Source organism: Rhinopithecus roxellana, chromosome 1, assembly GCF_007565055.1.
Source record: "Rhinopithecus roxellana isolate Shanxi Qingling chromosome 1, ASM756505v1, whole genome shotgun sequence".
In the NCBI taxonomy this organism is placed as follows: domain Eukaryota; kingdom Metazoa; phylum Chordata; class Mammalia; order Primates; family Cercopithecidae; genus Rhinopithecus; species Rhinopithecus roxellana.
In genome coordinates, this window is record NC_044549.1 from 53,227,390 (window position 1) to 53,298,674 (window position 71,285).

At 46.8% G+C, this 71,285-nt stretch overlaps 1 protein-coding gene across 7 annotated transcripts; it reads left to right on the forward strand.

The window, feature by feature from the left end:
* The first annotated feature begins 5,052 nt into the window (after positions 1-5,052).
* TMEM40 (transmembrane protein 40) lies at positions 5,053-36,629 on the forward strand. 7 transcript variants are annotated; one of them, XM_010362133.2, is made up of 12 exons: positions 5,053-5,402; positions 19,439-19,519; positions 20,180-20,311; positions 26,308-26,397; positions 27,788-27,841; positions 33,025-33,060; positions 33,445-33,477; positions 33,861-33,908; positions 34,761-34,832; positions 34,930-35,004; positions 35,658-35,720; positions 36,474-36,629. In XM_010362133.2, exons 2-12 carry the CDS (start codon positions 19,447-19,449, stop codon positions 36,491-36,493), a joined length of 696 nt encoding a protein of 231 aa, XP_010360435.1. In that variant the 5' UTR covers positions 5,053-5,402; positions 19,439-19,446; the 3' UTR covers positions 36,494-36,629. The 7 variants fall into 7 exon arrangements, with proteins under 7 accessions (XP_010360435.1, XP_010360437.1, XP_010360436.1 ...); XM_010362135.2 differs by lacking the exon at positions 34,761-34,832; XM_010362134.2 differs by lacking the exon at positions 33,445-33,477.
* The last annotated feature ends 34,656 nt before the right edge of the window (positions 36,630-71,285 follow it).

Below are 71,285 nucleotides of genomic sequence, written 5' to 3' on the forward strand. Positions count from 1 at the left end.
TGGAATGCAGGGAAGCTGGATGCCATGCTCAGCTGCTGAGCTGGCTCCCCTGGGCTGTCAGCTGTGCTCACAGGACAGTAGGAGGTTGTCCCATGAATGACCCACTACACTCAGGGCAATGAGGTCACCTCAGGATGGAGCTGAGCTGGGGCCTGCCTTACACTTCTGGCAGCTCTGTCATGTCCCCCGAGATCTGCCCATGGCAAAGAGGTAGGAAACACCCTGAGGTTCATCCATCCTGTACCAGGTACACACACAACCAGATGCTGTAGGAGGTACACACACAACCAGATGCTGTAGGAGGTACACACACAACCAGATGCTGTAGGAGGTGCAGAGAGGGAAACTAAGGCTCAGGGAGGGAAGTACCTGAACTTGGGAGTAGGAGGCAAACAGAAGGTAGTGAATAGTTTTTTTGGAGCACCTACTATGTGGCAGGCATTTAAACCTTTTTTTTTTTTTTTTTTTTTTTTTTTTTTGAGACAGAGTCTTGCTTTGTTGCCCAGGCTGGAATGCAGTGGCGCGATCTTGGCTCACTGCAGGCTCCGCCTCACAGGTTCACGCCATTCTCCTGCCTCAGCCTCCTGAGTAGCTGGGACTACAGGCGCCTGCCACTACGCCCAGCTAGTTTTCTGTATTTTTAGTAGAGACAAGGTTTCACCGTGTTAGCCAGGATGGTCTCGATCACCTGACCTCGTGATCCACCTTCCTCGGCCTCCCAAAGTGCTGGGATTACAGGTGCGAGCCACTGTGCCTGGCCGCATTTAAACCTTTAAGTGGCAGGAAACGTCACCTAGTCCAGTGGGGTTTGTTTAAATACAGATTCTAGGTCCCACTCCTGGAGTTTCTGATTCAGGCCTGGGATAGGGTCTGAGAATTTGCATTTCTAAAAGGTTTCCAGGCCAGCATGGTGGCTCACGCCTGTAATACCAGCACTTTGGGAGGCCAAGGCAGGTGGATCATGAGGTCAGGAGATCGAGACCATCCTGGCTAACACAGTGAAACCCTGTCTCTACTAAAAATACAAAAACATTAGCTGGGCGTGGTGGCGGGCACCTGTAGTCCCAGCTACTCGGGAGGCAGAGGCAGGAGAATGGCTTAAACCCGGGAGGTGGAGCTTGCAGTGAGCAGAGATGGCGCCACTGCACTCCAGCCTGGGCGACAGAGCAAGACTCCATCTCAAAAAATAAAAAAAATAAAAATAAAAGGTTTCCAGGGGATGTTGTAGCAACTGGCCCAGGGACAATATTTTGAAAATATCTAGTTCAGCCTCCTTTTCCTCTACTTAATGGTGGTGCTTAATTTTCTTCTTACATACCACCAGAGACAGAGAACTCACTGTCTATTCAGTCAGCCTATTTCATGTCTAGATAGATCTTACTTTGAAGATATGAGTGTGTGTGCTTATGCTGAACTGAACACTCAGTCTGTAGGCTCTCCCCTGTGGCCTCTGGACCACAGTGGTCTCATTAGAAAGGAGAAACTGGAGAAGAGAGATTTACAATTAGACCCGGGGTCCCCTTCACCCTCACAGTACTCCAGCCTCCAAACCCTGCCAGTTCTACCTCTAAATCAGCACCATCCAATATAGAAGTTCTGTGGCTACTGAAAACTTAAAAATTTTAAAAATTTTCAGTATGTTAAAAATAGTAAAATGAAGCAGGTGAAACTAATTTTAATATATCCAGACTAGGTGCAGTGGCTCATACCTATAATCCCAGCACTTTGGGAGCCCAAGGCTGGAGAATCACTTGAGCCCAGAAATTCAAGACCAACCTGGGCAACACAGCAGATCCTTTCTCTACAAAAAAAATTTTAAAAAAATAAAAGTTAGCCAGGCATGGTGGTTCACACCTGTAGTCTCAGCTACTTGGGAGGCTGAGGTAGGGGGATCACTTGAGCCCATTTCAAGGGTACCATGAGCTATGATTGTACCACTGTACTCCAGCCTGGGCAACAAAACAAGATCCTGTCTCTACAAAATAGTAATAATAATATATCCAAATATCATTTTAACAGATAATACAAAAAAATTTTTTTTTTTTTTTTTTTTGAGACGGAGTCTCGCTCTGTCGCCCAGGCCGGAGTGCAGTGGCCGGATCTCAGCTCACTGCAAGCTCCACCTCCCGGGTTTATGCCATTCTCCTGCCTCAGCCTCCCGAGTAGCTGGGACTACAGGCGCCCAGGCGCCCGCCACCTCACCTGGCTAGTTTTTTGTATTTTTTTAAATAGAGACGGGGTTTCACCGTGTTAGCCAGGATGGTTTTGATCTCCTGACGTCGTATTCCACCTGTCTCGGCCTCCCAAAGTGCTGGGATTACAAGCTTGAGCCACCACGCCCGGCCAATACAAAAATTTTTAATGAGCTATTATACATATATGTGTATGTGTATATATACACATATATTTTTCATACCACGTCTTTAAATCTAGTGTTATTTTACACTAACAGCACATCTCAATCCTGTCCAACCGTGTGTCAAGGGCTCCATAACCACATGTGGCTGGTGGCTACTGTTTTGGACAGCGGAGCTGTAAACTTCCCATGACCCTGTCCTTAGTCCCTATCTCCTCTGCATGGCTCATGCTCACCCACATGCTGAATCCTCACAGTTTCTCCACCAGTCCACAGTGCAGCTGCCAAATCCTTAACTTTTATTTTTTTTGAGATGAGATCTCACTCTGTTGTCCTGGCTGGAGTGCAGTGGTGTGATCTCTGCTCACTGAAACCTCCACCTCCCAGGCTCAAGTGATCCTCCCACCTCAGCCTCCCGAGTAGCTGGGACCACAAGCATGCACCACCACACCCAGCTAATATTTTGTATTTTCAGTAGAGATGGAGTTTCACCATGTTGGCCAGACTGGTCTTGAACTCCTCCTGGACTCAAGTGATTCGCCTGCCTTGGCATCCCAAAGTGCTGGGATTATAGGCGTGAGCCACGGCACCCAGGCAAAATTCTTATCTTAAACGCAGGTTTGGTCATGTCCCTCTCAGGTGGCACCCCATCCCTCTCTGGATGTCTGGCTGCTGAGGCCCTGCCTCTCTTGCTTCCTCCTCTCCCCTCTCCATCCCTAAGGCCCCCACTCTCTGGCTGTGCAGAATTATTTACAGATCCTCAACACAATAGTGCTCCTCACCTCTAAGCCCTCACACACATGGCTCCCTCTGCATGGAATGTCCTTGGAACACTTCTTGGGCTAACCTTTCAGGTCACTCATTCATTCAACAAAGGTATTGAGGGCCAGATGCAGTAGCTTATGCCTGTAATCCTTAGGGGGCCAAGGCCGGAGGATCGCTTGAGGCTAGGAGTTCAAGACCAGCCTAACATAGCAAGATCTTGTTTCTACAAAAACTATAAAAATCAGTTAGCTGTGGGGGTGCATGCCTATAGTCCCATCTACTCAGCAGGCTGAGGTGAGAGGATGGCTTGAGCCCAGGAGTTTGAGGGTGCAATAAGCGATGATCGTACCACTGCACACCAGCCTGGGCAACAGAGTGAGACCCTGACTCAAAAAAAAAAAAAAAAAAAAATTAGGCTGGGCACGGTGGCTCACGCCTGTAATTGCAGCACTTTGGGAGGCCAAGGCGGGTGGATCATGAGGTCAGGAGATCGAGACCATCCTGGCAAACACGGTGAAACCCCGTCTCTACTAAAAATACAAAAAAATTAGCTGGGCATGGTGGTGGGTGCCTGTAGTCCCAGCTACTCGGGAGGCTGAGGCAGGAGAATGGCTTGAACCCAGGAGGTGGAGCTTGCAGTGAGCCGAGATCACGCTACTGCACTCCAGCCTGGGTGACAGAGCGAGACTCCGTCTCAAAAAAAAAAAAATTAGTGAGCACCTACTATGTGTCAGACATGATCCTAGGTCCTACAGCAAAGCAATGCATAAAGAGGAAATAGGCATAACAAGAAAATACACAGTACAGCAGATGGTGAGCAGTGACACAGGCAGAGGGAAAGCTGGTGTGGGGTTACTACTTTAAGCAGGATGGTCAGAGAAGGCTTCATGGAGAAGGTGGCTTTTGAGTGGACAGCTGAAGTGAGGGAGGGGTCAGGTGGCTTTCTAGGGGGAGAGCACTCCAGGCAGAGGGAACAGCCAGGGAAAAGGCCCTGAGGAGGGAGCCTACCCAGGGGAACTGGGACATGTTCCAGTGTTACTGGAGCAGAATGAGGGAGGAAGTCATGGGAACCAAGCCCAGAGAGGGACAGAGGTGTGGGGCAGATCTCACAGGAGCCTGTAAGACCTTGGGTTTTACCCTGAGTGCGATGGGAGTGTGGCAGCTGCTGAGCGGGGAGGGGTGTGAGCTGCCTTGGGTTTGAACAGGACCCCCTGGCTGCCTGGCTGATGAGAGTAGTCAGGGGTGAGGGCGGGAGCTGGGAGCCCAGTGATGACGCTGGCTGGATCAAGGTGACAGGTGAGGAGTGGAGAGAAGGGGCTGAATTCAGGCTATATTGAAGGCAGGACCAACAGGATTTTCCAGATGGGTCAGATACAGAGTGTTAGAAAGCAAAGTGTCAAGTATGACTCCAAGATTTGGGGCCTGAACTTAGGGTATGGATGACCCCTCTTCAGGAAGTCCTCCTGGGGAGCCCACAGCTCGCGGGACCTTGCCTGTTTCCCTCCAAGCCTGGGGCCCCCCGTGGTAGGACTTGTTTCCTGTCCTGCTGCCACAGTGCTGGATAAGTGAGAGGTGAGAGGCGGAGACAGGCTGAGCTGGGGCCCTGCCCTCGGCTGTGTGAGGTCTGACACTGCTCCTCTCACCTCTCTAGGGACCTGTGTTTTCCCACTTGCACAAGGCGAGTGGGTGCTCTCCAAAAGTTCCTCTAGCTGTAACCCAGTTTCCTACCTAGGAGTGGGCACTGCCAGCCTCCTGAGTCCCCGGGCCTTCTCTCCTGCTCCCTGCCCAACCTCAGCCTCCTGGGAGCATCGGAGTATCTTCCTTCCCCTCTGGGATGCACAGGGCAGGTTGGGACACATGGCTAGGGCCTGAGTCAGCCTCACCAATGTGGGTGGAGGGGGTACCTGGGACACGTCCCCTCCTCCCTTCCCAGAGCTTGGTACAGCCAAGGGTGGCACAGCTGCCCCCATTTCACTGGCTCCTGGAGTCCGAGGGCATGGCTGTGGCCCTGAGGCAGGGCCAGGCATGTAGCTGCCCCACCTGCCCCTCCTGCAGTGCTGTAGGGAAGAGTCAAGTCAGACAGGAAGGCCTGGGGCAGATAGCACCAGCAGGAAGGAATGCCATCCCAGTGAGTGAGTGGGGCCCAGGGGCAACGTCACGGTAGTCCCGCCCTCCTTGCTGTCACAGGTGCAGCCTGTCTTGTCCTTCCCCTGACCAACCCAGCATCCACACAGTCTACACAGAGTTCCTCTTGCTGCCCAGACAAGCTAAAGGACCACAGGTAATGGGACATGGGGCTGGGTGAGCAGTGGGGTGGAGGGTCAGCTTTTAAGGAAATTGAGAGAAACAGTGTCCTTAATAGGCTTGATATTGTGTGGTTCTTTGGTGGACCTGGGTTTGAGTCCCAGCTCTGCATCTTCCTAGCTGGGTGAGAACTTGTCTCTACCTCAGGGGAAGATGACAAATATTCACCTCCCTGGGTTGTGTTGAGGCTCCACCCGCCTATACTTGGCCATGGTAGGTGACTAGCTCCCAATTCTGTCACCAACTTGCTGCAAGACTTTCAGAAAAACCCTTCACCTCTCTGAGCCTCAGTTTCCCTACTTGTGAAATGAAGGGTCCAACTAGATCTCTGAAGGCCCCTCACACCCTCGCTGTTATGGAACCTAACAGCTTAGTAGGGGAGGGGTGTTCCCGCAAATATCTCAGCCTCTGCACCACCATCAGTGACTGCAGGCAGCTGCCCCTCTCTCTGCCCCTCCTGGAGGAAGCCACCCTGAGCTGCAGCTCAGGTTTGGGAGATTTGGGAGGAAGAAGCCAGCTGTCCCCCTGCTTCCAGCTCAAAGGCACCCCGGGGAGGATATGCCAAACAGAAAGCTGGGCCATGGGGAGGGGGCCCTGCTGTTTGTCAGAGCCTCAGGCGCAGGTGGTGTGGCCCAAGGGGAGGGGGCTTGGCAGACCTCTCAGAGCTCCCCCCACCCATCCCCGTAGGCTGTCATCCTCGTCCTAGAGCTGCCTCTGTTCAAAGCACCCTGGCTCTCACTCTTCAAGCCAACCTAGTTTCCTTTTAAGGGGGATGAGAATGATTATGGTTTTGTGCTTATTATTTTCTTCTGTTTTGTTAAGAAACTGCCCAGAAGAGTTCAGAGCCCTAACTAACGAGTTGGGAGTGTGTGTTAGGGGGAGTGGTGGGGAGTGAACTCAGGCTAGTGTAGCCCTAGAGCACCAGGTTACTTGTGCTGGGAAATCCTCCTTGTGAAAAGGATCAGAGAGCGAGAGCTCAAGTGCTGGCTGCACACCAAGGACCATGCTGGGCCTGCCCTGCTCCCCGCCTTATTTCACTTTCACAACAACCCTGTGGGTGGTCTTTCCTTTTTCTTTTTCTTTCTTCTTCCTCTTCTTTTTTTTAATAACAGATTTACTGAGATGTAATTCACTACTATAAAATTCACCCTTTAAAAGTGTATAATTCAGGGCCAGGCGGCGTGGCCCACCTGTGTAATCCCAGTACTTTGGGAGGCCAGGGCAGGCAGATCACTTGAGGTCAGGAGTTCGAGACCAACCTGGCCAACATGGCAAAACCCCATCTCTACTAAAAATACAAAAATTAGCCAGGCATGGTGCGCACCTGTAATTCCAGCTACTCAGGAGGCTGAGGCGTGAGAATCACTTGAACCCAGGAGGCAGAGGTTGCAGTGAGCCAAGATTGCACCACTGTGCTCCAGCCTGGGTGAGAGGGAGACTCTATCTCAAAATAAATAGACAGATAGATAGATAAAAATGAAGTGTACAATTCAGTGTTTTTGTGCATTCACAGAGTTCTGCAGCCAGCGCCACTATCTGATTTTTTTTAATCATCTCCAAGGTGAACCCTGTACCATTTAGCCATCACTCCCCACTTCCCCTTCCCTCTGGCAACAACAAACCTACTTTCCATCTCTATGGATTTGTGTATTCTGGACATTTCATCTGGATGGAATCATATGGTGTGTGGTCCTTTCAGAGTGGCTTCTTTCGCTTAGCCCAATGTCGTCAAGGCTCATCCGCATTGCAGTGAGTGTCCATCCTTCCTTCCTCCCACTGGTTGGATGAGGTTGCATTGTATGATGATCTCAAACTTTGTGTCTCCATTTACCAGGGGATGGACATTTGGGTTGTTTCCATTTTTGGCTGTTATGTGTAATGCTGCTATAAACATTCATTACAAGTCTTTGTTCGGATATAGGTTTTCAATTTTCTCGCGAATATACTAGGGATTGGAATTGCTGGGTCATGTAGTAAATCTTTTTTAACTTTTGAGGAGCTGCCAAACTGTTTTCCAAAGTGACCTCCATTTTACAATCTGACCAGCAATGTATGAGGGCTCGGGTGTCTTCACACCATCACCAATACTTGTTACTGTCTGTATGTCTCATCGTAAGCCACCCTAGTGGGTGTAAAGGGGTATCTCATGGTGGTTTTGATTTGCGCTTCCCTAATGACTAATGATGTGGAGCATCCTCTTTTTTTTTTTTTTTTTTTTTTTTGAGACGGAGTTTCACTCTTGTTGCCCAGGTTGGAGTGCAATGATACGATCTCAGCTCATTGCAACCTTTGCCTCCCAGGTTCAAGTGATTCTCCTGCCTCAGCCTCCCGAGTAGCTGGGATTACAGGCACCCGCCACCATGCCTGGCTAATTTTGTATTTTTAGAAGAGATGGGGTTACTCCATGTTGGTCAGGCTGGTCTTGAACTCCCGACCTCAGGTGATCTGCCTGCCTCGGCCTCCCAAATTGCTGGGATTACAGGTGTGAGCCACTGTACCCAGCGATGTGGAGCATCTTTCTATGTGCTATTGACTATTTCTGCATCTTGTTTCGAGCAATGTCTATTCGAGTCCCTTGCCCGTTTTTAAACTGGATTATTTGTCACTGTCTGTTGAGTTGTAGGCATGCCCATTTTTCCAGCTAAGGATTCTGAAGCTCTGAGAATGGATGTGACACACTCCAGGTCACAGAGTCAGTGAGGGGTCGAGGCGGGAACTGAATATCTAGGTCTGTCTGATGTTCGAGAGAACTAACAAGCTCTTGTACTGGATGCCACCTTTCTGTTTCTTATTGTCAGTTGTGTGTGTGTGCATGTGTGTGTGTGAGTGTGTGTGTGTGTGTAGTGTGTGTTGTGAGAGAGAGAGAGTGTGTGTGTGTGTGTGAGTGAGAGAGAGGGAGAGAGAAAGAGAGAGAGTAGGTAGAAACAGAGAGAGAAAGATGGGAAAGAGAGAGAAACAGAGACTGAGATTCCAGGCTGTGGGAGAAGGGACCCGCCTGGCTCTGTCTAGCTAGGCACCCACCTTGGTGCCTTGGTGTTTGACTCAACACTACACCAAGTTAGGACGATCAGAGCCAGAAAAAGCCTTTAATGAGTTTTAGGTTTCTTCTTATTAATCTTCAAATGTGTCAGTGGAGCCTCAAAAATGTTTTATGGAGTGTATACTCCCCTTCTAGTTTTCCTTGTCCCTAAATCTGAAACAAATTATCCGGTTAGACCCAAAAACCCCAAACCAGGACTAGCATCCCCTAGTGTCTAGCTAGGTCTGAGGATCTAGAGCAGCACTCATCTAACTTTTTGATTGCACAATCTTCTCAAGAAGAATGCTCTGGGCACCCCCAGCATATACATATGCATAGATATATACATGTATATACAAGTATAGTGGCCATTAGCTGATGTCTCGGGACCAGTGTACATTCACAGTGAATTTCATCACCAGTGATAGTGCATGGAAATCCACCTTTCAAATCGTTTCTCATTATTATTTCAGGAACTCAAATACAATTGTATTTGAGTTTGAGTTTGTATTTGTTTCTCGTTATTATTTTGTATTTTGAGTTTGTATTTGTTTCTCATTATTTCAGGAACTCAAATACACAGGAAAGAATTGTTTTGTGTGTGAGATTCCTTTCCATTGCTCTTTCCAACGTGGTAATGCAGCTAAACTAAGAGCAAGGACAAGTCTGTCCCACACTTTTCCTGTTGCTTGTTTGTACTTTCATGATTAGGGTTATCTCCATCCACAGTTTCTTTGCAGACTCTTTGAAGTCACTTGTCAACAATAAGGGGGCTGATTCAGTGAAAGCTATTTCATTTGAGCCTCAAATTAACCCAACTGGGCTCCTGCACACCACAATATATGGCAATAGTCTGAATGTAGAGAAAAGGAAGACGTGGCCACAGTCAACCTGTCTGCCTTATGGGGCTCCCCACTGGCCTCTGGGAGCCCCACTTAATGGACATGACATGTGGTGGTACACATCAGGGCTAAACTATATACTATTAACTAATTTTTAGTTAAAAGTTACATAGAAATTGATAAAGTAATATTTTCCTCCTGTACTTTGAAGAGAATTGCTTGAGAGACTAATAGGTTCTGAGCTAAGAACATCTAAGCCAACCCCTGCCACTCCTCAACTTGCCACCTCACATGGCAGCGTGCTCAGGACAACCCCAAAGCTGTTGTCATTTTTAGAATATTATTTTATATATTGAGGCCAGGTGCAGTGGCTCAGCACAACACTTTGGAAGGCCAATCCCAACACTTTGGGAGGCCGAGGCAGGAGAATTGCCCAAGGTCAACAGTTCAAGGCTGCAGTGAGCCATGATTGCCTCACCGCACTTGAGCCTGGGTGACAAAGTGAGACCCGGTCTCTAGAAAAGAAGAAAGAAAGAGAGAAAGAGAGAAAGAGAGACAGAGAGAGAGAGAGAAAGAGAAAGAGAGGGAAGGAAGGAAGGAAGGAAGGAAGGAAGGAAGGAAGGAAGGAAGGAAGGGAGGGAGGGAAGGAAGGAAAGAAAGAAAAAGGAAGAAAGAAAAAAAGAAAGGAAGGAAGGAAGGAGGGAGGGAGGGAGGAGGGAAGGAGAGAGAAGAAGGAAGAGAAAGAAGGAAAAAAAAGGAAGGAAGGAAAGAAAGAAAGAAAGAGAAAAGGAAGAAAAGAAAGGAAGAAAATTCTTTTATATATTGAAGTTGGCAACTTCCCTCTTGACTTCCTCAAGGTACTGACCTTTTCCTTCTGAGCTCACAGCCCTACCTGCTCCCCCTGTCCTGGAGTCCTGGAGTAGTTCTGCAGAGACTTGGGGACAGTGACTAGGCCCATCCATGTGGAGCTCATCCCTAGGTCTTGTGCCCTGCTCCCCAAGCTACTTTTCTTGGGTGTATTCTCTACCCGCTACATCCTCTGGATTCTCTTTGTCTGTCCAGAACTTATTCTATGCAGGACCCAGGAGTAAACCCAAGATGGAGGATTGGGGATGGTGGAATGTGGGCCACGACCTTCACCGTAGACTCTGTGCTTCTGTTAATATGACCTAAGGCTATGGTAGCTTTGCTCTGTAGCTATATCACCTTGTTGGCTCATATTGCCACTTTAACAAACATTGGTTGTGCACCTACTATGTGCTAGACAACAGCCTCGATACTTGCACTGTTTTCTTTCCTTCCAGATTATCTTTTTAAAATCCTAGATCTTTCCATATAAACAGCCTCCACACAGAACCCAATCATCCTCTTTCTGTACAGCATTATTATTATTATTCTTTTTTTTTTTTTTTTTTTTTTTTTTGAGATGGAGTCTCGCTCTGTCACCCAGGCTGGAGTGCAGTGGTGCGGTCTCGGCTCACTGCCAGCTCTGCCTCCCAGGTTCACACCATTCTGCCTCAGCCTCTCGAGTAGCTGGGACTACAGGCGCCCACCACCATGTCTGGTTAATTTTTTGTGTTTTTAGTGGAGATGGGGTTTCACTGTGTTAACCAGGATGGTCTCGATCTATTGACCTTGTGATTTGCCTGCCTCAGCCTCCCAAAGTGCTGGGATTACAGGTGTGAGCCACTGCACCCTGCCTTGTTTTTGTTTTGTTTTTATTTTTTTTTGAGACGGAGTCTCACTCTGTCACCCAGGCTGGAGTGCAGTGGCGCCGTCCCAGACCACTGCAACCTCTGCCTCCTAGGTTCAAGCAATTCTCCTGCCTCAACCTCCCAGGTAGCTGGGACTACAGGCGCGTGCCACAACATGTCCGGCTAATTTTTTGTACTTTTAGTAGAGGCAGGGTTTCACCATATTAGCCAGGATGGTCTCGATCTCCTGACCTCGTGATCCACCCGCCTCAGCCTCCCAAAGTGCTGGGATTACAGGCGTGAGCCACCGCACCTGACCACAGCCATTATTTTGAAACTTGGGTATCACACTTGATTTTGTCCCTTTTCACTTTCTTGTTGCAGCCTAGATGCCATTCCACACTCCTCAGGGGCAACCCCAGGTCCTATCTGCATCCTTGTGTATGCAGCGGCCATGAGGTTCCCCCAGATTCATGGAAGTTCATCTAGTCCAGTCAGCTGGATGGCCGGCCAGTGCGGCTTGTCATCTCACTATTAAACTGCCTGGCTGACTTAGACAAAATAGTGGAGGTGTAAACCGTCTTCTTTCTTCCCCTCTTCTTGCTTCCCCTCACACTCTGATGTTGACGTTGATGTGTTCATATCCACACTCCTCACTGTGTGGTCTTGAGCAAGTCCTTTTCCCTTTCTGGGCCTCAGTTTTGATCTCCTGGATGCAACACTGTAGAATTCCAACTTGGGGAGGGGGAGAGACCTCCAAGCCTGGAGATCTGTGGGGAGGTAAGGTGGGCCTGGGGGAGAGTAGTGAGAGAGAAGAAGGGGTATAAACAAGTGGAAGATGCTATAAAGGGAGAGGGAGATACAAAGAATCTTTGTAGTCCTAATATTATTTCTTTTTTTATTGTTTGTTTATTTATTTATTTATTTATTTTGAGATGGAGTCTTGCTCTGTCGCCCAGGCTGGAGTACAGTGGTGTGATCTCAGCTCACTGCAAGCTCTGCCTCCTGGGTTCATGTCATTCTCCCGCCTCAGCCTCCCGAGTAGCTGGAACTACAGGCACCTGCCAGCACACCTGGCTAATTTTTTTTTTTTTTTTTTTTTTTTTTTTTGTATTTTTTAGTAGAGATGGCGTTTCACAGTGTTAAGATGGTCTCGATCTCCTGACCTCGTGATCCACCCGCCTCGGCCTCCCAAAGTGCTGGGATTACAGGCATGAGCCACTGCGCCCAGCCTCCTAATATTATTTCTTTAAGCTCTTAAATTCAGCACTTTGTGACTTCTTTTAATTAAGCATTTTGTCTAAGCCAGGGGCTAGAATGTAGCCGGGAGCCAGAAAAACATGGTTTCTACTTCCAGGGAGCACAGAATCTAAGTCCTTTTAATCTCAATCCTCACAGCAACCCTGCAAGGCAGTGACACTATCCGTAATTTACAGATGAGATAACAGAGGCCTGGAGACGTAAAGTAATTTTCCAAAATCAGGAGCTGGGAAGTGAAGTGCTTAAGCCTGTCTTCTTAAGTGCTAAAGTAGGTGCTACCAGACCCCATTGTCCCAGTGGCTTCATCAGGGCATCTCTCAGTATCGCCCCCTGGGTAAGGACATGATATTGCGTCCTGTGCTATCCAAAACCCCATCTGAGCTCCAGAGCCCTTAGTGTGTGACGTTGTTCCCTGTTTGATGGATGAGGTAAAGGGCCTAGAGGAGCGAATTGAAGGAGAAGCAGCTGCACTAGCAGCAGCAGCAGCAGCAGACTTTCCACTCGAACCTCCAAAAAGGGACACAGCTCTGTCAACACCTCGATTTTATCCCAGTGAGGCCTACGTTGGACTTCTGACCTGAAGAACTGTGAGATAATTTGTGTGGTTTTAAGCCACTAAGTTGGTGGGTGTTGTTATCACAGTGATAGAAAAACCACTGAGGTGCTGAACCAGGTCCAAGAGGTGCACCTTCAGCAGGGGGACAAGTCTCTAGGGCAGGATCATCAGGGCTGCTGCTGCTTTGGGGATCATAGTGCTGGAAGATGAGGAAAAGGAGGGGTCTGGGGAAACCCGGGAGGTCCCCAACCCAGCCTGAAGTTCAGCCCCAGCTCCTCATATGGGGGCTCAGGGACCCTGCCAAGCCTCAGCCTGGAGGCTGAAGTGAAGTCTGTGGAGCCAGTCTGCCATGAGCCCTGTTGAGCTCTGCAGGAAGCTGGAGCCCTCCCGAGACATTTGTCTCAACTACAGTGCTTTGGTTGCAAGTTACAAAGCCACCTCAGGCTACCAAAAAAGACTTTCCCAGGAAGATAAGGAGGTGGGGGTGGGTCTCACAGAACAGAGGGAAAGGGTAAAAAACAAGACTGCAGAAGAGGCTGTGACCAGGAGGCAGAATAGAGAGCATCAGCCTCCTCAGGGCTCTGTCTCAGGGCAAACCACCTATGCCAGCCTTTAGGGCTCTGGGTCACTCATGTCACAAGTCAGATTCCTGCGGAAAGAGAGGCTGATGTTCTAACCTGGGTAATGGGAGTGACCACTCCACAGATTCCACGTAAAAGGGGCTTAGGGAGGGAGTGCAATTATTTTGGGGAGTACTTATTTTGGAGCTGTGATTGCATAACAAAGATCTGTTTGAGGCTGGGCGCGATGGCTGATGCCTGTAATCTCAACACCCTGTCTCAAAAAAACAAAAGAAAAACGAAAAAGGATCTGTTTGAAATCAGAGTGCATGCTTGTCTGGGGTGGCTTGGGAAACTGAAGGAGATTACTGAGAACACTGTTGTACCCTTGGCTCTGCCCTTGGCCTTGTCCCCACCCCTCAGCCAGGAAGGGCTTGACACATCGAGGGCCAGCCCCAAGCTGTTGTCCAGTGGGGGCTGGATTTCCTCAAAGAGAAATCCTGTGTAATCATCAGAAGATGGGGGCTTTCACGCCAGGTGGGCAAAAGCAGCAAACGTCCATTCCTCTGTCCACTCTGTTCCCCTCCCAGCTGCTGTTTCTGCTTCCAGAGCTCCCACCCCATTTCCCACACTGGGCTTGTTTAGCTGAGCTTGCCCTGCATTTCTGGCCCACAGACACGTTCCTCGGTCTACCCTCAGGAAAAGTTGGCCATCTTTAGCTTGGCATTCAAGGCCCAGACTGATCTTCTCCACCCTTTCTGGCTCTTAACCCTTCAACTGCCTGCTACCCCCAATCTCCTCCACTGAAACTTTTATCCTACTCTGCCTTTCTCTTCCTGTTGAAATCCAATTCCGTTTCAGTCACCTCAGCCCCCTCATCCAATATGGGACACCAGGAATACAAGCAATCCCTGAATCAAGAAGCAGGGTTCTGGAGCTGTTACCACACAATCAATGGGTTCACCGCCCAATGCACATAGAGGCCAATACCATGGCACTGGCTTTTGAGAAAAGAAAAGCTTTATTACAAGTCCAGTGGCAAGGAGATAGGAGGAAACACTCAAATCTGTCTCACCAAGCTGGGAGCTGGTCAGGTTTTATAAGCATAGGGTAATGAGGTATGATCTGATTGGATCTTGCAATGAAGTGATGTGGGAGGCATGATCTGATTGGATCCTGCCATGGGGCGATGCCAGAGCTTGGTCTTATTGGATACTGAATCCTGGCATGTGCTATCCGCTTCTTAATTCAGTCCCCACTCCTCAGTCTGAGCACTTAGGTTCCCCTGTAGTTGCACGCATAGTAACCTGGCATGCTCAGGTTATGTGGCTGTCAACCTGCGGGTCCATGGCAACTGAAAAACAACTCACAATTTGTTACATAAAAGTTGAGCCAAATTGATTTGATGTGATGAAAGAGCCAGCCTTGCCCCTGTGTGGCTCCATGACCTGTGCAAGTTCATCTCCATTTCAGGGCCTTGGTTTCCTCTTCTGTAAAATATGACAATAATCTCCACCCTGCCTCCCTCCTGGTTGTATGAGAGTCAAGAGAGCTGGGAGAGGAGAGTGCTGTGAGGCTGTCATGACTCAGTGTGCTCTGTCAGCCCTCCTGCCCTGGGCCCAGGCTCTGTGACAGCAGGAGCTCAGGAAATCTGGGCTCACCTGAAGGGGAAATCCAGTTTAGCAGGACCCGTGGGTACAGAGGCCCCGGCACCACCCCTGATTCAGCAGGGCTGGGCTTTTTGGAGAAAAGTACCAGAAAGTCAGGCATTCCATTTCCTTGTAGGATCAGCCTTGGATGTGGGGACCGCCTGAGGTGGTGCTAGAGGCCTCTAATCGGGGGGTAGCTGGGGCATGAAGCTTCTCTGTTGGGGTAGGAGTGAGATTTGAATCCATCTATAAACTGAAAGACCTTGAACAAGTCTCTTCCTCTACCTGAGCCTCAGTCCTTCCCTATGTTAAATAAGACCTGTGTGGAGGCCGGGGGTGGTGGCTCATGCCTGTAATCTCAGGACTTTGGGAGGCCAAAGTGGGAGGATCACTTGAGCCCAGGAGTTCAAGAGCAGCCTGGGCAACATAGTGAGACCACATCTCTACAAAAATATAAAAATAAAAAAATTAGCTGGCTGTGGTGGCAAATGCCTGTAGTCCTAGCTACTTGGGAGGCTGAGGTGGGAAGATCACTGGAACCCAGGAGGCTGAAGCTGCAGAGCCGTGATCATGCCACTGCATTCCAGCCTGGGTAATAGAGTGAGACCCTGTCTCAAAAAAAAAAAAAAAGAGAAAGAAAGGAAAGAAAGGAAAGAAAGGAAGAAAGGAAAGAAAGGAAGAAAGGAAAGAAAGGAAGAAAGGAAAGAAAGGAAGAAAAGAAAGAAAGAAAAAGAAGAAAGAAAGAAAAACAGAAAAATGGATGGAGGAAAAACAGACAAAGACATTAAAAGGAGAAACAGAGCCATGTCAGGTCTTCCCTCTGTGATGGTTCCATTCCTCCCCTTCAGTGTGCTAAAGACCTGCCCAAGGAAGTTCCCTTGGCTATGGGAACAATTACTCAAGGCTCCATCAGTAGCTAAATATAAGCCAGGTCAGCATATTTGCATAACACTCTGATGACTGTTAGTGTGTCCTCTTTCCTGGTGCCAATGTTAGGGTCCTAAAAAGAGGGCCACCGTCACTCCTTTAGTCTCCCAGCATGGACTGAGCAACTACCCTTACTTAACCGCTTACCATGTGGTCCTGGGCAAGTTTCTTTCTTTTTTTTTTTTTTTTTTTGAGACAGAGTCTCGCCCTGTCACCCAGGTTGGAATGCAATTGCGTGATCTCAGTTCACTGCAACCTCTGCCTCCCGGGTTCAAGTGATTCTCCCGCCTCAGCCTCCTGAGTAGCTGGGATTACAGGCTTGCAACCACCACGCCCAGCTAATTTTTGTATTTTTAGTAGAGACTGGGTTTCACCATGTTGGCCAGGATGGTCTCAATCTCCTGACCTCGTGATCCACCCGCCTCAGCCTCCCAAAGTCCTGGGATTACAAGCGTGAACCACCATGCCCGGCCGGTCCTGGGCAAGTTTCTTATCCTCTCTGTGCCCCAATATTCTGACCTATAAAATGGGCACAGCCCTAGTGAGCCTTCATAGGTTTGTGGTGAGGAATAGATTAGTTAACACAAGTTAACTGTTAGAACCTTGCCTGGCAGATAGTAGGCACTTATAGCTGCTTGTTATCATTTTTCCGTTGTTCCCGGCTCTGTACAGGGTATGGGTGACACAGAGATGAATCAGCCTTAGTCCGTACTTAGGCTGCATTCATGATCTAGTGAAGGAGACAAACCCTGGATGGTGGTACATGCCTGTAGTCCTACCTACTCAGAAGGCTGAGGCAGGAGGATCGCTCGAGTCCAGGAGTTCAAGGCTGCAGTGAGCTGTGATTGCACCACTGCACTCCAGCCTGGGTGATAGAGAGAGACTGTGTCAAAAAAAAAAGCTAGGGATAGTGGAGGGAGTAATGTTAGGGGAGTGGGGAATAGAGTTGGTGGGTATCGTTTAGACAACTGAAAGAGTACTTCATGAGAGAAGTGGGTTTTGACCTGTGCTTGGAAGGTCAGATGCAATTTTGACATTAGGAAAGAATGGACTAAGCCAAAAGCGCTGTGTGTGACCAGGACACAGAGCAGGATGGAGATGAGACTGGAAAAAGAGTTCATCACTTTGTAAACTTCAGTCTATCTGACATCAGCCAGCAGCTCTCTTTCCCCCATGTGGCTCTACAACTCTTCCTCCACTCTAGCTGAAATGCCTTCATTAGAGATGATCTCAGCCAATGAATATGTACTAGTCACCTGTTGCGTGCAAAGAACACTATTCAAAATAGAAATATGCCCTGGAGGCTTCTGTTGTCAGTCATTCCATCTTGATATCGATGCATTTTTAATGGCTAGTGACTTCCTAATGCCTAGCTGAATTCTGCTCTGAGAAATGGGAAGTTTTATTCTAGAAAAGGGTAGGCCGGGCTCGGTGGCTCACGCCTGTAGTCCCAGCACTTTGGGAGGTCAAGGCGGGCAGATCACAAGGTCAGGAGTTCAAGACCAGCCTGGCCAATATGGTGAAACCCCGTCTCTACTAAAAACACAAAAATTAGCTGGGCGTGGTGGCGGCGCCTGTAATCCCAGCTACTCAGGAGACTGAGGCAGAAGAATCACTTGAATCCTGGAGGCGGAGGTTGCAGTGAGCTGAGATCGTGCCACTGCCCTCTAGCCTGGGTGACAGAGCAAGCAAGACTCCATCTCAAAAAAAAAAAAAAAAAAAACCGGTAATGGAGTCTGAGGTCTAGGAGATGGGGGATGAGTCGGGATGGGACTGGACACCGGATGTCCAAGGGTAAGAGGAGGCCTGTAGAGGAGGAAACACACATTCCCAACGGCCCTGCTAAGGACTGTCCTGCCATTTTCACATACTATGAGGTAAGCACTATTACTGTCTCCATTTTACAGATGAGAAACCCAGGGCACAATGAGGGATTAAGTAACTTGCCCATGCTTCCATCGCTAGAAGAGGCAGAGACAGGATTTCAGCCCAGGCAATCTGGCTGTAAGACACAGGAGAGGAGGCTTCCTGCCAAAGTCTTGTGGTAGATTCTCTAGACCATTCTCAAATGGGGGATGATGTTTGCCCCACAAAATGGGTCATTTGGCAATGTCTGGAAACATTTTTTATTGTCACAGCTGAACAGGAAAGTGCTACTGGCATCTGGGAGGGAGGAGGCTGCTAAACATCTCACAATGTGTTACCCAGTCCCAAATGTCAGTCGTGTTGAGGCTGAGAAACTATGGTTTAAATTAGTCAGAGGCTGGGCACAGTGACACGTCTGTAGTCCCAGCTACAGGCTATGGTGGGAGGATTGCTTGAGCCCAGGAGTTCAAGACTAGACTGGGCGATATAGCAAGACCTCTGTCTCAGATAAAAAAGTAAAAAATAAATGAGTCAGAGACTAGTAAATCTACCTCCTCTCAGATTTGAGGTCTCAGCTTCAGAGCTGAGAGTAGAAGAAATGGGGCAAGGAATCAAAAGGAAGCCTGCACTTCCTGGCTCAGCTGCTATAACAGAGACTCAGCACAGCGGCTCCATTAAAAGAAACTTCTTGGGCCGGGTGCGGTGGCTCAAGCCTGTAATCCCAGCACTTTGGGAGGCCGAGACGGGCGGATCACCAGGTCAGGAGATCAAGACCATCCTGGCTAACACGGTGAAACCCCGTCTCTACTAAAATATACAAAAAACTAGCCGGGCGAGGTGGCGGGCGCCTGTAGTCCCAGCTACTAGGGAGGCTGAGGCAGGAGAATAGTGTAAACCTGGGAGGCGGAGCTTGCAGTGAGCTGAGATCCGGCCACTGCACTCCAGCCTGGGCGACAGAGCGAGACTCTGTCTCAAAAAATAAAATAAAATAAAATAAAATAAATAAAATAAAATAAAATAAAATAAAATAAACTTCTTTCCTGTGCACGTAGCTGTCAAGAGGTGGCAGGTGGCTCTGTGTGTGAAGCCTGCCAGGGCTCAGGACTCCCTTGCCTTTTTGCTCAGTCATTCCTGGATGTTGGCCATGTTTGTGGGATTGGAGTTGGTTCACCAACTTCAAATCTGCATTCCTGTCAAAATTGTACCTAGGCTGGACATGGTGGCTCACACTTGAATCCCAGCACTTTGGGAGGCCAAGGTGGGAGAATTGCTTGAGCCCAGGAGTTTGAGACCAGCGTGGGCAACATAGAGACACCCTGTCTCTACGAAAAAAAAAAAAAAAAAAAAAAAAGATGGTGCCTGACTTGTCAGGTACAGATAAAAACTGACTTCCTTCATGAAGCCCCCTGCTAGTTGTCTAGCCAATACCCACCACCCCGATTCCCCACTCCTTTAACCCTCCTCCCTCCACTGCCCCGGCCTTCTTACTTGCCAACAGAACTACCATTTTTTTGTTAATTAATTTTCTTATTCCTTTGAATGTTGAGTGTTTGTCTTTTTCTTATTTATTTGCCAAGCTCTTTATATATTAAGATATTAACTAAGGTGATATTAACTACTGATTATTGTTATTCCTCCAGGAAAAGCCATGGAGACTTCAGCATCCCCCTCCCAGCCTCAAGATAACAGTCAAGTCCACAGAGAAACAGAAGATCTGGACTGTACGTTTGCCTTCTCTGACCCTCTGGGCAAAACCACATGGGAGGTGGAATCCAAAAGTAGAAGGGACGGAAGAAGACCCTGCTCAGCTCATTTTGCACAGGGCCTCAAATCACAGTTGAAATGGGGAAGTAGTGGTTTTACACACATACACACATACATGTGCGTAGTCCAATCTGTCTTCCTGTGCTATCTATCTATGGGGACCCTCAGCTGCTTGCCAAATCTCAAGAATTCTCTGGGGGCTTGGGCTGGCACTAGGGAATACCCCTAGAAGGTAGAGAGGGTCCTATGTGACCCCAGAATGGGGAATGGGAAGGTTTAGGGCTTGATCACACCCCATCTTGGCTGTAATTTACAAAGAATCCTAAATTGGCAACTCCTCTACAGAGTCTAGCTTTCTCTGGGCGCAGGGCGGGGGGCTTAGAAACCCCTTTTCTGAGTCCATATTCAGATAAATCTGTGTACTGAGCCTTCCTTGAGCCCCTGGTATCTCTGAGAGCCTTGGTCTCCTGCACGTTGCATTGGCCCTAGATATTTGGGAAGATAATCCAGTCCTTCCTGGCTCCTCAAGTCCAAGTAGAACCCTGGAGAGGACTGGGTGGTCCCTGGGATGGGAAGGGTGGGAAATGCTCATCCCCTGGCCTCTATGTGCCTTGCAGATGGAGAGACAGATTTCCACAAGCAAGATGGGAAGGCTGGACTATTTTCCCAAGAACAATATGAGAGAGACAAGTCTTCTTCCTCCTCCTCCTCTTCCTCCTCATCCTCTTCTTCCTCCTCCTCCTCCTCAGGTATAGCAAATATTTAAATATATGTGCATTATTCAAGAAAAAGATTTACATGGGGAAACAATCCCCCATACTTGAAGTCATTGAAGTATTTGAAACTCCAATACTGTTTCTCCACATTCTCTTCTAGAGTCGATCTGTCCACATGTCCTTCTATGTACACAGTTATAATTGATCGTATAGGCAATTCTGTCCTCCATTTAAAAATTTTCCCATCTTGTCCTAAGCTTTTTGCCATGTTATTCTGTAATATCTCTGCAGCTATTTTTATTTATTTATTTATTTATTCATTCATTTATTTTTTGAGACGGAGTCTTGCTCAGTCGCCCAGGCTGGAGTGCAGTGGCGCAGTCTCGGCTCACTGCAAGCTCTGCCTCCCGGGTTCACGCCATTCTCCTGCCTCAGCCTCCCAAGTAGCTGGGACTACAGGCACCCGCCACCACGCCCAGCTAATTTTTTGCATTTTTAGTAGAGACTGGGTTTCACTGTGTTAGCCAGGATGGTCTCGATCTCCTGACCTCGTGATCCACCACCTCGGCCTCCCAAAGTGCTGGGATTACAGGCGTGAACCACTGCTCCCGGCCTCTGCAGTTATTTTTAATGTTTACCGAACAGCCCCTCAAGTGGCTGCATTTCATGTAAAGTAACATTTAGGTTTATTAGGAGCACCCCAGTGCCATAGTCAAAGCGTGTGTTACAGGTTCAAATCCTGTCTATACCACTAACAGCTACATGTCCTCGGGTAAACTGCTCAACCCCTGGCTGCCTCAGTGCCCTCATCTGTAAGATGGGGATGATAGCAATACATAATACCTCATGGGATTCTTGTGAGGATTAAATTCGTTATACAGGTAAAATCTTAGCACAAAGGACATATTAATAGCTCTAAAAGTAATTGTTGTGTTATGATCTTCCCCTCCCAGGTTTATCATGCTCATGATCATCCTTGTGCAAAAGCTTTTGCTTTTTGAATTTTTGTACAAATCATTCCGAAGTATTGATTCCTTGCCAGTACTTTAGTGGGTTTAGAGGAACGACATCTCCAATAGCATCTTTTTTTTTTTTTTTTTTTTTTTTTTTTTTTGAGACAGAGTCTTGCTCTGTCACCCAGGCTGGAGCGCAGTGGTGTGATCTTGGCTCACTGCAACCTCTGCCTCCTGGGCTCAAGCGATTCTCCTGCCTCAGCCTCCCGAGTAGCTGGGATTACAGGCACTCGCCACCATGCCTGGCCAAATTTTTGTATTTTTAGTAGAGACAAGGTTTCTCCATGTTGGCCAGGCTGGTCTTGAACTCCTGACCTTAGGTGATCTGTCCGCCTTGGCCTCCCAAAGTGCTGGGATTACAGGCATGAGCCACTGTGCCTGGCCTCCAATAGCATCTTGATTACAAATAACCACATTATTCTCCAAGAAACAGCGGAATGTTCTTTCATTTGTACTCTTTTAATTTAAAATATAAGGCTGAATTTTATAGTAGTAGCACCAGCAATATTTATTGAATGCTTACTCTGTGCTGGGAGCTGTTCTAAGCACTTGCATGTAATAACTCAATTCTCATAGCAACCCATAAAGGAAGGTACTATTATTATTCCCAGTTTATAAGTGAGAAAACTGAGTCACAGAGAGGACAACTGACCTGCTCTAAGAGAACTCAGTAACCAACTTGGGATTCCCTGGAGGTTTTTGTGGAACCGGGGAGGCTAACTCTCCTTAGCCAGAGCTCCTGCACTATGATCTCTTTTATGCTGTGGGCTTGAGCTTAAGATTTTATTTAATGGAAGGTCCCCTGGGCCGGAAGGAAAAAAAAAAAAAAAGAAAAGCTCTGGTCTTATGTCCTCATGTTGCAGATGCTGAGACCAAGGCCCAAAGCCACAAAATCAATGATCATTTCAGCAGAGGAGGGAGTGGTCAGTGGGCCCAGTGGGTTTGTTTGTAGCCAGTCTCCTCATGGCACTGGAAAGGAAGCCATCTCCCCATTTAAAAACAAAAAACGAGAAAACACACAAGCCCACCAGGTATGAGGTTTGGCTCTGGAAGAAGAGTTTCCAGGTGCAGGGAGGGGGCTGTTTGTTGCCTGTCCTTTTGTTTCTCCTCCCTGGGCCGGAAGGAGTGTTCTGTCCTCTGGTTCTGGTTGTCCCTCAAGGAGTGCTGCTCCTCCAAAAATGTCCCTCATGTGACCATAATCCCTGGCACCCTGGCACCTAGGCATCCTGGAGTCTCCACCTCATACATGGGACTGGTTGAAATTAGCCAAATGGAGCACTAAGAGAAAGCAGCAGGAGAAAGCCACAGTCCTAGAAGCATGAAGACAGGCTGACATTCAGGATCCTGGTCCCTGATCCTACCGTGGCTCACCAGCAGCCAGAACATGACTGCCTGTTTTTCAGGCCCGGAGGGGACCTGTTACTCTAGAGGCCCCAAGCCTGGGTACCTCATTGCAGCCCTGCCATCCTCACATGCAGGACCCTCACTCACAGTCACATCCAGCATCTCTCTCCCACATACCAGTTTTATTTATTTATTTATTTATCTATTTATTTTTACTTATTTGTTTATTTTTTGAGATGGAGTCTTGCACTGTTGCCCAGGCTGGAGTGCAGTGGCACGATCCTGGCTCACTGCAAGCTCCACCTCCTGAGTTCACGCCATTCTCCTGCCTCGCCTCCCGAGGAGCTGGGACTACAGGCACGAGCCACCACACCCGGCTAATTTTTTGTACTATTAATAGAGATGGGGTTTTACCGTGTTAGCCAGGATGGTCTCGATCTCCTGACCTCGTGATCTGCCTGCCTCGGCCTCCCAAAGTACTGGGATTACAGGCGTGAGCCACCGCGCCCGGCCCACATACCTGTTTTAATCCAGTTATTTTTAGATGAAGTTTTATTTTCAACCGTAAAAGATTACACACAGGTACATTGTAGAAAAATACAGAGTATATAGGGAAACAGAAATATGAGAAAATAAATCACCCTTTGCTCCATTACCCAGAGATAACCACCCAAAACGTATTAGTGTATTCCTTACATTTATTTAACAAATATTTACTGAGCACCAAATTTGTGCCAGTCTTTGTCATGGGTACTAGGGACACCAGCAAAGAACAGTGAGTCTTTTTTTTTTTTGTATTTTTTTTTTGAGACAGAGTCTCGCCCTCTGTCGCCCAGGTTGGAGTGCAGTGACGCAATCTCAGCTCACTGCAACCTCTGCCCTTTCAGGTTTAAGCAGTTCTTTGCCTCAGCCTCCAGAGTAACTGGGATTACAGGCGCATGCCACCACGCCCAGCTAATTTTTTTGTGTATTTTTAGTAGAGATGGGGTTTCACCATCTTGGCCAGGCTGGTCTTGAAGTCCTGACCTTGTGATCCACCCGCCTTGGCCTCCCAAAGTGCTGGGATTACAGGCGTGAGCCACCATGCCCAGCCGAACAGTGAGTCTTTCTGCCATGGTTAATTTTTTTTTTTTTTTTTTTTTTTTTTTAATTTATAAAGAAAAGAGGCTGGGCGCAGTGGCTCACTCCTGCAATTCCAGCACTTTGGGAGGCCAAGGCAAGCAGATCACCTGAGGTTAGGAGTTCAAGACCAGCCTGGCCAACATGGTGAAACCCTTTCTCTACTAAAAATACAAAAATTAGTCAGGTGTGGTGGCGGGCGCCTGTAATCCCAGTTACTCGGGAGGCTGAGGCAGGAGAATCACTGAAGCTGGGAGGCAGAGGTTGCAGTGAGCCAAGATAGCGCCATTGCACTCCAGCCTGGGTGACAGAGTGAGACTCTGTTTCAAAAAAAAAGAAAAAGAAAAAGAAAAAAGGTGTATTTAGCTCACAGTTCTGCAGTTTGGGTAATTTCTTAAGTAACTAAATCAGAGAGCATATACAAAAAATAGTCTTCATTTTAAACAGCATATATTCCATAATACCTTTTATTTAAAAAAATTGTATTAGGCTGGGCACGGTGGCTCACGCCTGTAATTCCAGCACTTTGGGAGGCCAAGATGGGTGGATCACTTGAGTCCAGGAGTTCGAGACCAGCGTGGGCAACATAGCGAAACGCCATCTCTACTAAAATACAAAAAATTAGCTGGGCGTGGTGGCACATACCTGTAATCCCAGCTACTCAGGAGGCTGGGACGTGAAGATCACTTGAGCCTGGGAGGTCAAGGCTACAGTGAGCCCTGATTGTACCACTGCACTTCAGCCTTGGTGACAGAGTAAGACCCTGTCTCCAAAAAAAATTGTATTATGAATATATCACAGAGAAAGCTAAAACAATGTTTATTTACACATTGATGGCAATTGTCTCTAGTGGATAAAATTTAGAGTAATTGCCAGTTGTGGTGGTGCACACCTGTAATTCCAGCACTTTGGGGAGCCGAGGTGGGTGGATCACCTGAGGTCAGGAATTCATAACCAGCCTGACTAATATGGTGAAACCTCGTCTCTAGTAAAAAAAAAAAAAAAAAAAAATTCGCCAGGCGTGGTGGCACATGCCTGTAATCTGAGCTACTTGGGAGGCTGAGACAGGAGAATCGTTGTACCTGGGAGGCGGAGGTTGCAGTGAGCCGAGATCGTGCCACTGCACTCCAACCTGGGCAACAAGAGCCAAACTCCATCTCAAAAAAAAAAAAAAAAAAAAAAGCCAAGTGCGGTGGCTCATGCCTGTAATCCCAGCACTTTGGGAGGCCAAGGTGAGTGGATAACCTGAGGTCAGGAGTTCAAGAATAGCCTGACCAACATGGAGAAACCCTGTCTCTACTAAAAGCACAAAATTAGCCGGGTATGGTGGCAGCCGCCTGTAATCGCAGCTACTAGGGAGGCCGAGGCAGGAGAATTGCTTGAACCTGGGAGGTGGAGGTTGCAGTGAGCTAAGATCGCGCCATTGCACTCCAGCCTGGGCAACAAGAGAGAAACTCCGTCTCAAAGAAAAAAAAAAAAAAAGAAAATTGGAATAATTTTTACTTTATTTTCTGTATTTCTTTATTTTGCAACATGCATTATCTTTTTAGCAATAAAAAGTCATTTTTGTACTGATGAATATTTGTGAAATATAGAAGAGAATAGAAGTCACCCAGAATCCTCTCTTCTGAGATGAACACCACTGTTGTGATTTTGTTGAGCTTCCCAATCCCTCTTCCTCCTTATCCAGTTGAGATCACAGATGCACTGATGCTTAAGCACAATTAATTTGGTTTCCTGGAATTTTTTAAAATTGCCCATGACTGACCAGGAGGTCCCATGGTCCTGTCTTGGGATAAAGGAATCTTCTGGACCTGGAGCCAGAAACTCGTAGACCTGAATTCTCGGAATGCTGACTGGCCAAAGAGCACAAATGACAACCATTTTCAAGTCTTGATCAAGCTCCTGTTCGCAGCTGGGCACCCTTGCAGGGTGGAGAACCCAGGTCATGTCCTTCAGGAGATGAAATGTTTGGAGAGAGGTACATCATGAGACCGCTGGCCTTTGTGTCCACTGAGTCAGGGACAGACGGTGCTATAGAAACCCCAGGAGGGAAAGGCAAGACCAGTGTGAGCTGGGGCAGTTGGCAAAGGCTTTCTATAGGAGGTGTGACATCAGCTTAAGCTTCTCAATAACACAGACAAACAGGAAGGATATTCCGGGGGGTGGGAGACACAGCAAACATCCAGAGCCAGTGTGATGGGTGGGGAAACAGAGATGACACAGCCCCTGCACTTGGTGGGATGGAAGCCATCTCAGTACTGTGACGCCTCATGGGACCTTGTCTTATCTTCATGGAAGTCTTATAAAGTAGGCAAGGCAGCAGCAGAAATATTATGTAGACATGAAATCAACGGAAATATTAAGGGATTTGTCCAAAGTCACACAGAAAGTGAGTGGCAGGTCTCCTACCTCCAGTCCCCAGATCAGAGTTCCTCCCATCAAACCACACTCTTCGCATAAACTGAATTCTGAGAATGGCCACCAGAACGAACGCATTCCCAGCTCAGTCCAGGCTGAGCTTCTCCTACAGCTTGTGTTTGTTCTCCGCAGAGAGCAGCGATGAAGACCAGCACCCCAGAGCAACCAGAAAACGTCGACGGGGCCTGGGGGCTGGACACCCCCATGGGAACGGCTCACCCGGTAGGCAATAGGCCTTACCATTTTTCCTTTGCCCACTCACTCACTGTTGAGTTTCTCAGTGGGACTGAACCTGCCTGTGTGATGTTCTTCACAGCATTGTTTACGGCAGGATAAAATAGGAAATAGCCTGACAGCAGCAGAATAAAGGATGCTACACCCTGTCCTGGTGACAGCTCTGCTCTTCATCTATCGCTGAACTGAAAAAGAAAGATGCCAAATCATAGAATTAATTCGATCTCGTATATACTTTATAAAAATTCAGACATACGGTTATAATCAAAACTGGAAGGAAAAATACCAAAATGTTAATAGTGGTTATCTCAGGATGGTGGAATTATAAGTGATTTTTATTTTCCCTTTTTTGAACTGTCATATACTATAAATAATTTACAATGAGCATGTTTTATTTTTTATTTATTTATTTTTTGGAGACAGGGTTTCACTCTTGTTGCCCAGGCTGGAGTGCAATGGTGCGATCTTGGCTCACCATAACCTCCACCTCCCGGGTTCAAGCAATTCTCCTGCCTCAGCCTCCCAAGTAGGAGGCTAGGATTACAGGCATGCGCCACCATGCCTGGCTAATTTTGTATTTTTAGTAAAGACGGGATTTTACCATGTTGCTCAGGCTGGTCTCGAACTCCTGGACTCAAGTGATCTACCCACTTCGGCCTCCCAAAGTGCTGGGATTACAGGGGTAAGCCACCGCGCCTGGCAGAGCATGTTTTATTTTTACAACCAGGAAATAATTTTTGCAAAAGAAATAAAAAATTTCATAGGAAGGAAAGACCACTGGGAAAAGGGTCTTTTAATTATTGCCTAGTACAGAACCTGTCACACAGAAAGTGTTTAATAAATGCTGCCCATGAGGCTAGAGCTGAGCCCTGGGTTCTCTTTCTGGATATAAACATGATTAGGAACGCGGGCTTTGGCAACAGACGTAGTAGAGTTGCCACTCACTTGCTGGCTATATGACTTTGGGAAAATAATGTAACTGAGCCTCAGTGTCCTTATCTGTATAATGGGTGGGGTAGGTACTAATACCTTCTTCATAGGATGTCTGTGAGAAGGAAATGAAGTATTAAATATAAATCACTTAGTACAGTGTTGGTGCATGCGAGTGCCCAATATATACCCACTATTAACCCTGAGCAAGGTCCAAGTCTTCTTAGGTCTTGAGTGCTTTCTGAATGTGGTCACCTCTGGAAGTTCTGGGGGCATCAGAGAGGGCAAAGGGAAGGTACTTGTGCTGCCTTGCCTCTTGAAGCCCACCCCCCACCTCACCTCCAGCACAAGGACTCTGGTACTTCTTAAGCTTCAAAGCCATGGGAGATGGAAGTGGCCTGGGTCACTGTGTTTGGGAGTGCTGACTAAGGGGTTTGTCTCCATCCAGGTCCTGGGCATGGGGAGCCTGACGTTTTGAAGGATGAGCTTCAGCTCTATGGAGGTAATCAGTTGCCCAGTGGCTTTGGAGAAAACAATTAGACGAAGGAAAAGAGGGCTTTGTTGGGCAGAAACAAAGTCATGAGGGTGATTCATGAGCTGAAAAGTTCCAGCCAAATACAGGAGATGTGGCCAGTTGGGTGGTTATGACACTGGCAGGTGGGGAGGTGGGCATGAGATTGTCTTGAGGAAATCCTGCATTTTCTGGGGTCTTTGTTTGTTTGTTTTGAGATGGAGTCTCACTCTGTTGCCCAGGCTGGAGTGCAGTGGTGTGATCTCGGCTCACTGCAACTTCCACCTCCCGAATTCAAGTGATTCTCCTGCCTCAGCCTCCCCAGTAGGTGCGACCACAGGTGCGCACCACCACACCCAGCTAATTTTTTGTATTTTTAGTAGAGACGGGGTTTCACTGTGTTGGCCAGGATGGTCTCGATCTCCTGACCTCGTGATCTGCCCACCTCGGCCTCCCGAAGTGCTGGGATTACAGGCGTGAGCCACCGTGCCCAGCCAATCCTGCATTTTCATCTGAACTATAACCTTGACTTATGGGGTGACCATGAACAGTCATCCACTTTTCTGGGCTTCAGCTCCTAAATGAGTAGAATGGGACATGATCGGTAACCCCTCTCTTGGAATACTGGGCTGTTTCAGCACACAAGGAAAAATTAAGGATCTGATCTCCACGATACCCATTTTACAGAATAATTATTTCCAATACCCTGATTACTACAGTGAGGCGGCATAAATAATATGGCACTTTGGTTGGTAGCACTAGGATGCAATAGAACTTGTAGAATGAGAAACAAAAAAAGAAAAAAAAAAGAACTTGTAGAATGAACTCTTTTGCCAAAGAATATGACAAATGCACACTACTAGATAAGAAAGCTTTAATAGCTGTGTTTAATCCAATATTTCAGAAATCTACATCGTCTCCTAATGCCTGGCAATAACCTAAGTAAAACAGTGGAAAACACTTATGTATATGCTAAAGAAAAGATTTCATTTGTTATGTAACAAATACAATCAGTGGTTGACTCTGGGTCATCTGTCTTGTGGGTTTTTGTTTTTGTTTTTTTGTTTTTGTTTTCTTTTTGCAACACGGTCTCATTCTGTTGTCCAGGCTGCAGTGCAGTGGTGTGATCATGACTCACTACAGCCGCAACCTCCTGGGCCCAGGTGATCCTCCCATCTCAATCTCCCAGGTAGCTGGGACTACAGGTGTGTGCCACCACACTCAGCTAATTTTTTGTATTTTTTAGTAGAGACAGAGTTTTGCCATGTTGCCCAGGCTGGTCTCGAACTACTGAGCTCAAGTGATCCTCCCGCCTTGGCCTCCCAAAGTGCTAGAATTACAGGCATCTTTCTTTTCTTTCTTTTTTTTTTTTTTTTTTTTTGGAGACGGAGTCTTGCTCTGCCGCCCAGGCTGGAGTGCAGTGGCCGGCTCTCAGCTCACTGCAAGCTCCGCCTCCCGGGTTCACGCCATTCTCCTGTCTCAGCCTCCCGAGTAGCTGGGACTACAGGCGCCCGCCACCTCGCCCGGCTAGTTTTTTGTATTTTTAAGTAGAGACAGGGTTTCACCGTATTAGCCAGGATGGTCTCGATCTCCTGACCTCGTGATCCGCCCGTCTCGGCCTCCCAAAGTGCTGGGATTACAGGCTTGAGCCACCGCGCCCGGCCCTTTCTTTTTTTTTTTTTTTTGTTACAGAAACAAGTATAATCTGGTTTAGAAAAATGTTTTTAATTACTCAAGTAATTTAAGAAAGGTTTCACTGGGTATAAAATGAGATAAACCTTTATGTTCATATGTATTTTAAAATATTTTTCTCATTAAGTAATTCACATTCACTGTAGAAAATGTAGATACAGTCACGTATTCATGAATTACTTCTTTCCCCCAGACATTGGAGGTGCTTGGTAAATTACATTGCTTGAGTCTCATTTCATGTTGTCCTTGATATGCTCTCTGCACTCTCCGTATTGGCCCCTCTTGTCACTTTGCAGATGGTGTTCAGTGTGCTGAGTGCCTATTGTCACATGCTAAGTGCCCCTTGTGGTGTTCGTGTCCTGGGGCTGCCCTGAGGGACAGGAAACGTACAGAAGTCGGGGCCTGATGGTAGGAAGATCATACAAGTGCCTGTCTGCCCTTAAGGGAAAGAAGATGACAGGCTAGGAGCAAGGTCACCAGGGAACTAGAACAGGCACCAAGAACCACATGGTGAATGGTGTGGGAAGGACACCCAGGACTGGATTAATGCAGAGGTGGCAGCTCAGCTCTATAGGACTCAACTCACCCTTGGCAGCCCAGACAAGTGGCTCAACAATCAGGGCGGAAGCCAAGGATTGAGGTGTACAAGCCAGCTTGGCTCCCACATGCTCAGAGCCTGGTAGGTCTAGAAGCCAGCAAGATGGCATGAGCTTGGAGTTGCCTGTCTAGTCCAGAGTTTTATGGGTAAAAGGCAGCACGTGTCATCACCTGCATCTGGATAGCCTGGAGCAGGCATTAATGGGTGGCCCATGTGGGCAGATGCTTTTTATCTGACTCACAGAATGGTTTTTGGGGGGTCGGGGTATGGGTAGGTTTGTTTTTTTTACTTTTTGGTTTTTTTGAGATGCGGTCTCACTCCTTTGCTCAGGCTGGAGTGCAGTGGTGCCATCTCGGCTCACTACAACCTCCACCTCCCGGGCTCAAGTGATTCTTCTACCTTAGCCTCCTGAGAAGCTGGGACTACATGCCTGCACCACCATGCCCAGCTAATTTTTGTATTTTTGGTAGAGATGGGATTTTACCATATTTCCCAGGCTGGTCTTGAACTCCTGGACTCAAGTGATCTATCCACCTTGACCTTCCAAAGTGCTGGGATTACAAGTGTGAACCATCGTGCCCGGCCCACACAGAAACACAGAATGCTTTTTTTTTTTTTTTTTTCTGTATTTTTAGTAGAGATGGGGTTTCACTGTGTTAGCCAGGTTGGTCTCGATCTCCTGACCTCATGATCCACCTGCCTCAGCCTCCCAAAGTTCTGGGATTACAGGTGTGAGTCACTGCACCCAGCCCAGAATGCTTTATTTATTTATTTATGTTGAGACGGAGTCTTGCTCTGTCTCCCAGGCTGGAGTGCAGTGGTGTGATCTTGGCTCACTGCACGCTCCGCCTCCTGGGTTCATGCCATTCTCCTGCCTCATCCTCCCAAGTAACTGGGACTACAGACAGCCGCCACCACACCTGGCTAATTTTTTTGTGTTTTCAGTAGAGACAGGGTTTCACCGTGTTCACCAGGATGGTCTCAATCTCCTGACCTCGTGATCCTCCCGCCTCGGCCTCCCAAAGTGCTGGGATTACAGGCGTGAGCCACCGCGCCAGGCCCAGAATGCTTTTTTAAAATTATGATTGTGTGGCCAGGCGCTGTGGCTCATGCCTGTAATCCCAGCACTTTGGGAGGCTGAGGCAGGTGGATCACTTGAGGTTAGGAGTTCAAGACCAGCCTGGCCAACATGGCAAAACCCTGTCTCTACTAAAAATACAAAAATTAGCCAGGTGTGGTGGCACCCTTAATCCCAGCTACTCAGGAGCCTGAGGCAGGAGAATTGCTTGAACCCGGGAGGCAGAGGTTGCAGTGAGCTGAGATCATGCCACTGTACTCCAGCCTGGGTGGCAGAGTGAGACTCTGTCTCAAATAAATAAATAAATAAATATTATAAATATATAATAGATAATTTATACAAATTATATAATATATAAATTTATATAAATTATATATATTATATATATATATGATTGTGAGAGCCAGACACTATGGCTTGCACCTATAATCCCAGCTACTTGGGAGGCTGAGGCAGGAAGAGTGCTTCAGCCCAAGAGCTTGAGACTGCAGTGAGTCATGATTGTGCCATTGCCCTGCAACCTGGATGACAGAGAGAGAACCTGTCTCTAAATAAATAAATTTTAAAAATAAAATTATGAATGTAAATATATTTCATCAATTCTACACCATATTTTTTTCACATTTGAATATTTCTGAAATCAGGATGCATCTGAAAAATCACTGGCAAAGTTAGGCATGGTAGTTCATGACTATAATCCCAGCACTTTGGGAGGCCAAGGTGGGAGGATTGCTTGAGCCCAGGAGTTCAAGACCAGCCTGGACAACATAGCAAGACCCTATCTCTATTTTAAAAAATCACTGGCGGCTGGGCGCAGTGGCTCACACCTGTAATCCCAGCACTTTGGGAGGCCGAGGTGGGTGGATCATGAAGTCAGGAGATCGAGACCATCCTGGCTAACACGGTGAAACCCCATCTGTACTAAAAATACAAAAAAATTAGCCGGGCGTGGTGGTGGGCGCCTGCAGTCCCAGCAACTCAGGAGGGTGAGGCAGGAGAATGGTGTGAACCCAGGAGGTGGAGCTTGCAGTGCGCGGAGATCGCGCCACTGCACTCCAGCCTGGGGGACAGAGTGAGACTTCATCTCAAAAAAAAAAAAAAAAAAAAAAATCACTAGCAACTTACATTTATAGCTGTCAAGGGCTTTTCTTACATGGTATTACATAAAATAATGTCATGTCTCCCAAGCAATGGAATTTTGATTCAAGAGTTGCCAAACCTTTTTTTTTTCTTTTTTTTTTTTGATACAGAGTCTCACTCTGTCGCCAGGCCGGAGTGCAGTGGTATGATCTCAGCTCACTGCAACCTCTGCCTCCGGGGTTTGAGCGATTATCCTGCCTCAGCCTCCCAAGTAGCTGGGACTATAGGCGCTCGCTACCATGCCCAGCTAATTTTTGTATTTTTAGTAGAGACAGGGTTTCACCATGTTAGCCAGAATGGTCTCAATATCTTGACCTTGTGATCCGCCCACCTCAGCCTCCCAAAGTGTTGGGATTACAGGCGTGAGCCGCCGCGCCCGGCCCAAACTTTTTTATAATTAGGAAGTTTACCTGAAAACCTGGCTTCTCTGGGGAAATTGACAGACCTGTAAGAGTGGGCAGGCGTTCCTACAGCAGCTTTTTGTGGCTGGTGGGTGGTGGCTGCCCCTTTAGTTGGAACAGGAACCCTCCAGCCGGCTCCATTCCCTACCTGGCACACTCCAGGTTAAGTGGAAAGTCTCCCAGCAGGATCCACCTTCCCTGAAGCATGACTTCTCCCTCCCCAGAGGATCATGGATATATGATCACTGATTTCCTTTCTGTGCAGATGCTCCAGGAGAGGTGGTACCCTCTGGGGAATCAGGTGAGTGTCCAGTTAGGGGAGAGAGGTTGTTGGTGCTGGTGTTGAGCCAGGTCTAGGCATCACCTCTCCCCTAAGAGAGCCAGCTCCTGTTGGGGTATCTGACTGTGAGAAACAGGAGCCCCAGGTCCACTGAGCCTAGGCTCATCAAGCGGGCTGGGCCAGCTGTGGCATGAAGCAGGGAGCCCGGGGAGCTTGGAAAGCTGTCCCAGCAAGACCCAAGGAGATTATAACCAAACAGCCATCAATAGAAAGGAGGATCTTTGGGGGCTGCAGAATTCCATGGGGACATTTTTTTAGGTCACCTATAGCCTTCCCCAGGGTGGAGGCACCTGTTAAGGCACCCCAAGCAGGGTTGGGCACTAATGTTGAGTTTCTTGTTTCCAGGACTCCGAAGGAGAGGCTCTGACCCAGCAAGTGGTAAATACACAAGCTCAGATAGGAGAGCCAGAGTGGGTGCTGATTCTAGACGATGGGTTGGGACTTCAGACAGCCTGAGAGTGTGGGTTAGTCCCAGCAGGGACTGTTGCCAGCCAATGTCACTATGATTCAGAAGGGGGATCTCCAGTGCAGGGGAAATGGAACGGAAGGCAGACTCAGGCCTGAGGAAGGAGGAGGAAGTCAGTGGGGGTTCCAAGGACAGCACCCCCATCTTCACAGTTTTGCTCGACTGGTCCTGCAGTGAGTGCCCTCTGACCCAGGAAGAAGTACCCAGATATTAATTCTCAATGAGGTAGGGAAGGGAAAATCCCACCTGCCGTCCTGCATCAAAGTTAAACACTCATCTCTCTCTTGTTCCTAAGGAGAAGTGGAGGCCTCTCAGTTAAGAAGACTGAATATAAAGAAAGATGGTAAGGAACTTGGTGTAGCAGACCTGCTTTTTCCTGTCTGGCTGGATTTCTAGGGGTGAAATAGCACAGTAGCAATCATTACCCACCTCTGTCGTATGCCCTGCAGTTTACATATTACTCAGCTCAGAATCAACTCAACAGGGTGGGACAATGGTTCCCATTTTGCAGATATGAAAACTGAGGTTCCAGGCTGGGGAGTGGCCTTACAGCTTATGAGTGGTGTGGCCTGAGCTTGAGCCCTGGTCCTCTGCTCTTTCTGCTATGCACAGTCACTAGGATGCTAAATGCCTTCCAGGCCTTGTGGCCAGGATGGGGAGCTGGAGGTCAGCTGAGCTGAGAGAGTTGTAAGGTTAGATTAGACCAGACTCTGGGAAAGGAGCAGTGAAAATGGGAGTAGCCTCCCTGCTCCAGGCCTGGAATCCATGGGGACTTCTAGGAGGAAGGGTAGGGCAAGAGGAAAGACCATGGTGCTCAGCACAGAGACTTTTTGTAATTAAAAAAAAAAAAAAAAGGCCAGACATGCTGGCTCACAACTGTAATCCCAATACGTTAGGAGGCCGAGATGAGAGGATTGCTTGAGGCCAGGAGTTCAAGACCAACCTGGGCAACATAGCGAGACCTTGTCTCTGCTAAAAATTTAAAAATGCGCTGGGTGTGATGGCATGCACCTGTAGGCCTCGCTACTTGTGAGGCTGAAGCAGGAGAATTGCTTAAGCCTAGGACTTCAAGGTTGCAATGAGCTGTGATCACACAACTGCACTCCACCCTCGGTGACAGAGCAAGACCTTGTCTCCTCTCCCCAAAAAAAGAGAGAAAGCAGCAGATACTGATTCCCCACCCCTGCCTTCACAGATGAGTTTTTCCATTTCGTCCTCCTGTGTTTTGCCATCGGGGCCTTGCTGGTGTGTTATCACTATTATGCAGGTAGGGGAGGTGCCCTGGGGAATGCACAAGGGGAATGCAGGGGGCAGGGGCGTCAAGACCTGGAAGCTGACCATTCCCTCCCTCACTGCCCTTCCAGACTGGTTCATGTCTCTTGGGGTCGGCCTGCTCACCTTTGCCTCCCTGGAAACCGTTGGCATCTACTTTGGACTAGGTAAGCCCCTCCCCAGCATGTACACACACACAGTCTCTTGGAGGGGTAGTGGGTAGAAATATTCATTTTCATACTCATTCAAGTGTGGACCAGACAGTCACAATCTACACTTAAAAAAATTTTTCCTTATGCTCATGTTTTCTTCCTGACCACTTTCAAGGTCAATGTAAGGTCACTGGCAAAACCCTGTGGGAAAAATGGGCAGCTCCATACAATGCAACAGCAACAGTTTAAAGTGGCAAACAGGCCGGGCCCAGGGCACACGCCCATGATTCCAGTTACTCAGGAGATTGGGGCAAGAGGATCGCTTGAGCCCAGGAATTTGTTCAGCCTGGGCAACAGAGCAAGACTCTGTCTATAAAATAAAAAGATAAAAGTGGCAAACAAAACAGAACTAGCCAGATACTGAAAATAAGTTAGTTAATGGAGTTGGGAACTGAATTTGGCAAGTGAGTTTCCTGCCACTATTCCTGCTGTTCACGGTTGTTGTTTTCAGTAATAATAACTCTAGTACCATTATCTAAGCTTAACCTGCTGCCTGAAATTCCGCCATCAGAGCTTTGTTTGCATGAGTTAGGTCCTTGTCCAATGGTGGCCAGGTATCCCTTGTGGGGGTACAAACTTAACTCACTTTTCTCTTTGCTTCTGAGCAGTGTACCGCATCCACAGCATCCTGCAAGGCTTCATCCCCCTCTTCCAGAAGTTCAGGCTGACAGGTAACTTTTAAAGTCTTCCTGTGTTCACTCTTTTTCTCCCTAGCAGGGTCTTCATTTAGAAAGAGACTTAGCATACAGGAAAGAACACAGCCCAGAGGCAGAGGACCCAGGTTCGAGTCCTACCTCTGCCAGTTTACTAGCTCTGTGACCCTGGATGAGCCATGTAACCTTGGCTTCCTCAACTGGAAAATAGGTGTTATACTTTTCTACTGCACAAGTGTGTTGTGAAGATCAAGTGAGGAATGGATGCAAAGGCCTGAAGTGTGAAACAGTAGAAAAATGGTCTGGTTAGTCTTCATTCTCTTATAGATCTTTACACTTCCCCAAACACTATCTCCTCCATGGCTGTACTTGCCTAATAGCAACTGGGGAGGTAGGCTTTAGCAATGCTACACTTGACCAATAGGAAACTGAGGCTCAGAGAGGTGGAGTGACTCGCCCACAGTCACACAGCTTCAGTGGCTGGGCTGGGCGAAAGCACGTCGTCTTTCTTGACTGACAGCTCTGTGACCACCTTATGTCTCAGAATGGAGAGGCCAAGTGGCTGTGCTGGGGAAATATCTGTCTCCTTTAATCCATGTAATAAAGAAAAAGAAAACTAGCTATTATGACAGTGGGTCATTGAGACCCATGGCTTCTGGGGTGACTACATCATGCCAGCTGTGAGGGGTACTTGGGCATCTGAGGTGATGGTGGGGATGAAGCCTGGCTGCCTTCAGAATCCCATGCCATCTTGTGGCCTTTGCCTTCCAGGGTTCAGGAAGACTGACTGAGGCCACTGCCAGGCGGGCAGCAGAGGCAGGCCCCACTGTGACCACCACTGCGACACTTGAGCCCACAAGGACAGACCGGCATTCTGAGAGATGCGCAGCAGAGCAAGCCAGACCAATAAAAACGCTTTTCCTTCCATATGGTCTGAATGTTGGCACCAGCCCAAGCAGGGGCATCATTTGGGCAGTACTGCTGTGCAACCCAGCTGCCAGGATGGAAGGCAGAGGGTGGGTGTGGGACCTGAGCCTTCACAGTACCTGGACCAACAGGAAGATTCTGGGAGGTCACTGCTCTCAGAAGATAGCAAGAGACCATGGGCTCTGCAAGCTGTGATCTGTCTGGGTCATGGTTTTTCTCAAATCCCAGGCTATCCGGGTATGCTCTTAGGTGCTACCGAGCCATCCCGGGAGAGATAGATAGTCCACTGCCGTGAGGCAGGGAGCCACCAGTCTGGGGTCCCTTGGTGAACCTGATGCAGGTAAGATGCTGGGGACTAAAACCATTTTTTCCACCCCCCAAAAAAAGGCAGGAAAATGATCATCAGAAACAAAATGGCAGCCAGGCATGGGGGCTCACACCTGTAATCCTAGCACTTTGGGAGGCTCAGGCTAAGGGTCGCTTGAAGCTAAGAGCTCAAGACCAGCCTGGGCAACATAGTGAGACCCCTATCTCTACAATTTTTTTTTCATTTGTTAATGACCAAATGTGGTGGTACATACCTGTACATACCTGCAGTTCCAGCTACTCAAGAGGCTGAGGCAGGAGGACTGCTTGAGCCCAGGAGTTCAGGGCTCCAGCAGTCACTCCACTCCACGATCAAGCCACTGCACTCCAGCCTGGGCGACAGAGCAAGACCCTTTCTCTAAAATAAAAAAAAAAAAAAGACAAATAAAAATTTTATATATTTGTAGTGTACAACATGTTTTGAAATATGTGGAATGGCTACATCAAACTAATTAACATATGTATCACCTCACATACCATTTTTTTTATGATGAGAACAGTAAAAACCTGTCAGCAATTTGCAAGTATACAATACATTGTTATTAACTATGATCACCATGCTATATGATAGATCTCCTGAACTTGAACTGAGTTCTTGATGGTCACAGACATGCTGTTCTCAAAACTCAGAAAAGTAACTTCTGGCCAGGTGCAGTGGCTCATGCCTATAATCCCAGCATTTTGGGAGGCCAAGGCGGGTGGATCACAAGGTCAGGCGTTCAAGACCAGCCTGGCCAATATGGTGAAACCCTGTCTCTACTTAAAAAAAAAAAAAAATAGGTTTAATTTTTTTTTCTTTGTTTTTTTCTCAAGACAGAGTTTTGCTCTTTCTCCCAGGCTGGAGTGAAGTGGTGCAATCTCAGCTCACTTCAGCCTCCACCCGTCACGGTCAAGTGATTCTCCTGCCTCAGCCTCCTGAGTAGCTAGGATTATAGGTACCTACCACCATGCCCAGCTAATTTTTGTATTTTTAGTAGAGATGGGTTTTCACCATATTGGCCAGGCTGGTCTCGAACTCCTGACCTCGGGTGATCCACCCGCCTTGGCCTCCCAAAGTGCTAGGATTACAGGCGTGAGCCACCGAGGCTGGCTGTGGCTGTGATTTTGGTCAAGTCCTCCCCTCTCCCAGCCTCAGTGTTCTCATCTGTACAATGGGGAGCATAACAGTGCCCACCTTACGGTGTTATGTTGAAAACTGCATGAGATACTTACGTAAAGTCTTATGCACAGACTCTGGCACATAGGTCATGCTCAGTCAATGGGCGTTATTACAGTAGACAGGACCACAAATCAGATCCCCTTAGGGTCAGGCAGGCAGAGTCAGCAAGATGTAGAAAAACGGGGGCTGGGCGCAGTGGCTCACACCTATAATCCCAACACTTTAGGAGGCCAAGGTAGGTGGATTGCTTGAGCTCAGGAGTGTGGTGGTGTGTACCTATGGACCTAGCTACTCAGGAGGCTGGAGTGGGAGAATTGCTGGAGCCTAGGAAGTCAAGGCTGCAGTGAGCCATGATCATACCACTGCACTCCAGCCTGGGAGACAAGAGTGAGACCCTGTATCAAAAAAATACAAATGAAAAAAGTAGGGAGCAGGAATAGGGGAACAGAAGAGCATATACCTGACCAAAGTGGGCAGCTGCTGTCTAACAATTTCAGGTGAGAACACCAGCTGAGTGGGATCTGTCAGCCAAGAGAACGAAAACCACACCAGGTGCTTTAACAGAGAGAATATAATAGAGGGGACATGTTAACCAGGTGCAGGACTACTGGAAAGACAAAAAGGGACCGTGGTATCACAAAGTGTAACTGAGGGAACTGCCTAGGGCTAGAGGGAAAAAGGAAAGAGGTTGGCGCTATTAGAAGTGAGAGGCCAGGTGTGGTGGCTCAGTCTATAATCCCAGCACTTTGGGAGGCCCAGGCGGGCCGATCACCTGCAGTCAGGAGTTCGAGACCATCGTGGCCAACAGGGTGAAACCCCATCTCTACTAAAAATACAAAAATTAGCCAGGCTTGGTGGTGGGCGCCTGTAATCCCAGCTACTTGGAAGGCTGATGCAGGAGAATCACTTGAACCTGGGAGGTGGAGGCTGCAGTGAGCCGAGATCATGCCACACACTCCAACCTGGGCAACAGAGCAAGACTCTGTCTCAGTAAGTAAGTAAGTGAGTAAGTAAGTAAGTAAGTAAATAAATAAATAAATAAATAAATAAAGTATGAGAAGATTGAGAGAGGGTCCTCCAGAGCTGGGACCCAGACCTCTGGGGAAAAGGCACTGCTCAGCTGGGGAGGTGTCTCTGAGGGGCCTGAGGAGGCTGGTTCTGCAAGTGCAAGACCACTGGGGTCAGATCTCCAGTTTCTTAGCAGAAGCCCCAAATCTAGAGTTTGGCAACTATTTTTTTTTTTATTTCCACTTCTGCTATGGAAAACAGTCTAGTGATTCCTCAAAGAACTAAAAATAGAATTACCATATGATCCAGCAGTTCTACTGTGCATATGCTAAAAAGGGACTTGAAGGGACATCTGTACACCCATTTTCACAGCAGCGTTATTTCCAGTAGCCAAAAAGGGGAAGCACAAGTGTCCATCAATGGGTGAATGAATAAACAAAGCATGGTGTATTATCAGCTTTTAAAAAGGGAAATTATTTGAGACTTCACAATAAAACAAAACCCAAAGGGGAAAAAAATGGAAATTCTGGCCAGGCATATTGGCTCATGCCAGTAATCTCAGCACTTTGGGAGGCTGAGGTAGGAGGATCATTTGAGCCCAGGAGTTCAAGATCAGGCTGGGCAACACAGTAAGACTCCACTTATGCAAAACATAAAAGCATTAGCCAAGCATGGTGGCACATGCCTGTGGTCCCAGCTACTTAGGAGGCTAAGGTGGGAGGATCACTTGAGCCCAGGAAGTGGAGGCTGCAGTGAGCCATGATCATGCCACTGCACTCCAGTGTGGGTGACTGAGTAAGACTCTGTCTCTAAAAAAAAATAAAAATAAAAAAAAAGAAATTCTGACACATGCTACCACACAGATAAACCTTGAGAACATTATGTTAAAAGGACAAATACAGTTATGATTCCACATATATGAGGTACCTAGGGTAGTCAGATTGATAGAGACAGAAAGTGGAAGGGTGGGTGCCGGAGGCTGCGGGACAGGGAATGAGAGTTAGTGTTTAATGTTCCCAAACATTAGTTCCCAAACAGAGTGTCAGTTTGGGAAGATGAAAAAAGCCCTAGATATGGATGGTTGTGATAATTGCACAACACTGTGAAAGTATTTAATGCCACTGAACTGTACACTTAAAAATGGTTATGGTGGTTAATTTTATGTTATGTCTATTATACTTTTTTTTTTTTTGAGACAGAGTTTCACTCTGTCACCCAGGCTGGAGTGCAATGGCCCCATCTCGGCTCACTGCAACCTCCGCCTCCCAGGTTGAAGCGATTCTCCTGCCTCAGCCTCCTGGGTAGCTGGGACTACAGGCATGTGCCACCATACCCGGCTAATTTTTTGTAGTTTTAGTAGAGACGGGGTTTCACCGTGTTAGCCAGGATGGTCTCGATTTCCTGACCTCGTGATCCACCCACCTCAGCCTCCCAAAGTGCTGGGATTACAGGCTTGAGCCACTGTGCCCGGCCACTTTCTTTCTTTCTTTCTTTTTTTTTTTTTTTTTTTTTGAGATGAAGTCTCACTCTGTTGCCTGGGCTGGAGTGCAGTGGCACGAACTGCAAACCTCTGCCTCCCAGAGTCAAGGGATTCTCATGCCTCAGCCTCCCGAGTAGCTGGGACTACAGGCAACTGCCACCATTCCTGGCTTTTTTTTTTTTTTTTTTTTTTTAGTAGAGACAGGATTTCACCATGTTGGCCAGGCTAATCTTGAACTCTTGACCTCAGGTGATCTGCCCACCTTGGCCTCTCAAAGTGCTGGGATTACAGGCGTGAGCCACCTTACCCGGACCACTTTTTTTTTTTTTTTTTAATTTCCAATTATTAGTGGTTAAATAAAACTGTATCAGGCCTGCAGCCCACAAGCTTACAGCTGCTTGCTTTGTTGAAGGCTTTTTATCGTGTCAAGCTAAAGACAGGAGCTAAAAGTGGTGCATGCAGGGGTCTGGTTACACCTCAGGCATCAAGTGCATTCCTGGAGCCCCAGTCCAACGTGTGGGCTAAAAATAAAGCATTGAATCTTGAGCCCAGGAAGGCAGCGTTGAAAAGTGGAGGGGTGAGGAGGAGGTGATGTGGAAGGGGATGGGCCTTGGTCTTTGGCTGTCCTGGATGCTGTGTGCTAGATTTCTGCTTTGATCACAGTAGAGGGAGGGTGAGAATATGGATTTCAAAACCATACAAGTCAGCTTGTGCCGGGAAGACTTTTTTTTAATTTAATTTCAACTTCTGCTATGGAAAACAGTATAGTGATTCCTCGAAGAACTAAAAATAGAATTACCATATGATCCAGCAGTTCTACTTCTGCACATATACCCAAAGGGGACTTGAAGGGATATCGGTACACCCATTTTCACAGCAGCGTTATTTCCAGTAGCCAAAAAGGGGAAGCACAAGTGTCCATCAATGGGTGAATGAATAATCAAAGCATGGTGTATTATCAGCCTTCAAACTGATACTTCTGCACATATACTTCTGTGCATATGCCCCAAAGGGACTTGAAGAGATATCTGTCCCTTCAAGAGAAGTCTGAGGACTGTGGAGGTTGTTTATCCTGTTCTCCCGACACAGCCCCTGGAATCTTCTGTCTACTCCAGAGGATCTGGGCCTGTACCACAGATGGAGCGAAGGGACACTGCTGACTAAACCTAGGAATCTGAGGGAAGCACTTAACACTGGAGCTGGGAGATGTAGGGAAGGGCTATCCAGGCAGAGGCCCACAGCATGGGCAAAGGTGTGGAGGAATAAAAGAGGATAGCACGGCTGGGCGCGGTGGCTCACATCTGTAATCCCAGCACTTTGGCAGGCTGAGGCAGGTGGATCACTGAGGTCAGGAGTTCAAGACCAGCCTGGACAATATGGTGAAACCCTGTCTCAACTAAAAATGGAAAAAATTTAGCTGGGTATGGTGGCAGGTGCCTGTAATCCAAGCTACTTTGGGAGGCTGTGGGAGGATAATCTCTTGAACATGGGAGGTGGAGGTTACAGTGAGCCGAGATCGTGCCTTTGCACTCCAGCCTGGGTGACAAGAGCGAAACTCTGTCTTAAAAAAAAAAAAAAAAAAAAGAATAGTACGTCTCAGAGCAACAAGGGATCAGCCCAGTGTAGTTGAGGCATCCAAGGTGGGAGTAGGGCTCAGGACAGGTGGGCAAGAGAGCACACAGGTAAATTGCTCCCCTCCCCCAGCAGGACCTTGACACCTGAGATAAAGAGCTGAGAACAGGCCAGGCCCAGTGGCTCACGCCTGTAATCCCAGCACTTTGGGAGGCCAGGCAGGTGGATCACGAGGTCAGGAGATCGAGACCATCCTGGCTAACATGGTGAAACCCCATCTCTACTAAAAAAATGCAAAAAATTAGCTGGGCGTGGTGGCGGGCACCTGTAGTCCCAGCCACTTGGGAGGCTGAGGGAGGAGAATGGCGTGAACCCAGGAGGTGGAGCTTGCAGTGAGCTGAGATCGTGCCACTGCACTGCAGCCTGGGAGACAGAGCAGAGACACCGTCTCAACAACAACAACAAATAACAAACAAACAAACAAAAGAGCTGAGAACATTAGCCTAAGGACAATAAGGGCAACGTGGAGCCTTGGAAGGCATTTGAGCAGAAAAATGGCATAGTGAGACTGCACTTCAGAAAGATCACTGCACTCCTCTGGTAGCCCTGTGGGGGCTATGGCAGGACAAGAATGAGCCTCACAGGCCTCCAACTCTAGGGATCCTAATTGAGCAAGCACTGCTGTGCTCTGTTTGCAGCAAGGACACAGTTGCCTTGAGATGCCCCCACCTGATGACTTTGCCATGAGCAGGGTGCTAAGGCAGGCCCATTCCTAGGAGACATGGGATTTCTCTGAGCGGACTTTGGCTTAAGGACTCCCCAACACCCCGCCAAACCCTCCTTAGACTGCATGGCCAACTAGGACCCTTCTACCCAACCCTCTTTCCCTCTCTTCCTCACCTGGGGCTGGACTTACATCCCAATCTTCTCAGCTCCCTCCTTGTTTCCCCACTACACGTGTTTTCTTTTTTTTTTTTTTTTTTTTTTTTTTTTTTTTTTTTTTTGAGACGGAGTCTCGCTCTGTCGCCCGGGCTGGAGTGCAGTGGCCGGATCTCAGCTCACTGCAAGCTCCGCCTCCCGGGTTTACGCCATTCTCCTGCCTCAGCCTCCCGAGTAGCTGGGACTACAGGCGCCCGCCACCTCACCCGGCTAGTTTTTTGTATTTTTTAGTAGAGACGGGGTTTCACCATGTTAGCCAGGATGGTCTCGATCTTCTGACCTCGTGATCCGCCCGTCTCGGCCTCCCAAAGCGCTGGGATTACAGGCTTGAGCCACCGCGCCCGGCCTACACGTGTTTTCTTTAATAAAATCCTTGCACAATTTAATCTCATCCTGGCATTTCCTTCTCAGAGGACTCAGACTAATGGGGTGAGATTAGAGGCAGTGGGGACACAGGAAAAGAAAGGAACGGTAAGCTTGAAGATATTCCAAAGGTCTAATCCACAGTGTGACTTGAGGTGTATGCTCACCATCGGCCCCCTGGGCTTTCCCAGTGGTTGGAGTTCCTAACACTCAGCAGAGTAATTGCCTATTTCTTTTTTTTGAGCTCAGTTTTACTCTTGTCTCCCAGGCTGTAGTGCAATGGCACAATCTCGGCTCACTGCAACCTCCACCTCCCAGGTTCAAGTGATTCTCCGGCCTCAGTCTCCCGAGGAGCTGAGATTACAGGGACCCGCCATCATGCCCAGCTAATTTTTTTGTATTTTTCATAGAGACAGGATTTCACCATGTTGGCCAGGCTGGTCTCAAACTCCTGGCCTCGAGTGATCTGCCCGCCTCAGCCTCCTAAAGTGCTGGGATTACAGGCACGAGCCACCACGCCTGACTAATTTTTGTGTATTTTTAGGAGAAACGGGGTTTTACCATGTTGGCCAGGCCAGAGATCACGCCACTGCACTCCAGCCTGGGCGACAGAGCAAGACTGCCAAAAAAAAAAAAAAAATTAAAAATTAAAAGAATTGAAAATAGGGACTCAAAGAGTTACTTGTACACCAGTGTTCATAGCATCAGTGTTCACAATAGCCAAAAAGTGGAAACAACCAAAGTGTCCATCAACAGATGAATGGGTAAACAAAATGTGGCCTATCCACTGTATGGAATATGATTTAGCCATAAAAAGGAATAAAATCCTGATTTCTGCTACAACATGGATGAACCTTGAAAACATAATGCTGGCCGGGCACGGTGGCTCACACCTGTAATCCCAGCACTTTGGGAGGCCTAGGTGGGTGGATCACGAGGTCAGGAGATTGAGACCATCCTGGCTAACACGGTGAAACCCCGTCTCTACTAAAAATACACACACAAAAAATTAGGCAGGCGTGGTGGCGGGTACTTGTAGTCCCAGCTACTTGGGGGGCTGAGGCAGGAGAATGGCATGAACCCAGGAGGCGGAGCTTGCAGTGAGCCGAGATTGCTGCGCTACACTCCAGACTGGGAGAGAAAGCAAGACTCCATCTCAAAAAAAAAAAAGAAAGAAAAAATAATGCTAAGTGAAATGTGAAATAAGCCAGACACACACACACAATATTGTATGATTTCACTTATAAACACTAGAATAGGCAAATTCATAGAGACAGAAAGAAGATATCAGGCAGGAGCTGAGGGAAGGCTGAGATAGAGAGTTATGCTTAACATGTACAGAGTGCTTTGTTTGCAGTGATTAAAAAGTTCTGGAGATGAATAATAGTGATGATTTCAAGACGTTGTGAATGTACTTAATGTTGCTAAATTGCACACTTAAAAATAGTTATAATTTTACATTTTGCCTATTATATCCCAATGTTTTAAAAGGTAAAAATAAATAAAACCTGTACCCAATGAGTTTTGGGAGGGTTGACCCCACCACTAGCCCCAGGGATGTGTCTTGACTGGCATTTTGCCAATCAGCATATTCTAGTCATTGATTCATGGACACAAGGCAGAGGCACCAGCTGTCTGCCAGAGTCTGTTCTTCCTTTTTCCATTTTTGGGTGTCTTTGGCACAGCAGAATAGTCTGTAAACCAACTAATTCAGTTTCAGAACTCAACAGAACCAACAGGTAATCAAGTAGCTAGTCTCCAAAGATGAAGCCACCAGTCTCCACTCACCTTGGGTGCACGTGCTACCCCTGCCATCAAGAGGCAGTCTGCTTCCTCTCCCCTTCAATCTCAGATGGAATGGTGACTTGCCTTGACCAACCGACTACAGCACAAGTGACATGTGACTGTCCCAGGATGAGCCTTTAAGAGGCCTGACAGCTCCTGCCTCTCCTCTTTTTCTTTCTTTTCCCCACTGTCCCACTTCTTCTTTCCCTTCCCCACCTTTTCTCCCCACCTTTTCCTCCACTTTTTGCCACCGTCCTCTTCTTCTTTCCTTTTTCCCCACCTTTCCCCCACTTCCCCTGCTTTCCCCCTATTTTCCCCACCTCTCCCCACCATCCCTCTTCTTTCACCTTCCTCCCCACCTCCCCCTCACCTCTCCCCACACCATCCCTTTTCTTTCCCCTTCCCCACCTTCCCCCACCTTTCCCCCACTTTCCCCCACCTTTCCCCTTCTTTCCTTTTTCCCCACCTTTCTCCCTGTTTTTCCCCACTGCTCCCCTTCTTTCCCCTTTTCCACTTTTCCCCTTTCCCCTCCCCACCTCTTTCCCCCACTTTTCCCCATTCCACCATCCCTCTTCTTCTGTCCCCTTTCCCCACTGCCCCTCTTCTCCTTTCCCCACTCTTGCTCTTCAGCCACACAGCTGAGCTCAGACCCCATTGAAGAATCATGAAAAACAGCAAATTGCTGTGTTTTAAACCACTAAGCTTTGCACTGGTTTATTACACTGCAATAGATCATTAAAACAGAGACTTTTGCTGGGGCTTCTAAGAGAAGCAACTACTTCTCTGTTGCATTTCATGATGTGAGGCTCTGAACTTTGGAATCGTGGCCACCATCTTGCTACCATATAGGGGCCAATCTGAGAATGAGTCTACAGGAAGTGGAGTAGAACCCAGAGAAGCTGAGAAACCAAGTCCTGATAACAAAGTTACCTTCTGGATCAAGCTGCCCGTGAAGTTAACCCTATTTTATGAAGCAAGAAACTTCCCTCTTTTCTTTCACCTAATTTAAGTTGGAATTTCTGTTTCTTACAGCCTAAGAAGTTTGTCATACAGCAATGACAGTATGTTCTTCTATGAATGTGGATGGGAAAGCAGGTTTGTGTGTAGATTAGTTAGGAATAGAACTTGCAGTTTTATGACAAAGAGATACAAAAATACAATGGCTTAAATAAATTAGGCCTTTGTTTTTCTTTCAGTAGCATTCCAGAGTTGAGCGGTCCAGACTGGTGGGATAGCTCTGCTCCACATAGTCACTCAGGGACCCATCTGTGGCTCAGTTGTGTCTTAGAGTGCTATCTAGTTGTGTCTTAGAGTGCTATCTTAGTCTGTAGGATCAAAGCTAAGTGGTCACTCTGTCTGTGTTCCAGTCTATGGGCAGGGAGATGAGAGGATGTAGAAGACAAGAAAATTATTTTTAAGCAAGGACACAGAAATTGTTTATATCACTTTAATCCCCATTCTACTGTAAGAACTTAGTCACTAACCACCCTTAACTGCAAAGGAGGCTGGGAAATGTAGTCTCTAGCGGAGGGGGGGAGCCTGTGCTTCCAACCTGCCTCCAGTATCATAAAAGAAGAGAATGTATTTGGGGAGGAACAGCTGGAGCACATGACACATTCTATCTTGGATGTGATGATTTCGAGGTATCTAAGGGACATGTAAGAGGATGCACGTCTCATGCAGTTGGATATATGGGGCTGGGAAACAGGTGAAAAACTTCACAACACTCTAGGAGTTGTCAACACCTACCTGAACAGGCAATCACTACATATTTGAGCTCCTAGTATGTGGCAGGCATTATGTGAGGTGCTGGGGACCAAATGTGGAATAAGAAGAGAATAGGGCTGAAGATCAAGCTATGAAGACCCTCAGCATTTAAAACTCAGGTTGTGGAAAAGAAAACTCAGAAGGTATGGACAGGAAGACAAGAAAAAAACCAGCAATAAGGGGTTCACAGAAGCCAAGGGGAAGAAATGCTTTTTTTTTTTTTTTGAGACGGAGTCTCACTCTGTTGCCCAGGCTGGAGTGTGGTGGCCGGATCTCGGCTCACTGCAAGCTCCGCCTCCCGGGTTCACGCCATTCTCCTGCCTCAGCCTCCCGAGTAGCTGGGACTACAGGCGCCGGCCACCTCGCCAGGCTAGTTTTTTTGTATTTTTTAGTAGAGACGGGGTTTCACCGTGTTAGCCAGGATGGTCTCGATCTCCTGACCTCGTGATCCGCCCGCCTCGGCCTCCCAAAGTGCTGGGATTACAGGCTTGAGCCACCGCGCCCGGCCAGAAATGCTTTAAGAAGAAGAGGAGGCCAGGCACGGTGGCTCACGCCTGTAATCCAGCACTTTGGGAGACTGAGGCCGGCGGATCACGAGGTCAGGAGTTCGACACCAGCCTGACCAACATGGAGAAACCCTGTCTCTACTAAAAATACAAAAAAAAAAAAAAAAAAAATTAGCCAGGCATGGTGGTGCATGGCTGTAATCCCAGATACTTAGGAGGCTGAGGCAGGAGAATCACTTGAACCCAGGAGGCGGAGGTTGCAATAAGCTGAGATCACACCATTGCACTCCACCCTGGACTACAAGAGCGAAACTCAGTCTCAAAAAAAAAAAAAAAAAGAAAAACAATTAGCTGGGTGTGGTGGTACATGGCCTGTAATCCCAGCTACTCGGAGGGCTGATGTGGAAGAATCACTTGAACCCAGGAGGTGGAGGTTGCGGTGAGCTGAGATAATGTCACTGCACTCCAGCCTGGTCAACAGCGTGAGACTCCATCTCAAAAAAAAAAAAAAAAAAAAAAAAAAAAAAAAAAAAAAAAAAAAAAAAAAAAGAGAGGTAAATCAGTTGTGTCAAGAACTTCTGAGGAATAAAGTAAGTGAAGGATGAAAAATGTTGCTGAGTCTTGTCTCACGCATGCATTGATCAGTACTCAGCTAAAGACATGAGGAGAACCCTCTGGAGATGTCCAGGGATTGCTCTCTCTCTGCAGCAGTCTCTGCTGTGGTGCTTGGCCCTGAGAACTCCAGTGGCCTTCACCTCCCCAAACCCCTGTCTCTTCAATCCAGTAAGATCATCAGACCATGCCTGGGCTACTCTTCTTAGTCTTCTCAGGCTGCCATAACAAAAGACCATAAATTGGGAAGCTGGATGTGGTGGCACATGCCTGTAGTCCCAGCTACTCGAGAGGCTGAGGTGGGAGGATCACTTGAGCCCAGGAATTTGAGGCTGAAGTGAGCTATGATTGTGCCGCTACCTTCCAGCTTGGGTGACACAGCACGATTCTGTAGCTAAAACAAACAAAAAATACCACATACTGGGTGGTGGCTTAAACAACAGAAATTTATTACTCACGGTTCTGAAGGCGTGCAAGTCCAAGATCAAGGTGTCAGCATGGTCAGTTTCTGGGGAGAGCTCCCTTCCTGGCCTGTAGATGGTTCCCTTCTCACTGTGTCCTCACATGACAGGGAAAGAGAGAGACAGAAATAGAGACAGAGAGAATGTCTTTCATCTTCTTTTTTTCTTAGAGACAGGATCTTACTCTGTTGCTCAGGCTGGAGTGTAGTGGTGTGATCATAGCTCACTTTAGCCTGAAACTCCTGGGTTCAAGCAATCTTCCCACCTCAGCCTCCTGAGTAGCTAGGACTGCAAGCACATGCCACCACATCCTGCTAATTTTGTTATTTTTTGGAGAGACAGGAACTCACTATGTTGCCCAGGCTTGGAGTCTCTCTTTTTTTTTTTTTTTGAGATGGAATCTCACTCTGTCACCCGGGCTGGAGTGCAGTGGCGCCATCTTGGCTCACTGCAAGCTCCGCCTCCCGGGTTCACGCCATTCTCCTGCCTCAGCCTCCCGAGTAGCTGGGACTACAGGCGCCCGCCACCATGCCTGGCCAATTTTTTGTATTTTTAGTAGAGACGGGGTTTCACTGTGTTAGCCAGGATGATCTCATTCTCCTGACCTCGTGATCCACCCATCTCGGCCTCCCAAAGTGCTGGGATTACAGGCGTGAGCCACCGCGCCCGGTCTAGGGCCCACTTTTATAACCTCATTTAACTTTTATCTCCTCATAGGCCCCATCTCCAAACACAGCTACATTGGGAGTTAGGGTTTCAAAGTATGAATGTGGGGGACACACTTCAGTCCGTAGCACCCTCTCTGCCCTGCAGCCTGTAGACCAGGGCAACTGTGGAATTCCATCATTTGCTTCCCCTCTCTGGGGGTCGCTGCCTTCCACTGTCTGATGTCCAATGTCTAAAAACGGTTGTTTCACACGTGTTGTCCAGTTTTTAGTTGTTTCCAGTGGGAGGCAAACCCAGTCTCTGTTACTCCATCTTCACAGTGCTGATGGGTTTCATAACAAGGAAGCCACTGGTGACTTGATTCAGAGCAGTTTCAGGGGAATGCTGAGGGCAGAGTTCAGGTTGGAGTCAAGTGAGCGAGTGTAGACAGTGAGGGAGTAGCGACATGGAGACATTGAGTGTAGAAAACTTTTTCAAGTTATTTGGCTAAGAAAAGTGTCCCAGGGGAAGCTTGATAAGATCCCTTTCTTTCTTTCTTTCTTTTTTTTTTTTTTGAAATGGAGTCTTGTTCTGTTGTCCAGGCTGAAGTGCAGTGGTATGATCTCAGCTCACTGCAACCTCCGCCTCCTGGGTTCAAGCGATTCTCCTGTCTCAGCCTCCCAGATAACTGGAATTACAGGCACACACCACCATGCCCAGCTAATTTTTGTATTTTTAGTGGAGATGGGGTTTCGCCATGTTGGCCAGGCTGGTCTCGAACTCCTGACCTCAGTTGATCCGCCGGTCTCAGCCTCCCAAAGTGCTGGGATTATGGGGAAGATTCCTTTCAACTGGCCTCAAGCCTCTATTCTTGATGAATTTCCCACCTCAACACTCTTTGGTTGGAGTGAAAACTAAAGGAAATACTTTGGTAAGATTCAAAGGTAGCTGTCAACCCTTGAGGTCACTGTATCACTCATTCAGTGAGTCATTTAGTCACTCATTCAATCAGTCACTTATTCATTCAGTCAGTCATTTAGTCATTCATCAAACTTTTTTTCTGAGACAGAGTCTTGTTCTATCACCCAGGCTGGAGTGCAGTGGCATGATCTCGGCTCACTGCAACCTCCGCCTCCCGGGTTCAAGCGATTCTCCTACCTCAGCCTCTTGAGTAGCTGGGACTACAGGCACGCACCACCATGCCTGGATAATTTTTTGTATTTTAGTAGAGATGGTGTTTCACCATGTTGCCCAGGCTGGTCTCAAACTCCTGAGCTCAGGCAATCCACCCACCTCGGCCTCCCAAAGTGATAGGATTACAGGCACGAACTATGGCACCTGATCTCATTCATCAAACTTCTGTTGAGACTTCACTCTGTGTGCCAGGCTCTGCTAAGACTGAGGTGAGTAAACAGTTACTGGATACCTGACTGTTTTAGACAAGGGGTAAACAAAGCCAGCCCAAAGTCTCAGCAGTTCTCAGTAAGGTGATTTTTGCCCTGGCCACCATCCTGCTGCACCACCAACCAGGGAACATTTGGCAATGCCTGGAGACTCTTTTAATTGTCACAACCATGGTGAGGAGGGTGCAACTAGCATCTGGTTGGTAGAAGCTAGGGATACTCCCAAATGCCCTGCAGTGCACGGGCCAGGCCTCCATAACAATGAATTCTCCAGCCTCAGACGGCAGTAGTGCTGAAGTTGAGAAACTCTGATACAGCTTCAACTCTAGTGGGGGAAGATAGAGGTAAGAAAAATGTGTCAGAGGGTGCTAAGCGCTATGTAAGAAGCGGGGGATGGGGGGCGCTGGGTGCAGTGGCTCACGCCTGTAATCCCAGCACTTTGGGAGGCTGAGGAGGGTGGATCACCTGAGGTCAGGAGTTTGAGACCAGCCTGGCCAACATGGTGAAACCCTGTCTCTACTAAAACTACAATAATTAGGTGGGCATGGTGGTGGACAGCTGTAATCCCAGCTACTTGAAAGGCTGAGGCAGGAGAATCACTTGAACCCAGGAGGCAGAGGTTGCACTGAGCTGAGATCACACCATCGCACTCCAGCCTGGGCGACAAGAGCAAAACTCAGTGTCAAAAAAAAAAAAAAAAAAAAAAAGGCAGGGGACAGGGAGTGCTGGGGAAGCTCTCACTGAAAAGATGACATTGGGCAAAGGAAGTGAAGGTCTAGCTATGTGGCTGTCTGGAGGAAAAGTGTTTCAGGCAGAAGGAATAGCAAGTACGAAGGCCCTGAGGCAGAAGCCAGCTTGGCAAGTTGAAGGAGCAGCCAGAAAACAAAGAAAAATAAAATCCTAAAAAAAGGATACATTCATACAGGTAATAAAACTGTAAGGAAAGTGGAAAAGATAAACACCTGCTGGGGAGAAGGAGGGAGAGAAGCAGGGCCAGTGTCTAATGCGCTGGCAGTGCTTTGTTTTTGTAGGTGGGTTACACAATAGATAAATAATATCTATGTTCCAAGTTCTGTGTATATCCTGGATACTTTTCTGTGTGTTATATTTCACAATAAAGACGATTTAAATCATGTGTTAAACAGTCCTTGCTGTTTGCTCAACTGTGGGTGCTATTACAGGGCATAGACACAAGAGGGGGCGCTAACCAATGAGCAGCGGCGAAGCCGTGTTTCCTAGCAAGAGGGAAAACGTTGAGGCAGAAACTTCCTTCAGAGTGGTTAACTGATGGATTCTGGCTCCTGCCCCTGCCAGGTCGGCCAGGGTCCACTTCGCGCCCTGGAGGCGTCTCTGCAGGGTCTGGAGTGTCACTGACCTTTGGGGAGTGGAGCTCTCCTCCCAAATGCGAAATCGGGTCTGCAGAACACGGGAGGCTGCGCCCTTGTGCTGCTGAGCTTTCTTCTGCCAATGTTAGATAATAACGACGTCCGCATTAACAGATGCCATTATTAATATCATTAGTAACGGAGGGCTCTTACCCGCAAGACTCCAAACAAGTCGTAGTATTTCCCTCGAAAAACTGAGTAAATTAAAGAATGGAAAGGAGAGACCTTGCCTCCAGCCTTCTAAGACCTCAGGTCTCTCTCCTCTCTTTTCTCTCTCCTCTCTCACTCCTCTCTCCTCTCTCCTTTTTCCTCTCTTCTCTTCTCTTCTCTTCTCTTCTCTTCTCTTCTCTTCTCTTCTCTTCTCTTCTCTTCTCTTCTCTTTCTCTCTCTCTCTCTCTCTCTCTCTCTCTCTCTCTCTCTCTTCTCTGTCTCATACACACACACAGAGAAGTTTTTCAAGATTTGGGAGGCAGTGGAAGTTTTTAAGATTGCTGGCCGGGCATGGTGGCTCACATCTGTAATTCCAGTATTTTGGGAGGCCGAGGCAGGCAGATCACCTGAGGTCAGGAATTCAAGACCAGCTGGGCCAACATGGCAAAACCCTGTCTCTACTAAAAATACAAAAATTAACTGGGCATGGTGATGCACCTATAATCCCAGCTACTCTGGAGGCTGAGGCAGGAGAATCACTTGAACCTGGGAGGCGGAGGTTGTAGTGAGCCAAGATCATGCCACTGAACTCCAGCCTGGGCGACAAAGTGAGACCCCATTTCAAAAGGAAAAAAGAAAAAAAAGATTATTGACAAAGCAGAAGGTTTTATAATACATAGGTAAATATTAGGTAAATTAATTTGAGGCTGAGTGGGATTACGGTAATGAATACCTACACTGTTAAAAGAAGTTATCCCAGACTTTATCTCACTTGATTTCACAATCACTTTGGTACCACTCCCTTTTGCAGATGAAGAAACTGAGGCTCAGAGAGGTTAAACTGTGAGCAGGCCAGAGCCTTCTTCCCAATCCAATTTACTAAAGAAGAAGTATTAACTAGCTTATTTTTAAGAGGGGGAAGCTGTTCATTGTCTCTCATGCCTGTAGTCCCGGGACTTGGGGAGGCTGAGGCTGGTGGATCATGAGGTCAGGAGTTCAAGACCAGCCTGGCCAACATAGTGAAACCCCGACTCTATTAAAAATACAAAAATTAGCCAGGCCTGGTGGCTGGCACCTGTAGTCCCAGCTACTTGGGAGGCTGAGGCAGGAGAATCGCTGGAACCCGGGAGGCAGAGGTTGCAGTGAGCTGAGATCATGCCACTGCACTCCAGCCTGGGCGACACAGTGAGACTCTGTCTCAAAAAACATAAAAATAAAATAAAATAAATTGTCTCTCATAACCAAAGAAAGTTAAAACAATGGAGAGGTAGCTTATTTTCTCATTAAAATAGCAAAACTATTTTCAATCATAATACCTCACACTAGGAAGACCAAGTAGAAACTGGCAGTCTTGTACGATGCTAACGGCAGCTTAAACCAGTAGCCACTCATCAGGAGAGCAGTCTGGCAACACCCAGAAGAAGCCATAAAAATGTTCCTACCCTTTGATCCAGCAACCCGACTTCTGGGAATCTATCCTAAGGACATAATTTGAAATTTAGGAAAAGGTGTATATGCAAATATTGGTGGCAGCATTATTTATGATGGTGAAAAATTGGAAACAACCAAGGGAAATGGGTGATCAAGGGCACAACTCTATTAAGTAACATGAATGGCTCCTTTTTTAAAAAAATGATGACTACAAAAATTTTGAAAATTACCTGGGTGTGGCTGGGTGTGGTGGCTCACGCCTATAATCCCAATACTTTGGGAGGCTGAAGCTGGTGGATCACTTGAGGTCAGGAGTTCAAGACCAGCCTTGGTAACATGGCCAAACCCTGTCTCTACAAAAAACACAGAAAAAAAATTGCTGGGTGTAGTGATACATGCCAGTAGTCGCAGCTACTCCAGAGGCTGAGACGAGAGGATTAGTTGTGCCCAGGAGTTCAAGGCTGCAGTGAGCTATGATCCTGCCACTGCAACTTCAGCCTGGGTGACAGAATGAGACTTGTCTCCTAAAAAAAAAAAAAAAAAAAAAATATATATATATATATATATATATATATATATATCTTATTCTGAAAACTGTGACATCTTGGGAAATGCTGCTGTGTAATGTTGTTTTTTAAAGTTTAGCTAGACTTTCCTCATGCAGTAATGCTGTGCAGTATTAAATGGAAAAACAAGCAGCTACAAAATAACTGGGACATCAATCAACCTTATAAGTACATACCATTCCATTCATGTGGGGAGAAAGCTAAGGTGGGAGAAGAAACTATGTTGGGGGAGATAAGAATGCTTTCTTTCTCTTGTTTTTTGTTTGTTTTCATAACTTTTTTCTCCCCTTTCACTTCTACTCGGGATTTACTTTTTCTCCTTCTTTTTTTTTTTTTTTTTTTTTTTTTGAGATAGGATCTTGCTCTGTCAGTCAGGCTCCAGTGCAGAGGCCCAGTCATAGCTCACTGCAGCCTCAACCTCCTGGGCTCAAGCAAATCTCAGCCTCCCAAGTAGCCAGTACTAAAGACATACCAAGCTTTTTTTTTTTTTTTTTTTTTTTGAGATGGGATTTCACTATGTTGCTCAGGCTGGTTTCAAACTCCTGGTTTCAAAAAGTCCTTCCACCTCAGCCTCCCAAAGAGTTGGGATTACAGGTATGAGCCACTGTGCCTGGCCTACTTTTTCTTCTTTTCAAAATAAAATTTTAGTAGCTATTTCTTATATCAGTTGGTAATGTAATCTTACTACAGGAAAACCAGGAAATACAAGAATATTAAGGCCAGGCACAGTGGCTCACAACTATAATCCCAGAACTTTGGGAGGCTGAAGCAGAAGATTGCTTGAGCTCAGGAGTTTGAGACTAGCCTGAGCAAAATAGCGAGACTCCATCTCCACAAAAATTTGTAAAATTGCTAGGCATAGCGGTACACACCTATAGTCCTAGCTATTTGGGAAGCTGAGGTGGGAAGATCATGTGAGCCTAGAAGTTGGAGGCTGCAGTGAGCTGTGATTACACCATTGCACTCTAGCCAGGGTGACAGAAAGAGACTCTGTCTCTAAAACATATGTATTAATATATTCATACTTTCACTCATGAACAACTTCTAGTAACAGTGATTAGAGCAGTGGTTCCCAAACTTGAATGTGTATCAGTATCACCTTGTTAAAGGACCTGTTAAAACCCAGATGGGGCCAAGTGCGGTGGCCCATGTCTGAAATCCCAGCACTTGGGAGGCCTAAGTGGGTGGATCACTTGAGCCCAGGAGTTTGAGATCAACCTAGGCAACATGTTGAAATACTATCTCTACAAAAAATGGGCCAGGCGCAGTGGCTCACGCCTGTAATCCCAGTACTTTGGGAGGCCGAGGTGGGCAGATCACGAGGTCAGGAGTTCAAGACCAGCCTGGCCAACATGGTGAAATCCCATCTCTACTACAAATACATAAATTAGCCGGGCATGGTGGTGCATGCCTGTAACCCCAGCTACTTGGGAGGCTAAGGCAGGAGAATTGCTTGAACCCAGGAGGTGGAGGTTGCAGTGAGCGAAGACCGCGCCACTGCACTCCAGCCTGGCAACAGAGTGAGACCCCATCTCAAAAACAAAAAAACAAAAAAAAAAAAACCCAAAAAATTAGCTGGGCATGGTGGTGTGTGCCTGTAGTCCCAGCTACTTGGGAGGCTGAGGTGAGAGGATCCACCTGAGCCTGGGAGGTTGAGGCTGCAGTGAGCCATGATCACACCACTGCACTCCAGCCTGGGTGACAGAGCAAGACTCTGTCTCAAAAAAAAACCAACCAAACAAAAATAACCCAGATGTCTGTGTCCCACCCCAGAATTTCTGATTCAGTAGATGTGGGATGGGGCCCAAGAATTACGTTTTTTGACAAGTTTTCAAATGACACTGATGCTGCCAGTCCCCAGGCCACACTTTGAGAACCACCATCTTAATGTATAGTCTTTTTTTTTTTTTTTTTTTTTTGAGATGGAGTCTCGCTCTGTCGCCCAGGCTGGAGTGCAGTGGCCGGATCTCAGCTCACTGCAAGCTCTGCCTCCCGGGTTTACGCCATTCTCCTGCCTCAGCCTCCCGAGTATCTGGGACTACAGGCACCCGCCACCTCGCCTGGCTAGTTTTTTGTATTTTTTAGTAGAGATGGGGTTTCACCGTGTTAGCCAGGATGGTCTTGATCTTCTGACTTCGTGATCCGCCCGTCTCGGCCTCCCAAAGTGCTGGGATTACAGGCTTGAGCCACCGCGCCCGGCCTTAATGTATAGTCTTATCAAATCTTTCTATATGTCACACATGTGGATTCTTCACCAAAAAAATGATGGACATTTAGATTGTTTTTCCAAGAGCCTTCTTGTACCTAAATCTCTGGTGCATTCTTAATTATCTGAATAACTAAGATTATCATAATCATTAATTTACTCTTAATTACTAAAATTATTAAGATTTATAATTTAGTAATTATAAATTACTAAAGTAACTAGTAATTAAACTTAATTAGGATTAAGTTTCCATTTTCAGAAATGGAATTGTTGGATCAATAGACATGCATGTTTTTCTTGCTTTCAATATATATCATCAGATAGCTACCATAGAATCTTTTTTTTTTTTTTTTTTGAGACAGGAGTGCAGTGGTGTGATCTCAGCTCACCACAACCTCTGCCTCCCAGGCTCAAGTGATTCTCCTGCCTCAGCATCCCGAGTAGCTGGGATTATAGGTGTGCAACACCATTGCCCAATTTTTATATTTTTAGTAGAGATGGGGTTTCACCATGTTGGCAAGGCTGGTCTCAAACTCCTGACCTCAAATAATCCATCCACCTTAGCTTCCCAAAGTGTTGGGATTACAGGCATGAGCCACTGTGCCTGGCCTATAGAATCTAATATTTACCATGCACCATGTAAGTATGTGATCTCATTTAATCTTTTTTTTTTTTTTTTTTTTTTTTTTTTTTGAGACAGTCTCTTGCTCTGTCACCCAGGCTGGAGTGCAGTGGCGCAATCTTGGCTTACTGCAAGCTCCGCCTCCCGAGTTCACTCCATTCTCCTGCCTCAGCCTCCTGAGTAGTTGGGACTACAGGCACCTACCATCACGCCTGGCTAATTTTTTGTATTTTTTAGTAGAGACGATGTTTCACCTTGTTAGCCAGGATGGTCTTAATCTCCTGACTTTGTGATCCACCCGCCTCGGCCTCCCAAAGTGCTGGGGTTACAGGTGTGAGCCACCACACCTGGCCTTAATCTTCAAAATTCTTTCATTCATTAATTCAGCATATATTCTTTGAATGCTACTTTGTGCCACATATTTTAGGGACTCAGAGATGAGCAAGACATAGCAACCCTCTGAGGTAGATATTATTATTATTCAGATAATTATTATTCAGATATATTATAAGATAATTATTATTCAGATATATTATAAAATAATTATAATAAAATATATAATATATAAGTATATATAATATTCAGATACTATTATTATTCAGATAAAGAAACGGAGGTCCAGGCTGGGCACAGTGGCTCACGCCTATAATCCCAGCACTTTGGGAGGCCGAGGCAGGTGGATCACTTGAGCTCAGGAACATGGTGAGCAACATGGTGAAACCCCGTCTTTACTAACAATACAAAAAAATTAACCGGGTGTGGTAGTGCACGCCTCTAGTCCCAGCTATTTGGGAGGCTGAGGCAGGAGAATCTCTTGAGCCCCAGAGGCAAAGATTGCAGTGAGCCGAGATCACGCCACTGCATTCCAGCTTGGGCTACAGAGTGCGGCTCCGTCTAATGAAAAAAAAAACAACTGAGATCCATGAGATGACTTGCTAAGGACACACAGAGAGCCATTCCTTGCACTGTTTCATTTACACAAAGTTGATCCTCTGGCTCTCAACAGCCTCATGCTGCTATGCTCCGTATGGAAAGGGATATTTTAATTTTGGGTGGCAACTCTTTTTCCTCTTTCTTTTTCCATTACAATTCTGGAAAAATTAAATGAGGAAACATCCTGGCATATAGTTTAGGAAATACAGCTTGTCTGAAAGCTGCCAGGAATAAAAGCTAACACTTTCTCCACTGAATTTTATCTGCTTTTTTTTTTTTTTTTTTTTTTTTTTTTTGAGACAGGGTCTCACTGTGTCTCCCAGGCTGGAGTGTAGTGGTGTGATCACAGCTCACTGCAGCCTTGACCTTCTGGGCTCAAGTGATCCTCCCACCTCAGCCTCCCAAGTAGCTGGGACTACAGGTGTGTGCCAGCATGCCTGACTAATTTTTTTGTATGTTTTGTAGAAATGGGGTTTTGCTTTGTTGCCCAGGCTGGTCTCTAACTTCTGGGTTCAAACGATCCTCTCACTTCAGCCTTCCAAAGTGCTGAGATAACAGTCATAAGCCACTGCGCCCAGCATTATCTCCCACTTTTAATAAATTAGGCAGAATTGGCCCCTTTTGATCTGATAATTAGATTTGTTAATAAAATTTCTAACAAAAAACATGATGGAGTTTTATGAACATGTAGCAATGTAGTCATCTCTTTTTCAGTTTCCTAAATTAACTCTACTTACAATTATTGGCTGGGTACCTTAGTGATTAAGTAAAAAGCTTGCGAGTCAAACAGATTTGACAAAACAAAGTTTTACAATAAATATTTGTATAACTCTCTAAACTTCAGTTTCCTTGCCTGTAAAATGCAGCTGAAACTACTTCCTTCATAGAATTCTCTAGAAGATCTCAAAGATTCAGGGGTCGTGATCACCGTCTACCCCCCATTTAATTCACTAAACTGACTCCTGCAAGAATTGAATGGATGCTGGAGGATGACAGGACTACTGCAAACTCAGCCAAATAGTAATTGTGATATGGTTTGGCTGTGTCCCCACCCAAATCTCATCTTGAATTGTAGCTCCCATAATTCCCATGTGTTGTGGGAGGGACCTGGTGGGAGATAATTGAATCATGGGAGTGGTTTCCCCCATACTGTGCTCATAGTAGTGAATAAGTCTCACGAGATCTGATGGTTTGATAAGGGGTTTCCCTTTCACTCGGCTCTCATTCTGTCTTGTCTGTTGCCATATGAGACGTGCCTTCTGCCTTCCACCATGATTGTGAGGCTTCCCCAGCTGCATAGAACTGTGAGTAAAATCTTTTTTTCTTTATAACTTGCCCAGTCTTGGGTATGTCTTTATCAGCAGCATGAAAACGGACTAATACAAGCCCCAACTGGAGTTGCTGTGTGGAGATGGTGTCTTTCCTAGATCCAATTAACATTGCTTCAAGTCTGTGGTGTCCAACCATTGATTTGGCTTGTACATTCTTTCCCATCCCTAACAAGAAAAAGGACCAAAAATAGCTCAATATATGTGGGGACAGACAACAATATACATTTACAGTCTACCTCAAGGCTATGTTAACTCTTGCCCTCTGTCATAACATAGTGTAAAGGGACTGGGTCATCTGGGCATCCTGCAAAACATCATATTGATCCAGTCTATGGGTGAGATAGTGTTAATAGGACTGGATGGCTCCAAAAAGTTGGAGATAAACCCTATAAGAATTCAATCCCAAACAAATTAACACAGGAGCAGAAAATCAAATACCACATGTTCTTGTAGGTGGGAGCTAAACATCAGGGATTCATGGACGTAAAGACAGCAACAATAGACACTGGGGACTACTAGAGCGGAGAGGGGAGGAGAGGAGCAAGGGTTGAAAAACTGTTAGATACTTGCTCAGTACCTGGGTGACTGGATCATTTGTATCCCAAATCTCAGCATCACAGCATCACACAATGTATCCAGGTAACGAAACTGTGCATGTACCCCTTGAATCTGAAAGTTGGAAAAAGTAGCAAATAAAGCAGAAAAAAAAAAAAAAAAGAATTAGAAGGATGCCAGAAGTTTAAGAGGCTCACCACATGGTGAGGTTTTTAGGGATTCAATGGTCTAGGGCCTGCTAGGACATCCTCTCCAAGGTAAAGGACAAGTAATTACATTTTGTTACTCCTTAAGAAGACAGCAACACTCAGTCAGGCGAGGTTGTTCACGCCTGTAATCCCAGCACTCTGGGAGGCTGAGGTGGGCGGATCACCTGAGGGCAGGAGTTCAAGACCAGCCTGGTCATGGTGAAACCCCGTCTCTACTAAAAATACACACACACACACAAATAATAATAAGCTGGGCATGTTGGTGCATGCCTATATCCCAGTTACTTGGGAGGCTGAGGCAGGAGAATCGCTTGAACCTGGGAGGCGGAGGTTGCAGTGAGCCAAACTCCGTCTCAAAAAAAAAAAAAAAAAAAGAAGAAGACAGCAACACTTTGTAGACTTCTGCAGCATATTTTACTTTATTTTTTTTTTCAGATGGTGTTTTGCTCTTTTTGCCCAGGCTGGAGTATAATGGTGTGATCTCAGCTTACTGCAACCTCTGCCTCCCGGGTTCAAGTGATTCTCCTGCCTCAGCCTCCTGAGTAGCTGGGACTACAGGCACTCGCCACTATGCCCAGATAATTTTGTATTTTTAGTAGAGATGGGGTTTCACCACATTGGCCAGGCTGGTCTCAAAACTCCTGACCTCAGGTGATCCACCCACCTCGGCTTCCCAAAGTGTTGAGATTACAGGTGTGAGCCACCGTGCCTGGTCTGCAGCACATTTTATACTTGGGAATACTGCTCCAACCCATTTCCTTAGGAACATGGAAGGCTGCTACCTTTGAACAGATCTCAAGGCAGAAAAGAGCTCTGTGGCAGAGTCAGGCTGTAGTACAAGCAGCTCGGCCTCTGGGGCCACATAGCCTGGAAGAACCCGTGCTATTAGAGGTATCTGTGGTGGGAAGAGATGCCACATGTTTATGGCAAGCCCCAGTGAGAGAATCACCACGTAGATCCCTCAAGTTCTAGAGCAAAGCCATTCAGTCTGCAGCAGAGAATTATTGCCATTAGAGAAATTACCTGTGGGTGGCCCTCACAGAGATAAAGGGCTTGACCATGGGACATTAAGTGACCCTTGCAGCCAGAACTGTTCATCCCAAGCTGGGATCTGTCAGACCTACCAAATGACAAGGTCAGATGGGCTTGACAGCAATCCGTAGTAAAGATGGAACATCTGGGATCAGGCACAAGCAGGGTCAGAGAGCATGAGTAAGCTGCACAAGATCCCCGTGGTGGCCAAGACCCCCATGTCATACCCCAGTGTGACACCAGCACGCCTCCTTCAGCTTACCCTGGTGGCTGCTTTGGGGCTCCCTTATGACCAGCCAGCAAAGAGGATAAAGGCCAAGCTTGATCCACAGATGGGTGCGTTTAGCATGGGGGTGCAAGTTGAAAACAGAGAATGGCTGCACTGCCATTCAGCAGTGACCCTTAAAGACACGAATGAGGAGGAATCTTCCCAATGGGCAGAGCTTTGGGTAGTGCACCTCAGCATCTACCATGAAAGAGGTACCATGTAACAAAATAGGCAGAGAGACTCAGGCCGTTCAGTTAGCCTCTGTCACTGGCCACCCCAGTTTTGGCACAATGGGTTTACAAATGGAGAAGCTATATGGCAGGGTTAGAGGTTCAACATTCACTAAGAAGGCTCTAGCTACTGTCACTGTTGAATGTCCAATCTTCCAGCAACAAAGATTAACATAGAACCCTTTTCATCCTTCATGTGATGTATGAGAAAAAATAACAATTTTTTTTTTTTAAAGAACACAGAACCCTCAAAATGACAACCATCCTTCAAGGAGCCCCATCAGTCCCTTGGTGGCATGCTAATTACATCAGACCTCTTTTACCTGGAAGGGGAAGCAATTCATATTGACTACAACTGACACATCTTTTGGGTGTGGGTTACCTTTCCTGGCTACAACGCCTCGGCTGATCTAAGGACTTGCAAAGCATTAATCCACTGACATTTAGTCTCAGATAATATCACATTAGACCAAGGGTTTCGGGTAACTCCCATCAGACCAGGAGACAGCAAAGGTAGTACAGCCACCTTTGGATGACTGTGACATCCACTGGACTTACCACATACCACCTTGCCCAGAAGCAGCTGGCCTCAATGACCCTGGAGGACTTTGGCACTGTCTCCTACATCCAAACAGTCTAACTGGGCCACAGAGGAACAACAGACTGGGTCTTTCCCAGCCCCAATCTGGAAATATCATTTCACGTCTCCCTATAGACCTGTAAAAAGCAAGCACTTGTGCTCTTAATTATTTCTCATTTGGGTCCTTCTCTCTTCCACACCTGCAATAAGTTCTGCCTGAAAGCTGTTGTACCACAGCACTCCCTGGAGTACGGTTCACCCAATGCTGCTTCTCACAGGAGTCACTGATCTGCCTTGAAGCTTTCTTACTCAGTGCCTGGCAAGGCTCCAGCCCCACTGGACCAAAGACTCTGTCATCCCTTCCCCTTCCCAACTATGAGCAGATCCTCTCCAGCTTTCTAAAATCATGGGCAAGGAATTGTGGCAGAAGGTAGACTAACACTCAACTTCTATTATTCTCCCAGGTGCATTTTTAACTCTTTTTCTATCAAACAGTGTCTAGAAAATTCTGTCTCCAAAAGACATGATCAGCAGAATGCAGATGAATGATGTCTTCCGTCAGTAACAATCACCATCCTATTGTCTCCTAGTTGGATTTGGCTTTCCCTAGAGGTTGCAGTGATGTCATATTGGAGGGGACTACAGTACTTGGGCCACCCTAGAGTGGGCTGTAACGCCCCTACAGCTCTGGATCGCCGGGGGGGGGGGGGGGGGGGGGGGGGCGTGGCGTGGCGGCTGCTGGGGGCCCGGATCGCGGGGGGTGGCTCACCTCCCGGTGATCGGGGGCCCCCAGCCGCTGGGGGGCGTGGCGTGGCGGCTGCTGGAGGCCGGATGGGGGGCGTGCCTCATCCCCCGGAGATAGGGCTCCCAATAGCCGTGGGGAGAGGTATTGACTATTAGTCCCCACATCACAGGGAGTGCCCCACAGATATCACCGAGTTGGTGTTCACCTTCTGCCATTTGAGGAGTAATACCATGGTCTCGTCTTCCGGATATCAGGAAGCCTATATCCTGGGGTTGTACAGTGTCTGCGATACTGGGAGTAATATCAATCTCCTGGCCTTGTAATGTTAAGAAGAACGTCACAGTGTGGATGTACAACCTCTGCCATATTGGGAGTAATATTAGCCTCTGCCCTCCATGGATATTAGGAACAATATCCCAGGCTGGGTTTTCTCCTCCTGCTGTACGGAGTGTTATATCACCTTCTCCCTTCTAGGATATTAATAACACTATCACGGGGCGGGTGAACACAACCTGTGAATTATTATCATCCTCTTCCCCTCCTGATACTGGGAACAATATCACAGAAGAGCTGTACCTCCCTGCGATACTGGGAGCAATAGCATAGGCTTCTTCCGGGAATATTAGGAGCAACATTACCGGGTGGCTGTCCATTCATTGCTATGTTGGGAGTCGTGTCATACACTACCTCCCTGGATACTAGGATCAGTGTCACGGGGTCAGCGTACACCTACTGCGATAGTAAAACTAAATTCATGCTCTCCGTCCCAGGATATGAGGAACATCACAAGTAGGTGTACACTGCCTGTGGTATTAGGAGTAATAATATGGTTATTCCACATCAATGATCAATTTTAATAATTATCAATGGTACTAATAATAGGATACCATTGTTAATTTTGGAGAATCATTTGAAGTACCTGATGATGCATGCTTCATATTAATTATTAATTTTAATGTCATTTAACAATATTATTAGTTCCTAATACTAATCATTATTTTCTTACCAGCATCACTTTGTATTGATTTCAGTAACATTAATTGCGGATATCATTATTTGATTATTAATGGTGATATTAATATTAATTACCATTCCAAATCGTTAACATTTTAAACCACTATCAATTTTTACGAAGTTTACTGTGATCATTAATATCGATTATTAGTATTAATATTTATTATATTTATTAATATTAATAATTAATAGACTTGTTCCTGATATCCACCGGGGAGAGGATGATACTACTTTAAATATCACAAAAGGTGTACACGCACCCAGTGATATTGCTTCGAATTTCCGCGCGTAAGTGGAGGATGTGACAGGCAATATCGCTGGGAGTAGACACACTCCTGGGATACTGTAATTGATATTCAGGGGGAAGAGTATGATATGACTCCCAACACAGGTGATCGGGGGCCCCCAGCCGCCGGGCGGCGTAGCGTGGCGGCTGCTGGGGGCTCGGATCGCAGGGGGTGGCTCACCCCCCGGCGATGGTTCCCCAGCCGTCGGGGGGCCTGGCGGGGCGGCTGCTGGGGGCCGTATGGCTGGGGGTGGCTCCCTCCCAGGCGATGGGGCTCCCAATAGCCGGTGGGGAGAGAGATGGGCTATTAGTCCCCTCATCGTGGGGAGTGTCTCACAGATATCACAGTTTGTTTTCACCTTCTGCCTTATGGGGATTAATACCATCTTCTCCCCTTCCGGATATCAGGAAGAGTATCACACGTTGTTTTACATTGTCTGCCATCTTGGGATTAATATCCAACTCTCGGCCTTGGAATATTAAGACGAGTCTCACAGGGTGGATGTACACCCTCTTCCATAGTGAGAGTAATATCACCCTCTCCCCTCCACGGATATTAGGAACAATGTCCCAGGCTGAGTGTACGCCTCCTGCTGTATGGAATGTAATATCACCCTCTCCCTTCCAGGATGTTAATAACAATATCACAGGGCGGGTGAACACAGCCTGCGAATTATTATCATCCTGTCCTCCTCCAGATACTCGGAACAATATCACAGAAGAGCTGTACCCTCCCTGCGATATTGGGAGTAACAGTGTAGGCTTCTTCTGGGAATATTAGGTGCAATATTACCAGGTGGCTGTCCATTCATTGCTATGTTGGGAGTCATGTCATCCTCTACCCCACTGGATATTAGGATCAGCGTCACGGGGTGAGTGTACACCTACTGCGATACTAAAACTAAAATCATGCTCTCCGTCCCTGGATATGAGGAACTACGTCACATGCAGGTGTACACTCCCTGTGGTATTAGGAGTAATTATATGACCATTAAACATCAATGATCAATTTTAATAATTATTAATTTTACTACTAATAATAGGATCCCATTATTAATTATGGAAAATGATTTTAAATACATGATTATGCACGCTTAAAATTAATTATTAATATTAATGTCATTTAATAATATTATTAGTCCCCAATGCTAACTGTTATTTTATTGTCAGCATCACATTGTATTGATTTCAGTAAGATTAATTGCTGATATCATTATTTTATTATTAATAGTGATATCACTATTATCAGTACAAATCGTTAACATTTTAAACCAGTATGAATTTTTACTTTCTTGTGATCATTAATATTGATAATTACTATTAATTTTTACTATATTTATTAATATTAATAATTAATAGGCTTGTTCCTGATATCCACCACGGAGAGGATGATACTACTTTGAAGATCACAAAAGGTGTGCATGCTCCCAGTGATATTGTTTCGATTTCCGTGTGGGAGAGAAGGATATGACACCCAATATCGCAGGGAGTAGAAACACTCCTGGGAAACTGTTCTTTTTTTTTTTTTTTTTTTTTTTTTTTTTTTGAGACGGAGTCTCGCTCTGTCGCCCAGGCTGGAGCGCAGTGGCCGGATCTCAGCTCACTGCAAGCTCCGCCTCCCGGGTTTACGCCATTCTCCTGCCTCAGCCTCCCGAGTAGCTGGGACTACAGGCGCCCGCCACCTCGCCCGGCTAGTTTTTTGTATTTTTTAGTAGAGACGGGGTTTCAGCGTTAGCCAGGATGGTCTCGATCTCCTGACCTCGTGATCCGCCCGTCTCGGCCTCCCAAAGTGCTGGGATTACAGGCTTGAGCCACCGCGCCCGGCCAACTGTTCTTCATGTTCAGGGAGGAAGAGGATGAGATGACTCCCAATACACACGGGTGTACACCCTCTGAGGGTGTACACACTGGGGGCATACACCCATCTGTGAAAGAGTTCATAATTACCAAAGGGGGAGATGATATTACTCACAATATCAGAAACAGGCTGGATCGCGGGGAATATACACCATGGAATATTATACAGCCATAAAAAAGGATGACCTGGTGTCCTTTGTAGGGACATGGATGCAGCTGGAAACCATCATTCTCAGCAAACTATCGGAAGAACAGAAAACCAAACACCACATATTCTCACTCATAGGTGGGAATTGAAAAATGAGATCTCTTGGACTGGGGATGGGGAACATCACACTCTGGGGCCTATTATGGGGAGTGGGGAGGGATGGCACTGGGAGTTATACCTGATGTAAATGATGAGTTGATGTTTGCTGACGAGTTGATGGGTGCAGAACACTAACATGTCACTAATTAATATACATATGTAACAAACCTGCCCATTGTGCACATGTACCCTAGAAGTTATAGTATAATAACAAAAAAATTAGAAAATGAAAAAAATAAGAAATAAAAGAAAACAATCATTCCAAGTCAAAAATGGGCCAACAATTTTTTACAGACATTTCTCTAAAGGTGACACACAGATGGCAATAAGCACATGGAAATGTGCTGAATATCAGAGTAATTAGGGATATACAGTTGAAAGCCAGTGTGAAATACCAGTACACACACACACATATCAAAACGTGACCCTACCAAGTGTTGGTGAGAATGTAAAACACCTGGAACTCTCAGATACTGCTGGTGGAAATGTAAAATGGTACAACAAGTTTGGAAAACAGTTTGGACATTTCTTTACAAATTACAAATATACCTTCCATTTAACCTCATCATTTCCCTCCTAGATATTTCTGTAAAAGAAATGATAGCACCTGGGCAGAGTGGCGCATGCCTGTAATCCCAGTGCTTTGGGAGACCAAGGCAGGAGGTCTGCTTGAGCCCAGAAGTTTGAGAACAGCCTGGGCAACAGAGGGAGATCCTGCCTCTACAAAAAAAAAAAAAAAAAAAAAAAAAAAAAAAAAAATTAAAAAACAAATAGCCACGCATGGTGGCATGTGTCTGTAGTCCCCGTTACTAGGGAGGTGTAGGAATGACTGCTTGATCCTGGGAGGTTCTGCTTGAGCCCAGGAGGGTAGGGAAGGCTGCAGTGAGCCATAATTGCCACCACTTGCATTCTAGCCTGAGCAGGCAGGAGCAAGATCCTGTCTCAAGAAGCAAAGACAGAAGAAGAACGAAAGAAAGAAAGAACGAAAGAAAGAAAGGAAAGAAAGAACGAAGAAAGAAAGAAAGAAGAAAGGAAGGGAAGTAAGGAGAAGGAAGAAAGGAAGAAGGAAGAAGAGAAAGAGGAAGAATAAGAAGCCAGAAGAAATAAATCATCGAAGAGCAATAAAAAGGAAAGAAAGAAAGAAGAAAGACAAGAGACAAATCTATGTTCCTTAATGGATCAGACGAAGTCCTTCGTTATCAACGTAACTCACCAAACCGAAATGATAGTCTATTTCTACACAAAATATTTGCAACACTAAATATTTTATTGTGTAGCTTATTTGTGACAACTACCCTAGAAACGACCTAGATATCCACCAGCAAGCCAACGGCTAAACCAGTCAGGACGTATCAGTGCAATGGAGGACGGCTCGGCAACGAAAAGCAGCAGCCGCTGATGCAGCCTGCGTTGCTGAATCTTGAACACGTCACGCTGAGCAAGAAGAGCTGGCAGCAGAACAGTGGGCACTGTATGATTCCATGTTGCACAATTCAAGAAGATGCAGACACGTCTATAATGACAGGAAGCGCTCTTCCCGGCGAGGGACTTGCGGAAAGCGAGCGCAGGAGAACTCTGGGGTGATAGGAGCCTCGTTTTTCTGAATGTGGTCTAAGTCTCGCTGATGGGAGATAAGTCAGAACTTCTCACCGTGTAGGTTTTAAATATGTGCAGTTTACTGTGCACCAGTTATGCCGCAATAAAGCCTAAGCCAGGACAAAAAGAATACTAATGGCAAGAAACCAAACATTTTTTGTCCTATTTCGGGCTCAAAGATATACAATAATTTTTTTTTAGATTTGAAGGTAGATTCATGCTAAAATACTGAGCTCAGAGGTGGTTCCTCAAATGTCCATGTCCTAAAGGAGAGTGCATTCTTATAATAGGTTGGTTGTGACTAATTTTAAATCCATATCGCATATCAGAAAGCACATTGCACTGAAAGTGATCGAAAGCCTTATGTCATGGGGACCTGTAAACATGTACAGGTTTGGAAGAGAACATTTCTGGGAAAATATCCAAATCTATTCTTTGTGGGAATGATTCACTTTTAATCTTTTTTTTGTGTGTGTGACAAAGTCTTGCTCTTGTTCCCAGGCTGGAGTGTGACGGCACGACCTTGCCTCACTGCAACCTCTGCCTCCTGGGTTCAAGCCATTCTCCTGCCTCAGCCTCCTGAGTAGCTGGGATTACAGGGCGCACATCACCACGCCCAGCTAATGTTTGCATTTTTAGTAGTGATGGGGTTTCAGCACCTTGGCCAAGCTGGTCTCTGACTCCTGACCTCAGGTGATCCACCTGCCGCGGCCTCGCAAAGTGGTGTGATTACAGGCATGAGCCACTGTGCCCAGCTCTTTTAATCTTTTAGTCAGGAAATCAACACGACCTTTGAGAGAAGCATTTTAGGCCTCTGGACTCATTTACAGGTTTCGTAGGGCTCTGGGGCCATCGTGTGGTGAGGAGCAGGAGCACAGAGCACACACCTGCCAGAGAAAGAAGGGCAGAAAGACGTCACAGGCTGTCAGAGAGTACTGTTATGTAAACATTAGGGCCTTTTAAAAAAGTTTAGGTTACTTCGTAATCGATAATACAGAAGCGATTAAAGTGTTTCTCAAATTTTACTGTGCACAAGGATCACCCAACAAGTCCTGTTTAAATGAAGTTTGTGATTCAGCATTTCTTGGGGAGCCTTCATTCCTGCCTCTGTCATGCCCCATTCAGAATACCCAGTGCAGATCGCAGGCCAGGCTCTGAGCAGCAGGGCTTAGAAGGTGAGGAAGAGAGACAGACACTAATTCCCAAGCTGTTGAAGTTAGCATCTTGAGCTGAACCTCAAGCATCCTAGCATTGTGTCCCATGCATGCACAGTCCCAGCCTTTTGGATTGCAGTGACTATACGGGGTCCCCATGAGCATGAGGGTGGCTGAGGCTTCCACAGAAGCTGGGCTGGGTGGGGATTCTGGGCACTCCTCATTCTCATGGCAAGGAGCTTACCAGACTTTTTGAAATTAAAGAAGTCCAAAGTTAGCTAGGCAAGGATTTCTGTTTTTCTCAATATTAGAGTCATGGCAACATGTATCTAAAGCTTATTTATTTGAAATTGCTTTTCAAGCCAGGCATGTTGGCTCATGTCTGTGATCCCAGCACTTTGGGAGGCTGAGGCAGGAACACCATTTGAGCTCAGAAGTTTGAGACCAGCCTGGGCAACATAGTGAGACCTCGTCTCTACTAAAAATAAAAAACAATTAGCTAGGTATGGTGGTGCACACCTGTAGTCCCAGCTACTCAGGAGGCTGATGAAGGAGGATCTCATGAGCCCAGGAGAATGAGGATGCAGTGAGCTATAATTATGCCACTGCACTCCAGGCTGGGCAACAGAGTGAGATTCTGTCTCAAAAAAAATTTTTTTTTAAGAATTTTATATATATATATATATGTGTGTGTGTGTGTGTGTGTGTGTGTGTGTGTGTGTATATATATATATATATATATTTATATTTTTTTGAGATGGAGTCTCACTCTATCACCCAGGCTACATTACGGTGGTGTGATCTCAGCTTACTGCAACCTCTGCCTCCCAAGTTCAAGCAATTCTCCTCCCTCAGCCTCCAAAGTAGCTAGCATTATAGGCACCTGCCATCGTGCCTGGGTAATTTCTGTATTTTTAGTAGAGATGGGCTTTCGCCATGTTAGACAGGCTGGTCTCAAACTCCTGACCTCAGGTGATCTGCCCACCTTGGCCTCCCAAACGGCTGGGATGACAGGTGTGAGCCACCGTGCCCGGCCTCTATATGTATATATTTTCTAAATTCCAAATTTGTCCAGCTAGCTAGGGAATGCAGCAAAAGAAAGGTGTCTAGAGCCCCATTTGTTCCAATACGATAAACATGGAAAGGACACACATTTCAGCTAACACTGATTGAAGACACCCCATGTTTGAGTCAGGATATAGGGGCAATGGGGTCCCTACCTAACGTTGTGCAAAGAAACATAGCCCCCATCCTCAAAAAGGTTGGCATCGTGATGGGGTAAAGTCTATTCGAAATGCCTCGTGGATGAATCTGGCATTTCCCTTATGAGCACAGTGCCACGTCCACCCTGCTGTTTGTCTTACAAATGGACCATTTGGGATCTGGTCCCAGCCTAAAGAAGTAATGAGGCCAGGCACGGTGGCTCAAGCCTGTAATCCCAGCACTTTGGGAGGCCGAGGCGGGTGGATCATGAGGTCAGGAGATCGAGACCATCTGGCTAACACAGTGAAACCCTGACTCTACTAAAATGCAAAAAAATTAGCCAGGCGTGGTGGCGGGCACCTGTAGTCCCAGCTACTCGGGAGGCTGAGGCAGGAGAATGGCATGAACCAGGGAGGTGGAGCTTGCAGTAGGCAGAGATTGAGCCACTGCACTCCAGCCTGGGCGATAAAGCCAGACTCCATCTCAAAAAAAAAAAAAAAAAAAAAAAAAGAAGTAAAGAAGTAACGAAGCAACAAGGAGGCATCCTCCTCACAACAAAGAAAGGTGGGAGGAAGGGAGGGACGCGGGAGAGAGAGCTAGAGAGACAGAGAGAAAACAGATGGATCTTTTCCCCAATCAGTAAGAAACTTTCAAAATATTTTAATACCTTCTTTTAAATATGATTCAAACTATATTTTTAAAACCATGAATCACACAAAGAAATGAATCTAATTTGACCCACACACAGACAGAAATCAGCTTCACAAAGCGGTTGCTACTCTTACTAAATGTGACACATTCAGGTATTTTTTGTTCTACTTCATTACATTAAATAAAAAAATGCTGGTCACTGCCTACCAAGAGGTTCACACAGCTCACTGACTAACTCAGGGGTACTTGTCACTCCCGGACACTTGGTCCCCAGCCCAC

What these genes read in the sequence shown, in the direction of transcription:
- TMEM40 (XM_010362133.2), top strand. Translation starts at nt 19,447, where the DNA reads ATGGAGACTTCAGCATCCCCCTCCCAGCCTCAAGATAACAGTCAAGTC. An exon ending in ACTGAATATAAAGAAAGATG is followed by an intron (nt 33,909 to 34,760) that starts GTAAGGAACTTG and finishes CTGCCTTCACAG; the next exon opens with ATGAGTTTTTCCATTTCGTC. An exon ending in GTGTTATCACTATTATGCAG is followed by an intron (nt 34,833 to 34,929) that starts GTAGGGGAGGTG and finishes CTGCCCTTCCAG; the next exon opens with ACTGGTTCATGTCTCTTGGG.